Source organism: Pinus tabuliformis, chromosome 5_1, assembly GCF_031772625.1.
Source record: "Pinus tabuliformis cultivar Carrire ecotype Pingquan chromosome 5_1, CPIR1, whole genome shotgun sequence".
In the NCBI taxonomy this organism is placed as follows: domain Eukaryota; kingdom Viridiplantae; phylum Streptophyta; class Pinopsida; order Pinales; family Pinaceae; genus Pinus; species Pinus tabuliformis.
In genome coordinates, this window is record NC_142305.1 from 727,355,313 (window position 1) to 727,427,401 (window position 72,089).

Sequence of the window (72,089 nt, forward strand, 5' to 3'; positions counted from 1 at the left end):
AGGGACTAAAATCATTTATTTAATATGTAATGTACATTTTCATGGCCATAGGGTTCATCTCCATATTTATAAGCCAACAATATATAGTTGTTATGAATGGATTCCCTATATATTTTTAGAACAAGCACAATTTCTCTGATTTGGATTTGATAACCGTGCACAAATTTGTCGAGTATGTTGTATAGGTCCACTATTTGGAAAATTATTTTCCCTCCTAAACCTTCTTTAGGGTTGAACGTTGAGTTGAAATTCCTTATGTGACTTCTTTAATAATCACCGATCTAGCTAAATAAGAGACTAAGTTTCTTAACTATGTCAGGGAAAGAACCCATGTTTTAATTTTTATTCTAGGCATGCACAAATATGTTAACTATGTAATCAGGATATAGGAAATCATGTAAGTTACAACACCTTCTCTCATAAGCTCTTATTAATGTTGATATTATAGATTAAGCTTCCTTGAATGGATTAAATCAATGAACATTTGATAAAAAACATTATTAACCTCATGGTCATTATTTCCATCATTTCACTTTTAGTAATGCAAAAAAAGATTGCTATACTAGGAAAAATTGGGATTTATAGGGACGAAAAAGTGTTTGACTACTAGAAACAAGAGTTTTGATTCATAACCCCATTAATAATTACCTTTGATAAATTGAGGAAAATCCATATATTTGATAGTTTTAGTTGACATTTTTAAACCACTAGTTGGGTCCATCTTTGAGGCATGAGAAAATATAAAGAGACAGTGGAGAAAACAAGCTTCTCTTCATTTGATATTTATCTGTAAATTTTCAAGTAACCAAACTTCATCATGGATACACCTTCCATACCTAGGTGTGATTATAGTCTTTAGGTTTCTATGGTTGGGATTGTTGATCAATGGAGGAAGATTCACAAATTTGACAGTTTCAATCGACGTTTTGGAACCATTAGTTGGGTCCACCTTCAAGACATGAGAAAATATGAATAGTAGGTGGAGAAAATTAGGTGATCTTCATTTTATACAAATATGTAAATTTTCAAGTAATTGAACTTCATCACAGATTCTCGTTCCATACCAAGCTATGATTAGTTCAACCTTTCATTTGGTCACTAAGGAATAAGTTCTCATTAACTTCCCATGTTTCCCTTAATTATACTTTTTGAGTGATTGAATCCATGTCATACCTTCAAGGAAATTTTTAACCTCTTAGTAAAAAATTACCAAATTTTTAATCCAAGTAAAGGAAAAGGATTCCTAGGAGGTGGAAACTTGGATATTATTCGTATTCTCCTAATGATACCATGTACACTTCCATACAACCTCATTACCTATATGTGGACTAATAAATAATCAAGTTCCTTATTTCTTCACACACTATTATTAATACATCAAATCTTTATGTAAAAAAATTCAAATTCTAACACCATCCAATATATTAGAGTAATGTGACTCAATCAAAATTACAGGTTAATGTTAATGAAATCCCATATCAATATATGCTTATAATTTCCTATCACACTAGTTTGGGCAAGAGTTATAAAAAATATTAGGAACCTCTTATATTCCATGTTGTTTCTCTTGTTCATGTAGATTAATTACCTGGTCATACCAATGCTATCAATTGGGGAAACTTGTTTTTATAAAAATGATAGGATAGGGTATATTTCCTTTAATTTTGATATTATAAGCTATAAGATACTTTTGTACATTTTTTATGTTTTACATTATACTATAGAAATGATATAGCCCTAAAATTCATAATGATATAAGATAATGGAAATGCTGTAATGAAATTCTCAAAGAGGAGTTTTCTCTTATCCCATAGTCAAATTTTCCCTAATTTACAACCATTTTAAAGTCCATAATAAATTTTCCACCTCCATTTATCCTTTTCTCAATGTTATAGTTCTAGTTGAGCTTGTGATGAATATTGATTACAACATATTTATATGAAGTCACTTATGCTAAGGTATTTTTTTCCATCCACAAAATTAACATAAGCACTATTTTTAGATTTAATCATCAAAACCTTTGTTTTCTCAATGTTAATAGTCATACACATACTGAAGGATAAATCCGTACTATTTTTCCATTTCTTATTGAGATAATAAAAACTCCTCACCATAGAAATAATGTCTTCAATGTAACGAAGGAGGAGGATGAATATACTAGCTAATATCAGGTCCTCGCAATCTTCTTCTTCCAAATAACCCTCTAACTTTTCAATGTATATGCTAGAAAGAGTAGTAAATAGGGGATAAATTTGTATGACTTATATGTTACACTCAATTTGTTTTGATCGCCCCTTAATGTTCCTCAACTTGGATATAAAAATTTTGTACAATCTAATAAATTCTAATCTATTCCAAAGGTTAATCTTTGGTATTGTTTGGAAAATTTTGAAATTCAATGAAACAATATAGGAAATCGAGTTTATTATCATGACACTTTTCATCAATGATCCTAAGTTTAACGAGATAGTATTGAATTGAATTATAGGTCATAGATACATCCTAGCATTTATATATGTTTCAATGGATTTTTATCCATATACTAATATTATTCTAAAAAATAATTTAATATAACTTAGCAAAAGGGGGGATAATCATAATGGCCCTATTATTAGAGGGATTATGTCTATCCCCATTTTTTAAAGCTAGGTATAATAAGGATTTCAATCTAAGGCTCAGGGATGCTATGATTTATTTCTAAATTTAAAATCTAATGTATGTTATTAATGAGGATAGGCCATCCAATATTTAAGATTTCTACTTTGTGGCATTAGATTTCCTTAAATTTTCCTTATACAAATTACTTAACCCTAAAATCAATGGCTTTGATAGCAAAAAATTCTTCCACTATGGAGAGGGCTTAACTGTTGCCCATTAAATAAACAAATTTATAAATATTTATAAGTTACCAATTCTAGACCCGGAAGGGAATCGTATTGTTTTATTTAGTTTTACGAGTCACAATTTATCTCTAAAAATTCTTGGGATATAGATTAGGTAGTTGAGAAATGTTCTCTTACTTTATATTTATACATTATCCTTTTTCCCTTTTAATTAAGGAAGTATATCTACTGTCTTGTCAAATTTTAAAGACTCATGATAAGTATCCATAGAGGATTTCATATTTTCTTTATTACACAATACCTTAATAGAGAACCTACGAATGAAAATAGAGAGGATTTTCAAATTGTCTTAGCCAATAAAAAGAGTTCTATAGAAACAAATAATATGAGAGAAGCTACAATAAATAATTATATTGACGATGATTAACATCCACTAAGACCAATATGGTCTATTAGACCTTACGAGAGTAGGAGGTTACTTGAGATTCTTTAACATATTATTTATACGATAAAAAATAAAGGAGAGAAGCATTCCTATATCACCATATTTTTTTACTTAACAAGTCAATAACGTGCTGGAATCACGATTTTCATTATGCCAAAAACTATAGGTGTTAGTAAATGGACGCATCACTAGAGTTAATGGATCCTAGAGAAGTAGTTAAGCACATGTAACGAAATAAAACTGGATCACTAGATTATATAATACCCAAAAATAGCCCCCCAACATGAGTCGGGGATGTTTCAAATTAGACAAATTTTCTCTGACACCAGTTTTTAGGACCATGATTTCCATTACACCAAAACGTAGGTGTTAGTAAAAGAACACATTTCCAGGGTTGACGAAACTTAGAGAGGTGGTAAACCACAAGTGATAAAACACATGGGGAGCATTGGATTATCCAATGTCCAAAAAAAGGTTGGTAGTGTGGAAGTTTTTTAAAATATTATAATGAATGTTAGTAAGAGCAGGAAATCCAAGAGAAAGTGATTTTTCATCTTCAACCCTCTTAGTATTAGAAAGGTGACATACCCTTTCATTCAAAGGTGTTTTAGGAATTTACCAATGCTCAGTTTCAGTTTGAAGGTCGTGAGAGTTAGTTCTTATTTTGGAAATGTTCATTTTATTCTTAACATTGGTCAAGACAAAGAGATAATTCTAGTTTTCAAGGTTGGGGTTGATCGCCTCCTTAAAATATCTTAGCTTCATGTTTTCCTATAAGTCCTTTTTGTCCCACGTATTATCCTTGTGTTTGGAAGTAATAATATTTTTAATAGTATCCTTATTCTTCAATTTGATCTCCTCCTTTACCCCCTAATGGTCTAGCCAAGAATGGGCATTCTTATCCCAAGCTTGCGTGAGCTAGAGGTGGGGGTTTTGGCTAGAGTTAGAATCAATTTTATGAAATCTATTGGCTTCCATGTTCTATAGATTATTCTTATACATGAGATACCCAGTCATAGCCATGATTTTGATAGGGGAAGTGCTAGCTTGAATTGAGAGGATAGTTTAGTTAGAATTCCTTTAATCTTTAGGTCGTAGGTGATAAATTTATTTTGGATCAGCTCAATCTTCCTCCACGATTATCTGGATATACTACAACCCCAAACATCACATCCATAAAAATAAAAGGGGTGATTAGAGTCTCAAATAGGAAACTTTTTTACCCCCTATCCAAATATCTCACGAGTTACAATTTTTTTGAAGCCCATAATAAAATTTTCAGCCTCTAATTATCCTCTTGTCAATGCTATAAGTTCAATTGATCTAATGATGAATGTTGATTCCTAGATATTTGTTTGAATAGACTTTAACCAAGTAGTTATTATCATAAATTAAATTATCATAGTTAATCCTTTTGGATTTAATTATCATGAATTTATTCTTGTTGTTATTAATACTCATACCCATATTGGACTAGTAATCTTGAAGGATTTTAAGCTGATTTTCAAGATCTTCATGGATCCTGGCTAAATGAACTATATAATCAGTATAAAGGAGAAGAGTAATGACCATTCCATTAATCCAGGGGCCATTACATCCCGCAATGTCTAAACACTCTTTTAGCTTATCAATGTAAATGCCAAGGTTGGAAATAAAATTATCATATATCCTACTCATAACAACCATCAACTCTAGTGGAACCATTATCTCTTCTACCCTCTTCCGTAGATTATCTTCAGAAACGATGTCAAAACCTTTTCTAAAGTCAACAGAACAATAAAAGATATTAGTTTCATTATTGTGACACTCCTAGGCAATGATCCTAAGAGTAACAAGTTGGTCTATAGTTGAGTGATGTCTCCTAAATCCACCTTATCCTTTAGCTATTTTACCATGGATATCAAGGAAATAGATAATCTTCTTTTCCAAGATAAGTCCATACAACTTGGCTAAAATGTGGCTAACAGTAATAATCTTGTAGCTAGAGGGAATATTTTTATCTCTACTTTCAAATATATGCACAACAAGGCTTTGCATCCAAGGCTTAGGGAAGCCTTGTTTCACTACAAAATTGAGGAGTTTTTGTATATGAGGGATCGAGAAAACCTTCCCATTTTGAGAATTTGATCTCGGTAGCCTTAAATATCCCAAAATTTCCCATTAGAGAGTTGCTTACTCCCAAAATCAATGTCTTCCTAAGAAAAGATATCCTCCTCTATAGGAGTGTTCAATATGGTTCCCATGGAATCATAAATATTATTAAGATGAATATCCTAGTTCTTTAAGGGGATCAAATCATTTTATTTCATTTTACGAGAATGAATTTTCCTCCAAAACTTTATGGGATTGACTTTAGAAAGGTGAAGAAGATGACCTTTCCTCTTATTTATATAGGATGTTTTCTACTTTTTGCTAAGAGAAATTTTACAATCATTATCATACCAAGGGTTGGAAGTTATATTCTTATTTTTATAAGACACCTTATTAGAGAAATTTCTAATGGTATTAGAAATGGTTGTAGTAAAACTATGATAGATATCATTAATGTTATCATTACACATTACGAAATACAAATCCCTCTTTAAATAATTTAAGAAGAGATCCATTTTACTTTTGTCAAAATGAATGTTCCTTTGACTCTCACAATTATCTTTCTTGTGACTAGTGTGCATGTTAAGGTTTAGCTGGGTATAGGTTGGCCACTTATTAATGCCATTACATATTATCATGTCTTGGGAAGTATAAAGCTTTATTAGCTTGTGCTGATAGTGTTGGATGCCTCCAATAGTAGGGGGTATCCTTGGTCTGAATTCCCAGGTAGACCTCATACTATTTGGTGTAGGAGCCCCATCCAGATAGTAGACCTAGCTACCATAACTTAAATATATATCTTGGATGGAATAAACAACATAAGGGAGTATGGAAATAGCCCTTGAAACAAGAAAGAAAGTTGACACTGTGAAGCATAAAATTTTAATGTATATGAGGTACTTTCATGGGTGGGAAGATGGAAATCGAGCCTTTAGAAGATGAGTAATAAAAGTATCCTAATAAAGACACATGGGAGCATAGAAAGAATAGTTAATTAACCTACAAAATAGTTGACAAGGTAACAATGATCATAAACTCAAATAATAACACACATTCAATGAGATTTATACCAAAGCCAACAAAATAGTTAATTTTCTTTAGTATGAGCGAACAAAAACTTATATTGTAAACATTAAAGGAATAGCCTTACAACATCCACAATACATTCATGAAAGTGCGTCAGATCTGTGGGCTTCAAATATTAAGTGAAAGTTCCAAGTACACAATTACAATGATGAAAGACTATCCCCAACAGTGGAACATTGAGCCACCACTTGCTTCTCCAAAGAATTATCTTCTCTCCAATACCAAGCTAGAGAAGCCAAGGTGAAATGTCAGTTGCTTGAGCTATGAGGGTTTGTTTATAACAAATGAGGTGACTATTCACCTCCCATGTGACTCTTGTCCTCCCTCATGACTCTTGATATCCCATATGAACTTTGAGGTTTTAGATGACCTTTAAGATCCTACATGACTCTAGGACATCCTTGTGACTTCCCATATTCCATGTGTGACCCTTGGGCTTCTGTACATGTGACATTTTGTTATTTTTATTTGGAAATACAAAATTACATTCCAAAAATTGTGGCAAAATACATGGACAACATAGGACTTTTGGGATGACGCTTTGAGAAGCCATAATTTGGTGACTGTGAAATCAAACTTTATTGTAATGTATCAATGCCAAGTTACTCTCTTTGTTGTTATGTCTTTAGTTCTTCATAATAGATCTAACTTGTACTTCATCTTCACCCTCCAAAGGGTCTGGATAAGTATTGGAACCTTTAAAGTAAACATGAGTTTCCATCTCTCTATCGTGGCCCAAGACTCCTTTACTCCTAAATGATAGCATCTTTGTGTCTCATGTCCACAATATTCCTTCTTGTAAATTAGCCTTGTTGACCTCCTTGAGCATCATATTTCCATGATAAGATGATAGAACCCACCAATGTAGTTCACTCATAACATGATAACATCAATCCCAAAATATCTTATTATATATTTGTTTGATCATGTGAAGTTGACTATGATGGGAAAGTGAACAAGGACTAAGAGAGGAGCCTGGGGATGCACAATGCAAAAAGTCAAGAGGTAGGGAGTGAAGTAATAGGAAATGTGGATGGGGAGTGGACAATGTAAAGTAGTAGATGTAGGGTTTTGTATAGTGGGAAAGTATAGGGAACAAGGGTGACAAGCTCGATTATTGATATGGCACAATGCACAATGGTTAAGGAAGAGGATCCATGTATTTCATAGTTGAGAACTACAAGGGCAAAAAGTTGGCCCTACTATCCACTAAGGCTACACAATGTGAAGTGAGGGAGAGGTTGGCCAAGGCATTGCGCAAAGAGAAAGTATAAGGGACAAGAATGATGAGATTGAGCATTGTGATTGCGTAGTATGTAATGATTGAACAAAAGGATTAACGTATTACATAGTCAAGCACTATAGTTGGTCTAGAAAAATTATGTGAATACTCCTAAACAAAAAACTTCATTATGTTGGACCTTTTACCGACACTTATATTTGCATGTGAAACATGAGAAATACATATTCGAAAAAAATCTCTAACAATTCATCAACATAAACAAGAAGAAAATAACCATGAGGCAATCATAACACAACACGTGATGATGGAGTTCTTTTAGTGTGGACAACATCTCCGAGCTGTAGGTCAAGAGTGGGGAGGCCGCTTCATTAGTCTTTGGAAAAGATGATGAGTATATAGAAAATTCTTTCTCAACGCAAGGATGAAACTCTTATATGAAGAGGCATGTGTCTCCTACAAAGAGATATTCTCATACAAATAACTCTCACTTAGAATATGTTCTCCTTTAGCATGAGAAAGGAATGATCTTTCACAAAAGTGGCATAAAATAGTCCTTTCACATAACGTGGAATAAAAAATGAACCTCTCACATATAAGGTAGAAAATGGATCAATATACCTCCCAATCTTATGATGACCTAAAAATTGGTTGCTCAAATTACCAAATGGGCTATTCCATCACGTTCATTATGAAATATCATGAAATTTGAGTATAAAGTTGACCTTGTTTTGAAACTGTCAAACCTTGGCCCCCAAGGAATCTAAAATATTCCTTCTAGATTCCTACATCAAGGTTCCACCTTCAAGGCTCCACTATGAAATGTTCTACCTTCGAAAATTGGTTGCTAAAATTAGAAAATGGTTTGCACCATCAGATTCTCAGAAACATTCTCAGCAATCTGAGTATAAAGTTGACATATTTATGACACTGTTAAAATTTGGCTCCTACGAAATCTAAAAGATTCCTCACATATTCTGCATAAGGGATATTTTGTGGAATATTCGATGGAATATTCCCCTACAATGTACCCATATCAGAAATCATGCATGCCTAGTGTTGGGTTTCATGCACATAGTTCCTCAGCTATGCTTATGTTTTCAAATGGAAAAAATATGGGTTTTGATACTTTTCATTAAACAAAACCTAACCTGTTGGGCTATTAGAAATTTTTCTTTATTTAAGGCACAAGACGACTTGTAGGTTACGGGTTCCAACCTACCCATTTCATTTTTGGTTGGCTGACGTTATGGTTTTTTGGTGTTTTTTTTATTTGGGGGGCGTTTGTTATTGGACCGCCAGTTGGTGGGCGGACCACGCAAGTCGTGTAGCTTGAAAACCCACCAGTCCATATTAATATATAGAAGGATGCTTTGGAGGTTTACTTGTAAGGCTTTCCCCATTTAATATAGATTTTTTAAATGTGACATATGGCTAATAGGGTTTGGCGGGAGTGGTGGCCATCCACCCCACTTTTAATATATTTTTTAGTAAATCAAAAATGTCGACCAGACTTTTAGGGGTCACTGGTAAAATTAAATAGGTGACATTATGACTAGTTTTGGATGTTTATAAGTGCCAAATTTTCACTCGGTTAGTGACAACCAAATTTAACTGTTTCACCAAATTTAGTCGAACTAGCAAATTTAGTGAACCTCCAAATTTAGCTAGTGAACAAAGTCCTACACCTTTTGTCTCAAACTTTGACTACTAATAAATTTCACATGTGAAGTATTATTTTAATGTCATTTGCATTGTTGGAATCAAGATGAAAATCTCTTCATTCTAGTACTGGTTTAGACAAAATCCAAGGAATTAGATTTTTTAGCCTCTCGAGAGCAATTTGAAACATTCCTCCCAACTAAGGAGATTTTGGTCCTCCAAAAGAATAAAAATTAATGCAACTTTGATCTATATAGCAACTACCTCTGAAAGGTAACCTTCCCTTTCCTTCACTTGTATACTTCGAGACACATAATGATGAAGCTGACATGTGTATTATATGCAAACCTATAGTTGCTAACACATGTTCAATTACAAGACCAAAACAAGACCCAAGTAAACCCCATACTTGCGAAGACTTTATAACACACTCATGGTAATGTTTACAACATAATCATAACAGAAACAAAACCCTTCACTCTCCAACCAAAATCCCATAATTTCAACATGTTGCATTCATAAGGGATGGCAAACATTTCACCACTTTTACAAAAAAATTCCCATCCATGGGGTATTTTAAAAAGAAACATGTGATTTAAAATGATGGTGATTTTTGAAGTAGGGTATTCATCTTGTCAATCATCAAGGAAAACATTCTCTTCATTTCAAGTCATTTATGTAGTTGACCTGCTTTATCAATTGCTTTTTCCACTAGTTCCTTTACAAGTGCTTGCCCGAGCTTCTTGTCCTCCTTTAGACATAGCTCCACATGGAGTTACCAACATGTGGCTTTCTAATGTCCATCCTTCTTGAAATGGCTACAAAATTTCTTCTTCCTCTAGACTCTCCTGACCTTCATTATACCTTGATGCGGAGAAGCATCTTCATGTTTTTTCCTCTTCCTCGTTGCCATTATTTTCCAACACTTGGCAACAACATGGTTATACAAGCCAAAAAACATACATGATTTTCTATGCCATAAATTTTTCCTGTCATTATCAATCTGATTGTAGTCAAAAGGAACATTAGAATATCAAGACCATTTTTACCTTGTTTGATTGCTCCGTTGTAAGTGCGACAAGAAGAATGTGCATTAGCTCTATTTTTGCAATGTTCACTATCATAGGAATATTGTGATGTGCTCTCAACATCCTCTTTCCTTGATCATTTCAACAATAACTTGGAAGCTTATGTTGTGTTTTAACATTCTCCTTCAATTTACCCCAATCCTATAACTTGAGGCCTTTTGCAACCTCCAATGGTTGAGTAATTCCTTAGAAAGTAATACCAAGTCCTCCTCCTTTATACCCTATCTTAGTGAGGAGTCTCATGTTGGTTCCTGAAATAAGTTTCTGAATGCTTCTAATATAAATGACATCATGAGAGGAAGGATTTTATGTTACCTTTGATTATGTCAGTGATGCTTTTTCATCTTCTTTGGTGAGCTCTCCTTTTGTAGTTGAACATTCTCCCATGTGTTCCTCCATGGGCTGCTCTAACATGAGCCTTGGTTTTAGCTTCTCCTCCTCTACATCTTGTAGAAGCCTCCTAAGCTCTGCATTTTTTGCTTGAAGTAAACAGTTAATCTCTTCCAACTCTTGAAGTATTTTTTGATTCAATATTTTTCCCATATGAAATTTACAATCCCTAGCAAAACGATTACAACAGCCTGATACCAGTTGATCCAGGAACATTTTGTGAGTACTCTTAAACAAAAATAATCATTATGCAGGACGTTTTACTAACACTTATATTAGCACGTGAAACATGAGCAATGCATATTCTAAACAACACTTCAATAATCCATCAATGTAAACAAGAAGCAAATAGAAATCAAGAAATCATAACACAACATGTGATAATTAAGTCCGTCCAGTGTGGACTATGTCTTTGGGAATTGCGTCAAGAGTTGGGAGGCTTCTTCATTAGTCTCTGCAAAATATGATGAGTACATGGAAAAATATTTATCAACACAAGATTGAAAATCCTATCTCGAGTGGTATGTCTCTCTTACAAAGAGACATTCTCCAACAAAGAACTCTCACTCACAAGATATTCTCCTTCAGAATGAAAAAGGAATGATCTCTCTGACACAAAAGTGTCCTAAAATATTCCTCTCACACAAGGTGGCATTAAAAAATGCACCTCTCACATATAACATAACAAAATGCATTAATATACCTCCAAATATGATGGTGGCCTGAAAATTGATTTCCCAAATGCCAAAATGGGCTACACCATCACGTTCCTTGTGAAAAATCGTGAAATTTTAGAATATGTGTCTCCTACAAAGAGATATTCTCATACAAATAACTCTCACTTAGAATATGTTCTCCTTTAGCATGAGAAAGGAATGATCTTTCACAAAAGTGGCATAAAATAGTCCTTTCACATAACGTGGAATAAAAAATGAACCTCTCACATATAAGGTAGAAAATGGATCAATATACCTCCCAATCTTATGATGACCTAAAAATTGGTTGCTCAAATTACCAAATGGGCTATTCCATCACGTTCATTATGAAATATCATGAAATTTGAGTATAAAGTTGACCTTGTTTTGAAACTGTCAAACCTTGGCCCACAAGGAATCTAAAATATTCCTTCTAGATTCCTACATCAAGGTTCCACCTTCAAGGCTCCACTATGAAATGTTCTACCTTCGAAAATTGGTTGCTAAAATTAGAAAATGGTTTGCACCATCAGATTCTCAGAAACATTCTCAACAATCTGAGTATAAAGTTGACATATTTATGACACTGTTAAAATTTGGCTCCTACGAAATCTAAAAGATTCCTCACATATTCTGCATAAGGGATATTTTGTGGAATATTCGATGGAATATTCCCCTACAATGTACCCATATCAGAAATCATGCATGCCTAGTGTTGGGTTTCATGCACATAGTTCCTCAGCTATGCTTATGTTTTCAAATGGAAAAAATATGGGTTTTGATACTTTTCATTAAACAAAACCTAACCTGTTGGGCTATTAGAAATTTTTCTTTATTTAAGGCACAAGACGACTTGTAGGTTACGGGTTCCAACCTACCCATTTCATTTTTGGTTGGCTGACATTATGGTTTTTTGGTGTTTTTTTTATTTGGGGGGCGTTTGTTATTGGACCACCAGTTGGTGGGCGGACCACGCAAGTCGTGTAGCTTGAAAACCCACCAGTCCATATTAATATATAGAAGGATGCTTTGGAGGTTTACTTGTAAGGCTTTCCCCATTTAATATAGATTTTTTAAATGTGACATATGGCTAATAGGGTTTGGCGGGAGTGGTGGCCATCCACCCCATTTTTAATATATTTTTTAGTAAATCAAAAATGTCGACCAGACTTTTAGGGGTCACTGGTAAAATTAAATAGGTGACATTATGACTAGTTTTGGATGTTTATAAGTGCCAAATTTTCACTCGGTTAGTGACAACCAAATTTAACTGTTTCACCAAATTTAGTCGAACTAGCAAATTTAGTGAACCTCCAAATTTAGCTAGTGAACAAAGTCCTACACCTTTTGTCTCAAACTTTGACTACTAATAAATTTCACATGTGAAGTATTATTTTAATGTCATTTGCATTGTTGGAATCAAGATGAAAATCTCTTCATTCTAGTACTAGTTTAGACAAAATCCAAGGAATTAGATTTTTTAGCCTCTCGAGAGCAATTTGGAACATTCCTCCAGACTAAGGAGATTTTGGTCCTCCAAAAGAATAAAAATTAATGCAACTTTGATCTATATAGCAACTACCTCTGAAAGGTAACCTTCCCTTTCCTTCACTTGTGTACTTCGAGACACATAATGATGAAGCTGACATGTGTATTATATGCAAACCTATAGTTGCTAACACATGTTCAATTACAAGACCAAAACAAGACCCAAGTAAACCCCATACTTGCCAAGACTTTATAACACACTCATGGTAATGTTTACAACATAATCATAACAGAAACAAAACCCTTCACTCTCCAACCAAAATCCCATAATTTCAACATGTTGCATTCATAAGGGATGGCAAACATTTCACCACTTTTACAAAAAAATTCCCATCCATGGGGTATTTTAAAAAGAAACATGTGATTTAAAATGATGGTGATTTTTGAAGTAGGGTATTCATCTTGTCAATCATCAAGGAAAACATTCTCTTCATTTCAAGTCATTTATGTAGTTGACCTGCTTTATCAATTGCTTTTTCCACTAGTTCCTTTACAAGTGCTTGCCCGAGCTTCTTGTCCTCCTTTAGACATAGCTCCACATGGAGTTACCAACATGTGGCTTTCTAATGTCCATCCTTCTTGAAATGGCTACAAAATTTCTTCTTCCTCTAGACTCTCCTGACCTTCATTATACCTTGATGCGGAGAAGCATCTTCATGTTTTTTCCTCTTACTCGTTGCCATTATTTTGCAACACTTGGCATCAACATGGTTATACAAGCCAAAAAACGTACATGGTTTTCTATGCCATAAATTTTTCCTGTCATTATCAATCTGATTGTAGTCAAAAGGAACATTAGAATATCAAGACCATTTTTACCTTGTTTGATTGTCTCCGTTGTAAGTGCGACAAGAAGAATGTGCATTAGCTCCATTTTTGCAATGTTCACTATCATAGGAATATTGTGATGTGCTCTCAACATCCTCTTTCCTTGATCATTTCAACATTAACTTGGAAGCTTATGTTGTGTTTTAACATTCTCCTTCAATTTACCCCAATCCTATAACTTGAGGCCTTTTGCAACCTCCAATGTTTGAGTAATTCCTTAGAAAGTAATACCAAGTCCTCCTCCTTTATACCCTATCTTAGTGAGGAGTCTCATGTTGGTTCCTGAAATAAGTTTCTGAATGCTTCTAATATAAATGACATCATGAGAAGAAGGATTTTATGTTACCTTTGATTATGTCAGTGATGCTTTGTCATCTTCTTTGGTGAGCTCTCCTTTTGTAGTTGAACATTATCTCATTTGTTCCTCCATGGGCTACTCTAACATGAGCCTTGATTTTAGCTTCTCCTCCTCTACATCTTGTAGAAGCCTCCTAAGCTCTGCATTTTTTGCTTGAAGTAAACAGTTAATCTCTTCCAACTCTTGAAGTATTTTTTGATTCAATATTTTTCCCATATGAAATTCACAATCCCTAGCAAAACGATTACAACAGTCTGATACCAGTTGATCCAGAAACATTTTGTGAGTACTCTTAAACAAAAATAATCATTATGCAGGACGTTTTACTAACACTTATATTAGCACGTGAAACATGAGCAATGCATATTCTAAACAACACTTCAATAATCCATCAATGTAAACAAGAAGCAAATAGAAATCAAGAAATCATAACACAACATGTGATAATTAAGTCCGTCCAGTGTGGACTATGTCTTTGGGAATTGCGTCAAGAGTTGGGAGGCTTCTTCATTTGTCTCTGGAAAATATGATGAGTACATGGAAAAATATTTATCAACACAAGATTGAAAATCCTATCTCGAGTGGTATGTCTCTCTTACAAAGAGACATTCTCCAACAAAGAACTCTCACTCACAAGATATTCTCCTTCAGAATGAAAAAGGAATGATCTCTCTGACACAAAAGTGTCCTAAAATATTCCTCTCACACAAGGTGGCATTAAAAAATGCACCTCTCACATATAACATAACAAAATGCATTAATATACCTCCAAATATGATGGTGGCCTGAAAATTGATTTCCCAAATGCCAAAATGGGCTACACCATCACGTTCCTTGTGAAAAATCGTGAAATTTTAGAATAAAGTTGACCTTGTTTTTAAACTGTCAAATTTGAGCTTCCAGGGAATCTAAAATATTCCTTGCAGTTTCTTGCATCAAGGTTCCACTGGCCAATGTCCTGCGTCTAGAAAATTGGTTTCCCATATCATAAAATTATCTACCCCATCAGATTCCTAGTAAAATTCTAAGCAATTTGAGTATAGATTTGGCATATTTTTTACATTGCCAAAATTTGGCCCCTAGGGAATCTAAAATATTCCCCACATAGTTTATAGAATGAATATTCTATGGAATGTTCCCACATAATATACTCATCGTGGAAATCGTGCCCACCTAATGTTGGGTTATGTGTGCATCATTCCTGTCAGCTCTGCTCATGTTGTCGAATGGAAAAAATATGGGTATTAATACTCTTCAATAGAAAATTAATCAAGACCTAACCCATTGGGACATGGGTAAATATTCCTGAGTCAAGGGACATGATGACTCATTGGTTATGGGTTCCAACCCTCCCATCACATTTTTGGTTGGTCGGCGTTATTTTTTATTGGTAGGTTTTTTTTTTTTTTTTCCTGGTGGTTGACGGGTACCCTTGGTCATGGAGTAGCTGCTACGTCCACGGTAGAACTGGGTAGATCTAAGATCACACCCCTCGGCCTATTTACTGACCTGACCCCAAGAGCTTTCAGGAATTGACCCTGTGACCTCCCGATTGGCGAGGCACTGATTTGACCGATTGAGATAACTCTTGGGCCTCCAAGTTTTCTTTATTTTGGAAGTGTTTTTTATTAGACCATCGATTGGCAGGCCAACAACCTGGTCAATGCAAATTCAAAACCCATCAACCCATATTAATATATAGATTGCCACTTTGGATGTTGAGTTGGTAGGTCCTCTAATGGTGGACTTCACCAATTTAATATATATATTTTTAAATGTGACATAGGGGTGGCAGGGGTTAGCAGGGATGGTGGCCAACCCACCCATTTTTAATATATTTTTTAGTTAATCAAAATTGTCAACCACATTTTTAGTGGTTAATGAAAATATTAAATAGGTTATATTTTGACTAGTAAGTGCTAAATTGTCGCTCAAATAGGTGTTTGCAAATTTAGATGTTCCACCAGATTTAGCTGTTTTGCCAAATTTAGTGAGCCTCCAAATTTAGTTGGCGACAAAAGTCCTAATCCTTTTGAATTGTGTAGGTTTTAACCCCATATAGAATTTACGTGCATGTGAATTCTAAAAGACATAAAATAAACAATGCGAGAGCATAACACATAAAACACATATACATAGAGATTTTCCCCTGGATCCCAAAACTGGGACTACCAGCTTGATTTTTCATTATTTTCCTTTCAATGTTACAATACATATTTATACATGCCAAAGAATCCAATACCATGGACCGAAAACGATCGCGTCCAAAACCATGGACCAAAAACCATCGCGTCCAAAACCATGTGTGAAAATCATGCACAAAACAATAGGTAGGTCCTCCCAACCTAACATAGGGTCCAAAATAAAAATTTTATGGGGCACTGCCCCAGACCCCATAGAGTGGGGTTATCTGCACCCCTCAAACCCCTTGTGACTCCCCCCACTACACAATCGGCGCAACGAAAGGGGGGCTCCGCCCCTCTCCTAACCCCCGGTTAACTACGTGGGCTAGTCGTGGAAAGAATATAACACAACCCAACATTCTCCCACTTGTTGTTTTCTTTGCACAGGGGGCCACAAGAGAGCTTAGTCATTTATCTAGTCCTGCAACGCCCATTGTTTCTCTACACCAAGAGAACTTCTCAGAGCTCATAGATTTTCTCAATGCATCTACAGTAATCTTCCAAGTGTCCAACTTTACCAGAAACACCATTTCTTCTTCTATCATATCCCTCAAAAAGTGATACTAAACATCAATGTGCTTTGTCTTTGAATGATATGCAGGGTTCTTTGCCAAGAAAATTGCACTTTGGCTGTCACAGTCTATCCTTATAGCTCCTTGTACTAACCCCATATTTCAACACAATCTTTACAACCAAACTGCTTCCTTGCTTGCATGAGTGGCTGCCATGTATTATGCCTCTGTAGTCAATAGTGCCACTATAGATTGGTTCTTACTCATCCAACTGACTGCACCTCCAAATAGGTTAAACACATACCCACTTGTAGATCTTCTCTAATCCCGATCTCCAGCCCAGTCTGCATCAACAAAGCCATGGATATCCAAAACTCTGTCCAATCATGGTATTCCTTAGTAGGACAAACCATAATCACTAGGGCCACGCAAATACCTGAAAAACCACTTCATTGTTGTCCAATGCTCCTTCCCTAGTTTTGACATAAACCTGCTCATTGTGCAATTTCTGGTCTAGTACAAACCTTCGCATACATCAGGCTACCGACTGCACTTGCATATGGAACATGGGACATATCCTCTTCTTCTTCTTATGTCTTGGGACATTATTCAACAAATAATTTTACACCTACAGGAATAGGAACCTTCACTAGTTTACTATCCTGCATATTAAACCTCTACAATATTGTCTCAACATACCACCTCTTGTTTAACCAGAGCTTCCTCTTTACCTGATCTCTTTTAATTTCCATGCCCAAAATATAGTTTGCAACACCAAGATATTTCATGTCGAATTTGGAGGACAATTGGGTCTTCAAATACTGGATAATTTCTCTGTCATTTCAAACCAGAAACATATCATCCACATACAAGACCAGATTAATAACACGATCACCAATTAATTTGAAATACACACAGTGATCTTCTTTGCTTCTGGTGAAGCCAAGTCCCTGTATAAATGTATCAAATTTCTGATACCACATCCCTGGTGAGTATTTTAACCCATACAGAGACTTCTTTAACTTGCATACCAGTTCTTTCTTACCCTTCACCACAAAGCCTTCAGGTTGCTTCATGTAGATCTCCTCTTCCAGATCCCTGTGAAGAAATGTTGTCATCACATCCATCTATTCTACCTTAAAATCAAAAGCAGAAGTAACAGATAAAAGTAATCTAATAGAAGCTACCTTGGCAACGGGAGAAAAAATATCACCAAAATCAATTCCCGACACCTGGGAATAACCTTTTGCTACCAATCAAGCTTTGTATTTCTCCACCTTTCCTTCATCATTTATCTTCTTCTTGAACACCCATTTGCTGCCAATGGGTTTCCTTCCAGCCGGCAACTCCACAAGATCCCAAGCCTCGTTTTTGTGCAAAGATGCCATTTTATCAACCATGGCCTCTTTCCAGAGTTTTTCATCCTCTGAATCTACTGCTTCCTTCACAATTCTAGGATCATCATCAATAATAGATAAAGCAAAATTTGAATAGAAAGCAGATGGACTATACCTTTCTGGCTACCTTCTTTCTCGAACTGATCTTCTCACACTCAGAGTTTGCGGCTTTTCGTCTTCTGATTCCTCCTCTGCTGTAGAGTTTAATTCTTCCTCCTTTAGCTTAAACTCTATCTTCTCAGGTTCCTTTGGTTGGACTTCATGTTTAATAACATCTTTCACCTCTTTGAACACCACATCTCGGCTGTACACAACCTTCTTTGTTATTGGATTCCAAAGCTTATAACCCTTTAAACCATCCTTATACCCAATAAAGATTGATGAGCCTCATAAATGGGTAATTATATGGGCTCATTTTACCTCTAAAACTAGTCAAATCAACCATTCTTAGCTTATTGTATGATTTCTTAATTATAGTTATGCTTATAGAGTAAGTTGAGTTAGTTATGATGTCATGTGGTTTAATATGTGTTTAATGCATATTATTGATGAATTTTGTGGTCAAAGTCAAGGATCCAGTGGACAAATGACAACAATAACTCAAAGTGGACAAAGGAGAGGACTTATAGGAGGGAGTCCCCCTCATTTATTACTCCTCACTTCTAATTCTCATTCATTCAGCTCAAAGCACAAGCAGCCAAGTCATGTATTAGCAGGCAGTTGAGCAAGTGGAGGATGACTAATGCTTATCTCGAGTTTTGGGAGCCAAGCCTCCCTGATTTTTAGGGAGCTGTTGGTAGCCTCAATTGTATAAGTAGAGAAGCCTAGGGCCTCACTATGGTTGGACTTTTGTTGTACTTTTGCTTATGTAAACTCTGTTCAACTTCGAGCTTATTATTTTGACAGTTTCATGTAATCTTATAACTATTTTGGAAATAAAGATGGAATCCTTTTTGAGTTAGCACTAAGTTACCTCAGAGGGTTGAAGCTCTTGGGTTAGGGCCCAATCTAAGTAGCCAAGCTCATCTTACTTGTATTTGTATGTTTTATTTCAGTTGTAGATTAGATTGTTGTTAGAAGTATTTCTTTCATGGTTAAGAATTGGTTGCTTTTGATGATTTAGTAGTTTGCTTCCATTTGTGCTTTCTATAGTAGGTTAAGCAGTGGTAAAGAAAAGATTCAAATGGCTAGCAATAGTGCCTTCGCCTATCTTCCTCCCTTTGGGACCATGATTTGAGGCAAGGACACTCTTGCTACCCCGAAAACACAGATTTTCCTCATTCATAGGACTTCTAGTGTTTACAGCTTTCTAGTTCATTAATAGTTTAGTTTGTTTTGCTTCAGAACTTCTCCATCATATTCACTTCTTTGTTTACCATAGTATTCTTCCATGCTTTCCTTTCTTGTAGGAGTTATCCGCATTTCCTTTCATAGCTCACAGTTTAGATTGGTTTGATGCAAAAGTTTGTTTTTCTAAATGCACTTATTTCATCACTTGCTTCATCTCATTGGTTGACTATCAGTTTTCTATGCAACAAATAGCTTCCCACAGTAGATCAAGCTTATCAACCATCCCATCCTCCATCTGATCCATGCCCTGCAGGTCACCCAAGTCTCCCCTCAATTCTACCTTAGTTTCCTGCATTTTCCATAGAGTTCCTTCCTCTCTCCTTGAGCAAATCCAATCATTTTTCTCTCTCCTAATGATTCTTGGTAGACCCTAGGTGCCATAAAACTTCATTCCAACCTTCATCCACCTCTTCCACCCACTCTCACACCTTCAAAATAGCCAAAAATACTCAGCCTCCTCTTGTAGGCCTCCTATAGAATGATGCTTTTCCTCCTGTAGATTTCCTATGTCCTCCTGTAGATTTTTTTGAAGGCTTTATTTTGAAGGTCGAGTATGGGAAAAGCCTCTAGAAGGCCACCTGAGACCTCTTAGGACCCAACCACACCATCCTACATCCTCTCCAACCCTAAAACTGCCTTTCAACACCACCTATTCACTGCCACATTCACAAACAATAAATCACATACATGTCAAATTCACATAAAAATACATAAAAATCCAAAAAGATGATTTTTTTCTCATTTACTTCTAGAAATAGCTTAGTTAGATGTTGTTTACTTCTTTGAATAGATAAATGGAATTCTTTTTATGGTTTTCATAGTGCTTTCTGCAAGAGTAGGATTAGTTGGTTAAATAGGATTTACTTGGTTTGCTTTACATTTCAGTCTTTCCCCTTTCTGCAATTAGAATATCATCTATCTTTATTTTCTTTCATCACATTTAGAGCTTCTTCTGGAATCCATAGAAGTTGACTTGAGCTCCTAGTGATCTTGCTCTGGCTGACCAAGTGACAACCTGCAGTAAGAACTAGTACTTGTGCATATAGCATCATCGCTTCCAAGTTTGTTACGAACTACCGGGTTGATAAGAGTAAAGAAGGCATCCCAGGAGTTGCAACATTATTGCTGCAATACTGGTGCCCAACAAAGATGCACTTTTCATATTTACTATCCAACTTGGTTCATTTCTCCTTTAGAACATGTACATATGCATCACATCCAAATACCCTCAGATGTGAAAGAGAGGGTTTCTTACCAGTCCATACCTCTTTTGGAGTTTTATCCTCCAATCCTGATGAAGGTGACCTATTGACCAGGTAACATGCTGTCTCCACCGCCTCTGCCCAGAATTCTTGTCCTAACCCGACACCACTGAGCATGCTTCTTGCCCTTTCCATCAACGTATTGTTCATTCATTCTACAACTCCATTTTGTTGAGGTGTATATGGAGTAGTCTTCTGTCATCCTATACCACACTTCTTACAGAATTATTCAAATTCCTTAATACAAAACTCTCCACCGTTATCTATCCTCAGCACCTTTATCTTCTTCTCTGTCTGGTTTTCCACCAGAGCCTTAAATTCTTTAAACCTATCAAAGAATTTAGATTTCTTCTTAAGGAAATATATCCATATATTCCTTGAGAAGTCATCTATAAATGATACATAGTACATAGACTTACCCAGTGATGGAACCTTCACAGGTCCAAACACATCACTATGCATAAGATCTAATATCTGTTTCGTCCTCTTACCACCAGAGGGGAAACTCACTCGATTTTGCTTCCCATATACACTATTTTCACAGAAATCAAAATCCAAAGAGCTATTACTCATACATTCTACCATACCTTTACCATGAAGTATTTGAAGGCCCTTCTCTCCAATATGTCCAAGCCTTTGATGCCACATCATGGTCTTCTCTCCAGAGACCACTAGCTTTTTTGCTCCACTTTCAAGAACCACAAAACTGTTGCACCCATCAACAATAGTGCTACCTTGAATCTTATACAAAGTTCCAATCTGAACTCCCCGCATCAATACCAGTGCTCCCTGAACCATCTTGCAGGTATCCTTCTCGAACACTTTTTGTACACTTGCATCATCTAGCTTGCTTACAGAAATCAAATTTATGGCCAATGCAAGAATATGTAGAACACTCAGAAGTGTTCTAACCCATCCACCTTGCATCTTCAACTTTACTTTTCCGCAACCAATGATTCTATCCTTCCTATCATCCCCTAAGAAGACATCACCACCACGTATTTCTCATACTCGCAGAACCACTCTCTAGGGGGAGTGAAGTGAAAGGATTCACCTAAGTCAATCAACCATGCCTCATGATCTACATGTGTACTTGAAGAAGCCAAGTACACATCCCCACCTTCATCTGAGGTGGTTTTCGCCTATGTAGAAGGAGCATCATCAGATCCCTTTCCTTTATCAGGAGCTTTAGATTTACAGTGCCTTTTGTAGTGCCCTTCCTTTCTACATTTCTAGCACACCACCTTTACAGGTTTTCCTAGAGATTTAGATCTCCCTCTAGATTTAGATCTCCCACTCAATGAGTTATTTTTGTTTCTGTTATGGGACCATCCTCGTACAGACAAGACAACATCATTCTGGCTCTCCATATTTTTCCGTCTCATCTCCTCCATCAGCAAGGATGAGACTATTTCATCAAACTGCAAGGCAGTTGCATTGCTACCTATTGCAATAACCAGACTGTCCCACGAATCTAGTAGAGAACAAAACAAACTAATGCACTTATCTTCATCTAAAATTTTGATATCAATAGGCGATAACTGACTTACCACAATATTAAATGCATTGAGATGCTCTGTCACCGAGTCTCCATCTTTCATCCTCAGGTTATAGATATTTTTCCATAGGAACAGTTTATTCACCAGAGACTTAGATTGGTACAAAGTCCCTAACTTGTCCCACAAAGCCTTAGCCATAGCTTCCCCTGATACATTCAACAATACTGAATCTGAGACACACAATCGTATTGTGCACTTTGCCTTCTGATCCAGCTTCTCCCATTCTTCATCAGGCACTCCTGTTGGTTTAGTACTTGGATCTACCGCGATCCACTAATCTTTATCGACCAGCAGATCCTCCATCTTGAGTTTCCACAATTCAAAACTCTGACCATTAAATTTCTCAATCTATATCTTTCCACTGCTCTCCATCTTCTTTCACCACCAGAATTGATCTCGCAGATCTCCCACTGAACAGGGCCTACCATAGGCCCAAGTGAAACCCCTCAGCAACAAAGGCATCCCCTTGAAGCCAAAAAAGCTCTGATACCCAATGTAGGTTTTAACCCCATATAGAAATTAGCTGCATACGAATTCTAAAACACATAAAATAAACAATGCGAGAGCATAACACATAAAACACATATACACAGAGATTTTCCCTTAGATCCCAAAATTGGGACTAGCAGCTTTATTTTTCATTATTTTCCTTTCAATGTTACAATACATATTTATACATGCCGAAGAATCCAATACCGTGGACCGAAAACCATCGCGTCCAAAACCATGTGCGAAAATCATGTACAAAACCATAGGTAGGTCCGCCCAACCTAACATAGGGTCCAAAACCAAAATTTTCCAGGGCTCTGTCCTAGACCCCATAGAGTGGGGTTATCTGCACCCATAAAACCCCATGTGACTCCCCTTGCTACGCAATCGGCGCAATGAAGGGGGGGCTCCACCCCCCTCCTAACCCCCCAGTTAAATATGTGGGTTAGTCGTGGATAGAATATAACACAAACCAAAAAATTGAACTTTGGATGCTTATAACATTCACATACAAAGTCATATTTGAGTGTTGTCAGCACTGTTGGAATTAGGATGACGAGATATTTGTTCTAGTCCTAGTTTCAATGAAATCCTAGGACTTCAATTTTTTATCCTCTCCAAAGCCACCTAGATTAGCAGTGGTCCAGAGATGACCCCACTTTCTGCCAAAATTACATAATGCTCATTACAATGAAGGGTTGATCAAGGACTATGTAGTTAGGAGGCAAAAGGAGAAATTTTGAGTGACTATCCTTTGAGGTTGCTCAATGCACACTAAAGGAGGTTAACCTCTGGATGGGAACAATATATAAGTCCATGATGTAATTGTCTCGACACTGAGGCTTAGGAATCTGCAATCTGTTAATCACTTGGCTAGAAGTTGAATGTGCCCATGAGTTGTGTAATATGTGAGACATGGAAGAACTTCAAAGTCAATTAAGTGTGAGATCAATGACATAAGAGAATAAGAGCATATAACGATTCTTGAACATCATCACACACAGATATACACCCATACACATAGCAATAAAATATTGAACACCCAAAACTAACATGCATACAATAAAATGACAGTAACAACACTTATCTCTGAGTACTACACTTAAGATGTTTCTTTATGACACAAGTGTCGACCACAACCAAAAGGTGCACTAAGCCATGAGAATGTGTCCAATAGATGTTCTAAAATAGAATCAACTAGTGTAATAGAGTGCACTATAGTTTCCTCTGGAAGGTGTGCCATGGTGCTCTTAGGATTTGTGAAAACAATCGAAAGTGACACATGCAAGAGTGCAAGTGACACATGTGAGAACAAAATAAAACACAAGCGATACATGCAAGAACGAAGAAAAGTGAAAGCAACACTTACACAAGATAAGAGCAAGAGAAATAAAGAGTGACACTTGCAAGAGAAAGAGTGACAGTTGAGAAATTCGCCTAAGAGATGGCTCATTTACAATCAAGGGTGAAAGAATGCTCCTTGTACTTCAAAAATGCACAGAGCTCAAAAGAGAAAGATGAATTTGAGGTGAACTTTGGGCTAGTATATTTATAAGGGGAAAGAAGACATGCAATTATGGTTAGAGTTTTTGAATGAGTTGCGTGCATGTCAGGAAACTATGAATCAAGAGTGAAATGACTTCCACTAAGAGGTGTGGAAGTACTGACTTGAAGGAGTACACTCTCACTGTCAAGAAGGAGTGCACAATCACTATATACAAAGGATTCTCTTACATTGTCACTAGAAATGTGCAATCACTGGGAGTGATAACTGCACAGTCACTATGAGAAAGGATTGCATAGTGACTGAGAGAATGAATGACACAATCACTATAGGAAAGGATTACGCAATGAATTTTGATGAAAATTGCGCAATCACTATTGGTAAGAATTGTGCAGGCATTGTCTCTAGGTACTACACAATCACTGTGAAATCACCAATATATGTGTTAGTTTGAGAAGGCCTGAAGAGTTGAGCATGTGAAAGAAAGTAAGTTGAGACTTCAGATCACTAAAAAACGACTTGAAAACTTATACCACATGGCTAGGCATGACTTTAATGGCTTGATGACATGATTATATGGAGGCTCCAAAATCTGAAGGTAGGAAAAATCTAGAGGGTGTTATAGCAACAACAATAGTTCGGTACCAAATAAGTGTTGAGAAATGGAAACAAGAAATTCTAGTTTAATTTGTCCTTGAATTAAACTGTGAATTAAATTCGAATTCTATTCTCATAGCAACTTAAAATAGTTAAATTAGGTTTATTAACCTTACTTAACTTAGGAAATTCGAGTTGGAAGTCTTCTGGAAGTCATGTATATGTTCTCCCTACTTTGTAGGAGTCCAGTGTGAGTTCATTGTGATTTGTAAAATACAAGACTCAGTTTCATGAGTCAGTTTAGTTAAATTAGTTCTCAAACTGATTGAGAGAACTAATAATGAGTTAATAGTCATGGGTGACACTAATGAACTCCACAAGTGCTACTCTAGTCAACTGAATATTTAATCATCACAAACTCATGCATGATGATTCTGAGAAAGACCCAATTGAGACTAGAGTGCAGGGACATTGTACTATTTGTTTTACATTTTTATGAGTTGCATTGATAGTGCATACAATCAGGAACTAATCCTTGAGGGATTGCGCTCTTTTTAGAGGCTTTATTTCAATTTAAATACAAACTATCCTTCATAGGAATTACACATTGGAATAGAGTCTTGGAGAGCTTGTGAAGAGGTTAAGCTTTGGCCTTGAGATTTCTTATGAGTTGGATATTGAATTTGCTGAGTGCTAGGATTGTTCAAGAGAGAACAAGCATTGTAATTTCATCTTGATTTTCTGGGTTAATATAAAAGAAATAGTGTGGTTTGGAGTTGTGGCTTTCCCCTGATATTTAAAGTGTTATGTGCCTTTGATTCTCTTCCTCTATTGATTATCGTTTTCTTGATGTTTATGGGCTTCCACTATAAAGAGTATAAGTAGATTATTTTCTCTTGCTTTAGACAATTTCATTAGCTTGTGAATCTATAGGATTTTCTACATGGTATCAGAGCAAGATTGTTTAATGGGCCAAGAGTTTGCAAAGAAGATCTGAGAATTTCTATACAAATTTTTTTGAAACAAATTATAGATTTGGATTCCTTGGGAAACAATACCTAAATTCAAAAACAAATTAGCTGAATTGGAGTTCGAATGAGGGAGATATAACTAATTTAAAATACACTATTTAGAGGAGATTTCAAATTTTTGAGTTTCTAGGTTACAGGTGAAAGTTGAATTTACATACAAACTTTAGGTTTGGGAGATGGCATTCCATGGGTTGAGGCTTAAGTATGCCTTGAAAGGAAACTCAAATTTCATAGCCTAGAGGGACAGGATGGAGGTTGTGGTAGAGGACAACGACTTGAAGGAATTTGTTGAACAAGAAACTCCTAAGCCAACAACTACTGATGAACAAAAGTTCGTTGAGTGGAAGAAGTGTGTGGCAAGGGAAAGGTGGATAATCCTTGAGGGAGTTGGAGATCATGTTGTCTCAAGTCTCTATGGAAAGGAAACCTTGCATCTTATGTGGAAAACATTGACGTACTTGTATTAGAATAGAAATTGTCAAAGAAAGTTGGCACTGAAGGATAAACTTAGTAAAATCAAGATGGAGAAAGGTGAGACGATTCCAAAGTAGTTGAACAAGTTCACTTAATGTCGGGATGAACTTGGAAGTGTAGGAATCATGATTTCTGAGGAGGATATGCTGAGCCTTTCCCTTCTTGGACTCCCAAAGAGTTGGCATAGTTATCAAGAATATTTCAATGGTCGGGAGAAGCTTCCAGATTGGGAACGACTATGGTCGGATTTGATGCAGGATGAGATCAGGAGGAACACCACGGATGGCTCTTCATCAAAGACTAATGATGAAGAGAATTATGCCTTAGTTATTAAGGTGAGGAAGGGGAAAGGTAAAATTTCCCATTCCAAATCAGATTCTTATCATGGAGGTAAGAAGAAGGACATGACGAAAGTTAAATGCTTTCATTGTCACAAGATGGGTCACTTACCTACAAATTTTCCATTGAAGAAGTCTAAGGAGAAGTCCTCGGGAGGAGCAGTAGGTGAGGCCTTGGCCTCCCAATTCGAATTGGACTTTTCCCTCATTTCATGCAGGGTATCTTCAATGATGGGAAGTGTCTAGTATTTAGACAGTGGAGCTTCTTTCCACATGACTGGCAACAAAGAGTTATTCAATGAACTAGAGGAGAAAGATCTCAAGATACATATCGAGATGGGTGATGACAGTAATTATAGTCTTACTATTGTGGGCACTATTAATTTTTAGAGGGAGCATGCAGCTCCACTCACCTTGAAGAATGTTATGCATGTACCCGAATTGATGAAGAACTTGGTATCCATTGCCATGCTTGAGGATAGAGGCTATGATGTGATATTTTTGAAAGGAAAGGCGTTCGTTTGACACATATCCACAGGTCAAGTAAAGAATATAGGGATTCGAGTTCAGAATCTCTATAAGATAGAGGTAGATGATTGTGCTTCTTTCAATTCAAAACTAGAAAAGATGTTGAGCCGAGACATTGGCGAGTTGTGGCACAGAAGATTGGGCCACTTGTATCATGGGGCTTTGAAGATATTTTAGCAAATCTCTACTGGTCTTCCCAAAGGTATGCTTGAACAAGTTGATACATGCAAGGGTTGTACTTTGGGAAAATAAACCAAGTTTTCCTATGGAGATAGAGACAGTCGAGCATAGTTTATTATGGAGAGAGTCCATTCACGTGTGTGGACCATTCTCGACAACATCCATGGACAAACACAAGTATTATGTTATATTTGTTGATGACTATTCTCGTAAATTATGGGTATTTTTTATGCAGAAAAAGGATCAAACTTTCACAAAGTTTTATGAGTTCAAAGCATTGGTAGAGAAAGAGACTGGCAAGAAGGTTAAAGCTCTATGGAGTGATAAGAGTGGTGAGTATGTCTCCAATCAGTTTAACAACTTCAATGTAGTGGAAGGGATTAAACGAGAGTTGACGGTATCCCATAACCCTTAACAAAATAGGGTTGTCGAGAGGAAGAACAAGAGCATAGTAGGGGCAACAAGGGAAATGTTGCATGATCAAGGCCTACCACTACACTTGTGGGTTGAGGCATGCAACACAATGGTTTATGTTCAGAACCATAGCCCACGTCGGATACTTGAGATGAAGATACCATAGGAGGCTTATTTGGGTAAGAGGCTAGATGTTGGTCACTTCAGAATTTTTGGGTAATCGGTTTATTACCTGTGACCAAAGATGCATGGAAGAAGCTTGAGCCAACAACAGAGTTGGGTATCTTTGAGGGGTACATTGATCCACCCCACAACTATCGGGTGTACATGCCAACCAGTCAGATGAAAATGATTCGCAAGGATATGTGTTTCGATGAGGAGAAAGCCATGCGAGTGTTCCTTGAGGTGGAGCTTGAGCTACATGTGGATGAGGAGCTCTTAGCTCCTAAGGTTGAGTGACCTCAGATTGATGTGGAGCAACCACATGTAGAGGTTCAAAGAGTGGAGACATCCACTTAGGCAGAGTCTTCTAGAGAGGGAAGAAAGCACACTAGAGAGGCTGACAGATTGTTGGATGATGCATGGGAGAATGTGGGAGCACCCTCTTCTCAACACAGACAGAGGAGGTTAGCAGAGAGATACACTGGATACATGTCACTTACAGGTGCATGTGTTGTGACAGAGCAATATTCCTTTTAGGAAGCAGTGCAACAACCATTTGGATTGATGTGATGGTGGAGGAGTATGACTCTGTAGTTCGAAACAATGTTTGGGGTGTGGTCCCGAGACAGTAGGATAAGTCAGTTGTGAGCTCCGATTGGATTTACAAGGTAAATAAAGCTACAAATGCTAGTGTGGAGAAGCATATGGCCATATCTGTGGCCCATACCATTTCATGGGTAGAGGGGATTGAATATGATGAGACCTTTTCTCCTTTTGCAAGGTACTCGTCAATCAGATCTATTTTGGCACTATCAGCACAGATGGGTTGGAAGATCCATCATATGGATGTCAAGACTACCTTCCTCAATGGCATGATTGAGCAAGAGGTGTACATAGAGCAACTCAAAGGTTCTGAAACCTTGGACCATGAGTCACATGTGTTCTGACCCAAGAGAGCGTTGTATCTTCCCATGCTTCGTAAACCAGGATAGATAGCTACTTCACTGGGTTGGGCTTCAAGAATAGTGAAGTGGATGTGAGCCTGTATCACATAGTGGTGGAAGGTAAGATTTTGATCATTGTACTTTATGTAGATGATATTATACTAACAAGTGATGAGAATCTCATCAAATCTTGCAAGGAGGACCTTGCAAGAGAATTTGAGATGAAGGACATGTGGCTCATGCATTATGTTCTTGGCAGGGAGTTATGGCAGGGAGATGGGGAGTTGTTTGTATCTCAGGGAAAGTATTCCAATGATATACTCAGGAGATTCCACATGGAGAGCAGTAAACCCATGGAGACTTCTTTAGATGGCAATTGGAGGAAGGATTCTACTACAAGGGAAGTAGTGGAAGCTACTGTTTACAAGTAGCTTGTGGGTTCACTCATGTACTTGGTCAACACACGACTGGATATATGCTATGTAGTTAACAAACTTAGTTAAGCGATGGTTAGGCCTACCAAGCTATATTGGATGGCGGCAAAGCATGTACTGATATACCTCAGAGGCACTACTCAGTTTGGGTTATGGTACAGATGGATCGAGGGAGTGAAGTGTCAAGGCTTCACCAATGCAGATTGGGTAGGGAGTCCATATGACAAGAAGAGCACATGAGGAGGGATATCTAGTATTGGGTCAATGACAGTTTCTTGGTACAACAAGAAATAGAGAGCATTTGCACTTAGTTCGATAGAGGAAGATTACATGGTTGCAAATCAAGCAGCATGTAAGGCTATCTAGATGAGGAAGATCCTGGTTGGTTTGTTTAGTCAGCAGATGGAATCGACAACGATTTATTGTGATAATCAGAGTCGTATCAAAGTCTTTGAAAATCTAGTCTTTCATGATCAGTCCAAGCATATTGATATCTGGTATCATCATCTCAGATATTGTGTATTGGGGCAGATCATGTTGTTATATTACATTCCAATGAAGAAGCAAGATGCTGACATCTTGAAAAAGGCATTGTCAAGATGTAAATTCAAGTTTTAAAGAGACAGGATCGGGGTAGTTGATAATCCTTTTCTTGCTGATAGTGAGTGTTGAGAAATGGAAATAAGAAATTCTAGTTTAATTTTTCGTTGAATTAAACTATGAATTAAATTCGAATCCTATTCTCATACAAACTTAAAATAGTTAAATTAAGTTTATTGAACTTACTTAACTTACAAAATTCGATCTGGAAGTCTTTTGGAAGTCATGTATATGTTCTCCCTACTATGTAGGAGTCCAGTGTGAGTTAATTGTGAGTTATAAAATAGAAGACTCAGTTTCATGAGTCAATTCAGTTAAATTAGTTCTCAAACTGATTGGGAGAACTAATAGTGAGTTAATAGTCAGTGGTGACACTAATGAACTCCAATAGCGCTACTCTAGTTAACTGAATATTTACTCATCACAAACTCATGCATGTTGATTCAGATAAAGACCCAGTTGAGACTAGAGTGCAAGGATAGTGTACTATTTGTTTTAGATTTTTACGAGTTGCACTGACAATGCAAGCAAGAAGGAATCGATCCTTGAGGGGTTGCACTATTTTTAGAGGATTTATTTCCCTTTAAATATAATCTATCCTTCATAGGAATTACACATTGGAATAGAGACTTGGAGAGCTTTTGAAGAGGGTGATATTTGGCCTTGAGCTTGCTTATGAGTTGGAGACTGAATTTTTTCAGTGCTAGGATTGTTCTAGAGAGAACAAGAATTGTAATTTCATCTTGATTTTCTGGATTAATAAAAACCAAATAGTGGGGTTTTGAGGTGTGAATTTCCCTGGATATTTATTGTGTTATGTGCCTTTTATTATCTTCATCTAATTATTATTATTTTCTTGATGTTTATGGGCTTCCATTGTAAAGAGTAGGAGTAGATTCTTGTGTCTTGCTTTAGAAAATTGCATGAGCTTGTGAACCTATAGTATTTTCTACAATAAGTTTTTGGTTATGTCTTCATAATTTATTTTGAATACATTATCTAAGTCAAATTCCTCATTTAGACAAAGGGGATTAGGGTGAGAGTTATTACTTAGGAGAATAGTTTGGTTAGGAACAGCTCTAGAATTGAGGTCCCCTAACTAGAGAATATTACCTTGATTTATTATACTATGAGTATATGATACTAAGGTATTGAAGGGGAAGTTCTTATCCATATTATTTTTATTATAGGAGGTAGAATTGATAGGATAAAAATAAAAAATTTCGATCCAAATGTATCGATTGAGGGCGACAATATTATGAAGCCAACTGTAAGGAGAAATATTATTTTTTATATAACAAGATATTCTAGCAAAACATTTATGAGAGGATTTATTGTTCTAGGAGAACCAAGAATGAATCCATCTATGTGGGGTACCTTGGATTCATCATGCTCCCAAGTTTCAAATAAAAACTAATATCAATATCACTAGGGATCCAACATAAAATAAGACCTTTATGCCACAATAGTTATTGAAGAGGACCTGGGGTGTTCCCAATTCCTATCTATAACTGTTATTTTGGTCTCTATCTCTAATAATATATTTCCTATTTTAGTGATTTCCCATTTTTTCTTGCCTCCTATATCTTTTAATCCTTTTTCCTTAGTTCAACTTGGTCTTATGGAATAAGATCCTCACTTATAAATATTCTTGACCCTTTTAGGCTTGGATATTAACTAATTATATCTAATTTATCATCATTACAACTTACCTTAACTTGGATCAGTCTATGTTTATGATGAATTATCTTTCCCACCCTTTTTTCTTCTATGAGTGAAGTTGTTTCAATTTGTGAATTGTTTTTTAGTTTTTCTTTTACTATTTCTAATGTGTCTTCATCTTTCTACTCTTTTATACTATCATTTATAAGGTTCAAGGATCTTTTATGGTGCTCATGATATAGTTCATTTTCTTTTCATTTCTTGTTTGATGGGTTTGATATCCAATTTATTCTCTGTGATACTTAGGGTTGAATTATTATTTACTTTTTCATTCAATTATTTAATCTTGTCTCTTAAGGTGCAATTTGATTCAACTAATGATTGTTTTCTATTTTCTATTTCTTTCATCTTATCTTTCATTCCTTGTAGTTTAGTCTCAAGTGCTTCCATTTTATTTTATAATGATTTGTAGTTGTTGTCAAGCCTTGTGGATATTTCTAGCTTATGTTCCGTAAGCATTGTAGATAATTTGTGTTTATGTTTCGTAATAATTGTAGATAAATCTAGTTTATGTCCCCTTTCTCTTTCTTCTCTTCTATTTTCTAAAGAGTCAATATGGTCATAAAGAATCTCTAGGGTTATTTTTCTTGTCCTCCCTTTTTTAGATGGAGGATAAGATATATGGGGATAAGTAATCATAATTTTAACAATTAGAACTAAAAAAGAAAAGAAAAAATAGGTAAAAATAACTTATGCACCTGGGATATTTACGAAAGAAAATCCACCCCAGGCCCAAGTATTCATTGAGGAGTTGTGGATTAAATTCACCAAGAATCCACAGAGATATAATATTCAGCTATACCATAGTGACATAGATAAGCAACATGGATATGAAAACATGCATTTGTTTAATATACAATGAGACAAAAAAGCTTCACATAATAGTATTCAACCATGTTGTAGGGTTTGAGTGATAATACCATTGATAATGTATTGAGATAACAGGGTTCATATAATAAATCACATAGACTTCATATGATAATATGTCACAAACCATTCAATTGTTACTGCATGGCTGAATTAATATACCGCATAGATCCCATACATATTCTCTCTACTCCACAGAGATATTTTTTTCTTGCCATAGTGATATACTGCCAAAGAGATATTTTATTTTGGTCGTAGTGATATAATGCAACAGTGAATATAGAATAAACAGTTAATGCCACAGTGATATAATTCCACAGAGATATTTTATTGTGGCCATAGTGGTATAATTCCATAAATATTTTTTTTTCAGGCCACATTGATTATATAATTAATGCTTAATGGAACAAGAAAATTCATGACAATGAAATATATATTTTGAAAAATAAGAACTTTAGATTTTTAAATTTAAAATTTAGATATATGTATTTTAATTTTTATACTTTAGAAAATATAAACACATGTTGTATTCATTTATAAAAAGGTTGCATTGAACAAAGAAACATATTACAAAACTCTAATTTCTTTATCCTTTAACCAGCTATAACAAATTTCTAGAATTATACAAAATTCTTTCAAGTAACTACTAATCAAAGATTATCAGTTTTAATTATAAGGTAATTATTTCTATATTAATATTAATATATTATTAGAATTTTTGTTGGCTCTGGAAATTTTAGAGTTTCTCCTACGTATCCATCCATGCTCGGCTCTACGAAACAGGTCTTTATCCCCTCATATAACTAGATTGTTATAGGAGTTCATAAGTATTCTACATCTATTGGTATTCCCCTTCAAGCTCCCCCCTTTCAACATCATTTTCATAGAGTAGTTAGTTCAAGTAGGGTTTCTAGTTTCGCAACAAAACCTCCATTTGCTACATCTTGGTAAGATAGAAATCCATGATGTTTCCTTTCGAAAGAAGTGAAAGATCCAAAATATGAGAAGTAAAAGAAAAATGGTAATAAAAATGAGAGGAAGATGGTCAGTTACAATGATACAAGAATAAACAGTTGATGAGGAAACTCGATGGAGGACCTAAGTATGTATGTAACAGTACAAAAAACCAACCTATATTCAAAAAATGTACGGGGACAAAAGACCAAAGAAGTGACTAGAAATAAGGGATGATAAATTTAACCAGAGATTCAAAACTAAAGAAGTTTGAGAGTGAGAGATTGATGATGCAAAGGACTCCTCTAAAGGTATTAGAGAGCACACAATGTGGAGAGGTGTAGCAATAACTACTCTCACAACATGTAGTAGTCTACAACTAAGCCCTACTAGGTATGTAGACAGTATGAGAGTTGATGACTCTAGGCTAGCAATTCCATGATCCCCTATCACAAGAATATCAAGTCCTACTGTTAGAGAGTTCCTTTAGCAATGACTTCATATTAATTCAAAGTTGTCCACAGTTTTCTATAATCGAGATGATAATGGAAAAAATAGATCATCTTGAAATTGAAATACTCATAGTCAACCAAACTTGGATAGACAATGAAGAAAATGAAGACATACATATCCATATACACAATCTCATCAATGTACCCCCATGTTGTTGTTATTATCTATTGAAGAATAATGAAATAGAAGTTGAGATGACAAACTGATGCAATCTCATATGAAATGGTTCATCGTATATATATATATATATATATATATATATATATATATATATATATATATATATAGATATATATATATCTATATATATATATATATATATATATATATAGATATATATATATATATATATATATATATATATATATATATACATGTGTGTGTGTGTGTGTCTATATATATTTAAAGGGTTTCAAACCAACAACAATTTAAAAAATTATACAAGATTCAAAGATGACGATAAGGAAATCACCTTGCATGTAACTTAGTTTTCAGTTTTCAGGCCCGAAAAATTAGACAAATTGTTGGAAATGATACTGAGAGGGGGGGTGAATGAGTATTTATAAATCAATAACTTTTTCATTTTCATAATCAGATTTATATACGCTACTTCAGTGAAGGGAACTCGCTTGTGCATGCAAGTATTCTTAAGGCAACCAACGTATATCCACTGAACTTATGATTCAATTAATTCATCATATGTTGATCTTTAATCAATGCATTAGTACTTTATTAAACATTAAATAGTAACCACACATAGTAATAACATAATAAACCATCACACATAAGCAACACACATGAACACCAAGATTTATGGTGGAAACCCAATGTGGGTGAAAACCACCTTCTGTTGTCGTCTTTGTCTTCTTTTAATAATAAGAAAATATGTTTACAATCTTGTACTGGTGCAGAATCATACCAGTACATAGGCTTCTACCTGCAAAAGGTTACAACCTTCTCTCATTCTCTAGCTTCTACTGGAAGGGAGCTACAACCCCCTAGCTCTTGTACTAGCCGATATGTTTACTAGTACGTATGCACTGGCCTACTCAAGGCTCCAACCTTCGCTCATTTTCCAACTACTACTAGAAGGGAGCTCCAACCCCCTAGCTCTTGCACTAGCTGATATGTTTACCATTACATAGGCGTTGGCCTACAAAAGGCTACGACCTTCTCTCTTCCTCCAGGGACCATGTTTCATAACTTTTCAGACTAGATGCTCTTAGAACATCATTGAAGCTCAAAATCATAACTGCAATACAACCATCAAATACATCTGCATCAACCAATCATTGAAACTCAATCATCACTCTCTAAATCAGCCAGAGCTCAATCAATTAGTGAAAACCTCTGAACCTTTGGCACAACTGAATCATTAATTCATACTTAATCAACTTCAATCAATCAACTGGAATAGATACATCATTGTAACTAGTACACAGATCTGAACCCAGAACACTCCATCATCATTCAGAACTAGTTGTAACCTCAAAATCATGCATCAGAGTGTATACTCTACTTGACTGAACCCAAACTACGTGTATACGCTACTTCCTTTAGCCCAACCTGCATATATATCTAAAGATACTAAATCATAAAACTTTTGAACCACAAACTGTACCAATCAGTGACATTCTGAAAATCTACTATCATATTTGTTGGGTTGTATTCTTTGCACGACTAGCCCACGTAGTTAACTAGGGGATTACGAGGGGGGTAGATCCCCCCCTTCATTGCACCGATTACGTAGCATGGGGAGTCACAGGGGGTTTGAGGGGTGTAGGTAATGCCACTCTATCGGGTCCGGGGCAGTGCCGTAGAAAATTTTGGTTTTGGAAACTATGTTAGGTTGGGCGGACCCACCTATGGTTTTGCGCATGATTTTCTCACATGTTTTTGGACGCGATGGTTTTTGGTCCATGGTTTTGGATGCGATGGTTTTCGGTCCATGGTATTGGATGCTTAGCATGCATAAATATATATTATAACATTGAAAGGAACATAATGAAAAATCAAGCTAGTAATTCCGGTTTTAGGATTCAGGGGAAAATATCTGTGTATATGTGTTTTATGTGTTATTCTCTCACATTGTTTATTTTATGTGTTTTAGAATTCGTATGCAGGTAATTTCTATACGATTTTAAAACCCACATTTGGTATCGAAGCTATTTTGGCTTCAAGGGGACTCCTTTGCTGCTGAGGGGTTTCGCTCGGGCCTGTGGTAGACCTTGTTCAGTGGGAGACCTACAAGATCGATTCTGGTGGTGAAAGAAGATGGAAAGTAGTGGAAAGTTAGAGATCGAGAAATTTAATGGTCAGAGTTTTGATTTGTGGAAACTCAAGATGGAGGATTTTTTGGTGGATAAAGATCAGTGGATCATGGTAGATCTAGTTACTAAACCAACAAGAGTGTCTGATGAAGAATGGAAGAATTTGGATCGGAAGGCAAAGAGCACAATATGATTGTGTGTCTCAGATTCAGTATTGTTGAATGTATCAGGGGAAGCTGCGGTGAAGGCTTTGTGGGACAAGTTAGGGACTTTGTACCAATCTAAGTCTCTGGTGAATAAACTATTCCTGCGGAAAAAGCTGTATAACCTAAGGATGAAAGATGGAGACTCAGTGACAGAGCATCTAAATGCGTTTAATACTGTGTAAGTTAGTTATTGTCTATTGATATCAAAATTTTAGATGAAGATAAGTGCATTAGTTTGTTGTGTTCTGTCAGACCAGGAGGTAACTCCTCAAAACAAATCATGATATTCATTCAGGTTGGCCTTTATTATATACATGAGGGAGAGACTGTTCATTTCATCTCCTAGTGACTCTTCATCTTTTCTATTATTTATTTACATCAATTACAGTTGTTCACCGAATCCTGATGATTAGGTGTTAACATTCCCCCCCAATATGAATGGATGTTGGTAGGTCCAAGCATCGTTTTGAATCTTTCAAGCTTTTCTCTTCTAAGCAGTTTGGTGAAGATGTCTGCAATTTGCTCATTAGTGGAACAATGGCAGAGATGTATTTTTTTGGCCTCAACATGATGTTGAATAAGATGATATTTAGTATTGATGTGCTTTGCTCGATCATGGAACTTTGGGTTCTTGGCCAAATTTATTGCTGAGGTATTGTCAATCATGAGTGGAGTCGATTGTACTTGTTTTACCTGCAAATCTTCAAGAATTTTCCTGAGCCACACAATTTCTTTTTTTGTCTTAGCTGCTGCAACATATTCTGCCTCTGTTGTGGAATCTACTAGAACTGATTGTTTGCGTGATCTCCAGGAGACAGCTCCTGATCCAAGACTCATAGCATAACTTGAAGTAGATACCCTAATTTCTTTGTCTCCATCGAAGTCTGAATCAGAGTATCCAATCAAGCTGAAGTCGCCCACCTGTGTATACTTGATTCCAAAGTCTTGAGTTCCCTTCAAGTACCTTAGAACTCTTTTTACAGCAGGCCAATCTCCCTCACAAGGCCTTTGCATAAACCTAGAGAGGATTCACGCAGCAAATGAAATGTCTGGTCTGGTAGCAGTTAGGTAGTTGAGACTTCCTACAAGCTGTCTATACTTTGTTGCATCCTTAAATTATTTTCCTTCAATGGATGTGAGCTTTAAGTTTTGTTCCATTGGAGTAGTAAGAGGACTGCATTCTGTCATGCCAAACCTGTTCAACAGATCTCCAATGTACTTCTTTTGAGAAAGGAATATGGACTTCGGATGTTGAGTTACTTCATACCAAGATAGTAATGAACATAGCCCAAATCAGTCATTTCAAAACCTTTCCTCAATTCCTTCCTTATGGATGCAATGTAGCTTTCATTGTTTCCTATCATCAAAAGATCATCTACATATACCATAAGATATACAACTGTTTTTCCAACCTTCTTGACAAACAAAGTTGCATCATCAAGATCATAATGTTTGAAATTGAGTTTCAGAAGATGCTCACTTAGTTTTTCATACCAAGCTCGTGGTGCTTGTTTGAGGCCATACAAGGATTTCAAAGTTTGCATACTTTAGGTTCATGTCTTTTTGTTAGCCTCCTAATTTGCTCTCTTTTGTCCATTTTTTCCTTCCTAAATCATAACCATTTACTGCTATTTTACCTCTCATATACACCCTCATCTTGCACTAATCTAAGAATGATGACATTTTTCGTATGAAATTTATATTTCATATTTTTAACTTAAATTAGCATTAATTAATTATTTATTACATGATTTCTTGCTTTTAATCACTCTTGTAACTTATCGATATCTCCAATGTTTATTTGGTAGTCAAGTGCTTACTGTGACTGCTGATCCTAGTGCAAGATCGTATCTTGCACCAATGCTAGCACAACGAATCATTGTAGCAGATCCAGACCTCCTTGATCACTGCCATGTTTTTTGCAGCTTCAGCCATGACAGCAAGACAGATTTGAAGGCAACCGAGCTGCAACCACGACAGCAAGGTCAATCCAAAGGCAACCAAGATCGAACTTATGAAGAATGAATAGCAGAGATTAGCTATTGCCAGTTTTGTTGAACTGCCTAATTTTGAAGGCCGAGAAGCTAAATTCTACATATCGGTTATGTAATTGGTTAAAAGATCTTTTTGGCCTTCGGCAAAAGATCTATATAATGAAGAATCTAAATAGGATGAGATAGTTTTTTGACAGAATTTGTATAGAACAGAGATATAGACAAAGAGGTGGTAACAAACTTATATTTTGTTATTGCCCGAATCTGGGTTGGACTATGTATTCATGCATGTATTTGCCTCAATGAATTAATAAGAAGGGAGCTCTGCCTCATTTTTCACAAATCGTATTTCTATGTTTAAAAGCTGATGAATTGATAAAGTACTGAGCAACGTTTCTATTTGAAAGGGAAACGCACTGGTTGGCTAGGGCCCAGCCAACCTAGCATGTTTACCCTATTTTCTATTTCTTGTAATTTATGCTTATATTGTCAAGTGTGATTTAATTTCTAGCGCATGTATTCCTATTTCAGTGAAAGCATATCCTCTGTGTGAAGTCGTTAGATTTCCTTTTCCTGCACCTAATTTCAGATTGGTTTTCTCGCCCAGTCCAAGTAGGAGAAACAACCCTGCACCAGTGCATGTTGGTGTGCTATTCATTTTTTGTAGTTCTGTTGGATTAGATTTCCCCGCCTGGTCCAAGCATGAGAAATAAACCTGCACCAGTGAACGTTGGTGTGCTATTCATTTTCTGCAGATCTATTTGATTGGCTTTCCTCGCCTAGTCCAAGCAGGAGAAATAAACCTGCACCAGTGCACGTTGGTGTGCTATTCATTTTCTGCAGTTCTGTTTGATTGGTTTTCCCCACCTGGTCCAAGCAGGAGAAATGAACCTGCACCAGTGCACATTGGTGTGATGCAGCAAGCCTTTCTAGTTTAATTCCTGCAATTTTCTTGCTTTCATTAAACACTTTATGACAGGATAAATGATATGGATTTTTTCTTTATTTATGCACTTTGTTAAAATCAGAAACATTCATTTTTATGTGTGCAATTTGATTTCACAGTATAATAACACTTCCAGTAACTAAGCACTTATTTCAAGAATTAAATGCTAAGTGCAAGAAGCTCTGATTTGGTGCAAGAACTAGTTTCTTGCCACATGATCTGAGTGCTCTGAACCTGAAAAGGTTCAAGCCCTTGCAGGAAGAAAAAAACTTTTAGTAAAGACACCATTTATACCTTCTGCATAAATCTTTGTTCCTGCACTAGTGCAAGCAGACTGCGATAGTGGAGGACAGATTAGTGCAAGGAGGAAATCTCTGCATAAGCAGGTTTGAAGGGCCCATCTGATGAGACTACTAAGTGTCTCTGCTAAAGAAAAACACGCACTCAACAGTTAATCAATAGTTAGCTAGAGTGATTTCCCCTTTATTTCTAAATCCCTTTTGCAAATGCATTCTTCCTTGTCCCAGTCTTAGATTATTTTGATGGTTCAAGTTGCCTTTTTATCTTTTTAGTTTGATTCTGCAATTTTTCCTTTAAAGAAAGTAGGGATTGACATTAGAAATATTCATACCATCTCTGTCATTGCCTGTGCTTCATCTCTAAGTTTACGAATCCCCCTGGTTGACAATTTAACTATTGAGGAGCTTGCTTAAGTGTAATTCCTACACCCAACATTTTGGCGTCGTTCCCGGGGAGGCGATTTGATTTGGTAAGAATTTTCTGATTATACTTTTTTTCGCTGAAGCAAGAGTCATACCTTTATAATCATTAAAACATAAAAGTATTTACATAGAATACAACCATCCACATGGTAACATGGATTTAAAACAAACCCTACTTTCTAGAAAACCTAGGGTCATGAGTTAAGTGTTAAAACTCTGACCCTAATCCACAAAACTACACCACCCAAAAAGGCAACAAGTATGAAGGCCACATAAGCAACTCAACCAATCTAAAAAAGGGGGAGAAATCCTGATAGATTTTGCCTTCGAAACACCTAGTTTCCACCAACTGTAGCGGAGTACCTCGTAGAGCCAAGGCTCCCGCCAAAAACCATTTGGAAGCACCATTGAATGCGCCAAATTCTTAAGTATCGATCCCCCCCAAATTGAACCAATGGTGGAGGAGAATATCGTGCCACCTAGAAGTCCTCCCTTTAACCATGAGGCCCCATAGACAAGCTCGATAGATCACAGTCGTAGATCCGTCGGACTTGATCCTACGGCGGAGGATCATATCGCACCGAGCAAAGGAGCTGTTGTTTAACGTGCGATAAGGGTGGAGAAAAAAACTGCCCCACAGCCACGTGTCACCCAAGGAGTGTGATCGCACCCAAATTTTGAAAACCACTTCCCACCCGAGAGGCCCCCGATATACCGGAAACCACTCCACTAGCAGAAATGCAACATTTGACAGCATATTAGAAATATTCATTTCGCCATTGGAATCTGGGTTCCGGCAGCTACCACTTTCGCTTTCGCCGTCGTATGTGAACCTGAGCATCATACTACCCCTTCCCTCCAAACAACTACTCTGGTAGCAGACTCCTCCTGGCAACATAAGAATAAACGAGAAAGGTAAAACTTGCACCTCATAAATCAACCAAATTATTGGACAGAGCTTCCATTGTTTTGGTGCGGTACACCATCATATCCTTGACTGCTTGGGTGTCACATTGATCCATGAAATTATACTAAGGCAACCTATGCCCGCTCATCATAACCCTATACCTGGTACATTTCACACCTTGATTAGCGAGTAGATCAACAAGTTTATTGGCTTTCCTTCGCACATGGTTAAAATTTACCGTGCATAGGCCTTTGAGGTGGATCTGGATCCTTTGGAAGACCTAGATCAGCCTCCAGTGTTTTGAAACCTTCTCTGTCTCCGAGCCCCAACTAATTTTTTTGACTGTGTTAATAATAATCTCAGAGTTAGCTTCGATAATAAAATTCTGTCAGTTATCCTACACTGGGATATCTAAGCACTGCTCCATAGTCATGGCTTCTGCTATGTTGTTTGTAGCACTACCTAAATGTCCATGGAAGATGGAAAGGATGATACTAGTATCATCCCTTAACACACCTCCAAATCCCACACTACCCAGGTTGCCTTTAGAAGCCCCATCTTTGTTATATTTCAGAAAGCCCAAAGGGGGAGGATGCTAGAATTATTGCTTAGAAACCATAGCCAAAACCCTTCTGTCCACGCCCTGTGACATAAGCCCCTGCATACCCAATAGTCCCAGAATCTTCAAGTCACCATCTGAGGGTTGATTTTTAGAGGTGTTTCGCACTATGGTACCCACCGTCTCTTTAAGTTGAGTCAAAGTCTGCTTCAGAAGACACTGAAGGGATCTTTTTTCATTTTTGAAAATTCTCTTATTCCTTTCTTTCCAGACATTCCAAATAATGGAGCTAGGGGTAAGAGCCCATGCAATACCAAGAATTTCATTATCTGAGTAAATATTTCTCCACCCGATTAGGGTGTTGAAGATGCACCCTCTGTCCCTGTCGCTCCTTTGGAAGATGTTAGCAAAATAATCCCACAAACTAGAGGTAAAGATACAATTATTGAGGAGGTGTTCCATTGTTTCTTCTTGGGCTTCACAGAGCAGGCATCTGGAAGGCCCCAACACACCCCTTTTTCTTATGTTATCCCAAGTCAGAATTCTCTTATGATAAACAAGCCACATGAAGAGTTTAATCTTCATCCAGCCTTGATGCCTCCACAGATTCTGCCATATTCTATCCGGAGCAAGAGAGTCCATCTCGAGGATTTTGCGCTTAGCTTCCTTAAGATTAAAGGTACCCTCATTGTTGTTGCCCCACCTCAATTGGTCATGCCCCCCAGTCACTAAGATCTTCCTTTGTTCCAGTATCCGCATGAGAGCCTCAGCTTTAGTTTTCAAGGGGTTATCTTCCTTGTAAATCATATTTCTCCACCTTCTCCATTTACTTTCATTATTATTTTGGTCCCAAAAATCTTTGACCTATGATAACCCCTTGATATCTGTCTCTCTTTTGAGGTCCAGAAATTGCTCATTTAGCAGTATTGGTTCTTGTTGCCATTTATCTTCCCCAAAAAGTGCCAAATCCCCCTCTTTGATTTCCTAGAAGCTATTCTTTTGAACTAAGCCTCTGTTCTCCAAGGCCTTATTCCAGATGTGTGAGCCCTTTATATTGCCAAACATCCTTATATGATCGTTGTTGTCCCAAGTACTGGCATATTTTTCTATCCAGATACTAGCTCACTGGGCCTTTGGTTTTTTGACCCATTTCCACCATAACTTAGCTCCTAAAGCCTTGCTTAGAGCTTCTGGATCATCCAGACACAGACCTCCTTGAATTTTGGGTTTGCAAATCTTTTCCCAAGCAACTAAGGCCCATTTCTTTTTTTTCTCCCCTTTTCCCCAGAGAAAGTCTCTTTGAATAGTTTTGAATTGTTGTAATACTCTTTTTGGTACAGGGAGTGCTGAAAGCATAAAAACTGGGATAGATTGTAGAACAACCTTTGTAAGCACCAACCTACCCACCAAGTTTAAAGATCTGATGGTCCAATTCCTGATTTTATCCTACATCTTATTAATCACCAGTTCCCAGATACTCTTATGAAGAGGTTTAGTAGTAAGGGGGACTCCCAAATATTTCGAAGGAAGACAATTTCTTTGAAAGCCTAGAATTATGGAGATATTCCTTTGTATAGCAACATTAGTATTAAATAAAAAGATTTTAGATTTAAAAAGATTAACCTCCATACCTATGGCCAAACCAAATTCATTTAGAAGTTGTCTGTATGCCAAAGCTTCTTTGACTGTAGGAACTCCCTGCAACATGGTGTTATCACAAAATCAAGCACTGAAGGGCTACTGATCAGGTAGACTCTGTGTAACTGTTTCAAACCAATCTTTTGACTAAGGATTAGCCTCCCTAGCCTGAGAGGGCTCTCTCAAAAGGTTATTGATTTTGACTATTGATAAGATGGCTAAATCTTGTAAGGTGAATTTAACAAACATGCTGGCTGGACAGACATTACAAAGACTTCCATTGGGCTTATGGAGTTCATCATACTTCAGTAAACTATAATACTACTCATACATAGAAGTCAGGGCATGTGATGTTTAAAAACTCAAAACACATCTCATAGGAAACCTCAGCTTACAAACACACACAGGAAATCAGAGCAGCATAAGTGAATTCTGAGTGATTGTGTATTTATACAACTGTAAAAACACAAAGGATAAAGCAAAACCACATATCTTGAGCATTGAAACACTGTATGAATCCTGAGAAGAAAAGCAGCAAATTGTATTACTGAAACTGAGTTTTTACACAAGCCAAAACAAATACTCTGTTTTCTCAAATATCCAACCCTCATTACATAGATGATTCAGCTATATATAGAAACATAACTCTTAAATACTTGGAGCTTCCTCCTCCAGCATGAGGGGAGCTCAATGACTGCCACTAATGACACCTATCTGCTTTGCAACAAACTATTTAATACAATAACCACTAACTGAAGTTCTAAAGAGTTCTAATTTAATTATAACTCTAACTCTATCTCCTTCGTAGAATGATTCCTCCTTGCAGCTTTGACACCTGGTTTCCTTTTCGTTTGGCTGAGATGGCATGAGATGAGCAGTTAATGCCCCATGTTGGCTTTGGATACCGAAGGCTTTAATCTGCTCCGTGTTGGCTGAGAATATCCCTTACTTTCCGGTTCTGGTCCCCCATCACTTCGAATATGCAGCAGCATGTACTTTAAGTCTCTTTAATAACCCAAAAACAATAGAACACCACCATGTTTCCTGATGAGTTGGAGGCTTCGTTAATGGACAGGTGTGCAAACCAAAATTCCATGTAGGCAATTCATTCAACACCCTATGACCGGCAATAAAGTGGCTTTATAACCGAAAAATTTACACTAAGGTTAACACATTTCACCTTTTTGAAGGCACACCTGTCTTGATCAGAATGGCTGGGATGTCTTCATTTGATCTTTTACATAACCTTTAGGTGTTCCCTTTTTAAAATTCCCGCACATATTATCAAACTGTTTATTTTCTTTAAAAACGCCACCTACAGCAGTTTCATAGCGCGCTACGAAACTGTTGAATTTGTTAAAACAGCTTGTATTTGCCCTGAGGTATTTACTGCTTATACCTTTAATTGCTAAAACTCCTTTACATATGGCAGGGATCTAGATGTCCTCAAAATAATGAAACTAAGCAAAATTTTACAAAACTTAGAACAACACCTTTCTTTGAACAGCAACTTCATTTATCAGCTAATTGGTCTAGCTGGGTTTTTAAGTCTTCAACCTTCTTCCACTGACCTAGCTGTGCTTCCAATTCTTCAATCCTCTTCTTCATAGCTTTGTTTTCGGCTCTTAAACATATATTTATCTTTCTGATGAATTTAGCCTGTTTGAGAGCTGGAACTGTCCATGTGTAAACATCAGCTACTGAATCCACCTGGCTTACTAGGTTTTTACTTCCTTTCAATACAGCTTTTCGATAATTTGCATACCTGACTGCAAACTCCCTAGTGGCATTCTTCACCTTAGCAATTTCATTTTTTGCTGCTTCTAACTGGTTCCTTATGGCTATAATATTACCTCCTTGGGAAATTATGACTGTTCTATTTGTGCCTTTTTTCTTGATTTTCTCTGCCTCCTCTGTTCTGGGCAATTCCTCAGCTACCTCTGTTCTAGGCAGTTTCTCGGCTTCTCTTACTTGCTTTCTTGTAATAGGTCTTCTTGGTTTGAAGATAAATTCATCACCTGGTTCATCAAACCTCAGTCTTTTTGAAACCCTAGATTTCTTGGTGCTTTCCGGTGATGACTGTGTCAAATCAATGTGCACTGGTTCAATGTGCACCGGTTCAATTTGCTCAAACTCAATGGCCTCCAACAAATCACTCAGGCTGGCCTTAGATATCGGGCTTTCCTCAACAGCCAATGCTTTGCCTTTTTCTTTGCTTATTTGACTCCTTGTCCTCACTCTTGACACTGTTTCAGATCCACTTGGTCCAAGCACAGTCTTCTTATGCTGATCTTCTTTTTTTTCTGATGGCTGAGGTTGTTCTTTAATGATCAGTGGCTTCACTGATCTTCTTAACTGTGACTTGACCTTCTTTTTATCTTTTACCTCCTTTTGAAGCTCAGCTATCATGGGTTCTTCAACTGATTGTTCTTTTTCTCTAACTGGCTGTGGAGTAAGACCTGTTTTACTTTGGAAACCCGCCATGAAAATGAACGAGTTCCAGTCTCTACCAATTTTCTGAAGACCATCCAAAACTAACAATTTAACCAAACCATGGTGAAATAAAGATGTTTCACAGTCGTCCTTCCTTAATTGCACCTTGTCACACATTTTGCTCACACTGCGAAACAAGTAAAAGGGAATGTCTATGGATGCTTTACCAGTAAAATGTAACAACAACTTAAAGTGATAAGAGTAGACCTTATTGTATCTTCCCTCACAGGTCAAGTACTTCTGAATACAAGTGAGAAGAAGGGCATAGTGCTCCTTAACATAGTTTCTAGGCACTTCTTTTGTTAGGTCTTCATTCACATATGCCTCTTTTAAAAACTCTTTGCAGGGGTTCATATCAAACTTAAAATTCTTAAACCATTCTTGCCCCCCTCTTGGGATCTCAGTTACAGCAGCTATTGCCTCCGGAGACACTTGAACTTCTAACATAGCTATTTTAGAATTCAAACCGGTGAAGTTTAAAGCAAAATCCTTTGTTACCTGAGCATGGCCACCTTGCAGCTTCTTACAGAAATTCCAACAGCCGGCATCCTTGAAGGCTTTCTTCACGCCTTCATCTCTTAATGCTAGGTCTAAACCTTCAGGCTCTGTTCTCTGACATTTTCCAGACCTATGTTCTTTCCTCTCCATTTTGCTTTTGAAATTTTCGCACAGACAATGACCAACAGCTTCAACTAAAATGGTGATTCAATTCTTTTTAACTCGGCCTCGCTTGTAATCAGGCTCACTTGAAAACAACCTCACTTGCAAACTCAAATATATCATCACACAGGCTGGTCACTTATGCATCATTTACGATCATCATAAAGATCCATGCACGGTAAAACCCATTTGAAAAATATTTATGTGCATGTCTACAAATCTATTGGTGGAGTGATGGTTAATGAGCGTTTGGGAGGTACGCAAACTGACATGAGAGGATGGAAGTGGTGACTCATCAACAGACTTGACCCTTTGAGAAATATTCTCTGCAAAACGCACGAATCTGCGATTTCGCAGGGCGGTTAGTTTTGAATTGTCATAATGCGCTGCGAAACGGCTTGATGATGACGCGCTGCGGAATGGCTAAACAATGATTACGCTGCAAAACTGACCAATAAGAGTCTGTGCTACGAAATTACGGAAAGGATCGGTGACATGGATAAGACAAGACATGGCTTATGAAACCATGATGGTGGAGGATGACCAATAGGATTAGAGTACAATTTACATCAAACACCTTTAAAGCTCCAACCCTAAGTAAGAAACATAGAACAAAAACAATTTGACACAAACTTTTGACATTGAACTTGGACAAAGGATTATATACAAATGTTTATAGTTCTAAGTGATAACAGTGGCTCCACTTGGGATAGTGTGCTCCTTTAGTACACTAAGAACTCGTAGATCCAGTGCTTTATACATTTCTTAAAAACACACACAGAGTTGACAAGCATTCCTTTCTAGCTTTGTGGGCCTTCTCCTCGAGCTTAAGCTTTTCTGTTCAGCTTGTCATTTATTTTCGACAGGAAAAATTCATAAAACGGTTATATACAATTCTCATGAGATACTTGGCAGAATTTCATTGATTGTAATGCTTTAAGAACCTGCCATTAACAGGTCCTCCAGCATATGGTGTTCCATCAACTTCCTGCAGAATGTAGGTGTTATTTCCATGGAAAGCAGAAATCTGATATGGCCCTTTCCACAAATTTTCAAATTTACCATGTTTACCTTTCTCTTCAATTCTGGCTTCCCATTTCAGGACTTTATCATGAATCTGAAATGTAACCTCTTTGATCTTCTTGTCAAATGCTCTCTTGACCCGATTCTGGTTTTGTTGATGACTTTCAAACACCTCACTTCTTTTCTCCTGCAAAGCTATTAGCTGATTTATCCTTCGCTGTATGGCATTTGGTTCCTCTTCTAATCCTTGAATCAACTTCATTACTGGTACCCCGAGAGATGTTGGGAATATAGCCTCTGCTCCATACACAAGTTCATATGGTGATGTTCCAATGGACCTCTTTGTGCAAATTCGATCAGCCCACAAGGCATACTTCAGTTTCAAATGCCAAGCCTTTTTATTTTCTTGCAGTAACTTCTTAATAATTCTCACAAGACTCTTGTTTGAACTTTCAGCTAAGCCATTTCCCTGTGGATAATAAGCAGTGGAATGACCAAGGGAAATGTGGTATTGATGACAAAAATTTATCATTCTTTTGGACTTAAAAGCCTGAGCATTGTCTGTGATAATCTTGATTGGACAACCAAACCTTGATAAGATGTTATTTTCTAAAAAGGAAATTATCACTGAATCATTTGCTTGCCTGGTAGGTATTGCCTCTATCCACTTTGTAAAATAATCGGTGGCTGTGAGAATCCAGCGATGCTGTCCTGATGAAGGAGGATGGATTTCCCCTATAAAATCTAATCCCCACTGCTGGAATGGTGCTTCAACATAAATAGGAACCAAGGGCATGGGCATGAGCTTTCTTTTACCTTCAAATACTTGACATTCATGGCATGTGGCTATCTTTTTATAAATGTCTCTAAACATAGTTGGCCAAAAATAGCCAGCTCTTAAAACCTTGTTTGCAGTGGCCTTCCAATAATGATGACCTCCGCAATCCCCTTTATGAAACTCATCAATTACTTTATCAGCTTCTTCTTCAATGAGACAATTTAATAATATCCCTCCTGCATCCTTCCAAAACAGATTTTGGTCATATACAAAATATCTGAGGGATTTCAACTTGGTGAACCTAGCTTTGGATTTTGAAAGGTTATCAGGAGCTCTATTATGCTGCAAGACAAATGCTACATCTTTATACCACTCTGAGATCAAAAAAATTTCATTGATTTGGACCAATTCTTCTTCATTCTCAGAAATTTCTGAGATTTCTGTGCTAAAATTGATACCAATGCAGTCCAGATTTGACTGAGTCAACAACTTTGCTAAGCCTTGACCCTTCACCAACTTGGTGGGCTTGATCTCAATGTCATACTCCAACAGCTTTGCTATCCATTTCCCTCTTTTTCCATCTGGGTCAGCTTGTGTAAGAATATCTTTTATAACAGCACTTGGCACGTATGCAACAATATGAGAGTGCAACACATAAATTCTGAAATCCTTAATTGCTTTCACCAATGCATATGCTTGCTTTTCTAAGATATTATATTTCAATTCAGCATTAGCCAATGTCTTGCTAAAGAAAGAAATGGGCTGTTCAATACCTTGACTTCCTTTTTGCAATAAAACTCCAGCAATTGTATCTTCAGAAGCAAATGTGAAGATCAGAAACTCCTTGGTAAAATCCGGGCTGATAAGGACTGGTGCTTGAGAGAGTGCCTTTTTGATCTCTTCAAATGATTTCTTTGCTTCAGCTGTCCATTTAAAATCTGCTCCTTTCCTTAGCATTTTTGTTATATTTTTGACCACCTCAGCAAAGTTAGGAATGAATCTTCTAACAAAATTAACCTTTCCAAGAAAGGATTGAATCTCTTTCTTACTCCTTGGCAAATCTAGCCTTTGAATAGCACTAACTCTATTAGGATCAATCCTAATTCCCTCTTCAGAGATAATATGCCCAAGCAATTTGCCAGAAGTTAAAGCAAAGATACTTTTGGTTGGGTTTAAAGAAATACCAAACCTCCTACACTTTAGTAGGATCCTTTCAAGGTGCTTTAAGTGGTCTTCTTCCTTCTTTGAAAAGACTGTGATATCATCAAGATATACCACCACTGATTTATCTTTTTCTTCAGCGAAAGCAATGTCCATAGCCCTCTGGAAAGTTGCTCCTGCATTCATGAGGCCAAAGGGCATCTTTGCATACATAAATGTGCCCCATGGTGTAGTGAAAGCTGTCTTCTCCTGATCATCTGGATGAACAAGGATCTGATTATACCCTGAGAAGCCATCAAGCATAGACATTCTTTGTGAACCAACAATATTTTGCAAAATGAAATCCATTTTGGGGAGGGAGTAATTATCTTTTAGTGAAGCCTTGTTTAAGTTCCTGAAGTCTATACAAATTCTAATCTCCCCATTCTTTTTTCTGACTGGTACCAAGTTAGCAAGCCAATTTGAGAATCTGATTGGAACAATAATCTTGGCATCAAAAAGCTTTTTCACCTCTTTCTCAATCAGTGGCATCAGAAGGGGATTAATCCTCCTTAATTTCTGCTTAAAAGGCTTCTCATTTTGCTTAATTGGGATAGTATGTTGTATGATTGAAGAATCATACTGTTTCAAATCAGCATAGCTCCATGCGAAAACATCAATAAATTTCTTCATCATTTCAACATATTTGATCTTCATATCAGCTGATAGGAACTTTGAAATTTTGACTAATTTGGGCACAACTGAGTCACCTAAATTACAGCTTTCTATTTCGTCTTCATTGGCTTGCAATCTTGGTTCTTTAAACACATCATTTTGATCAAATAATTTTTCAAGTGGAATAAGGCCTTTAGGAATTAGGTTGTTTTGTAGTTGCAACACTTCAGACTTTTCCCTTGTCTCTGTTAACATATTCTGCTGATCTATTTGATTATGCTCAAACTCTTCTTTCAACTCAAGAAAATCTCTTACCTGTTGATCATCTTCAAAGACTTGCCAGTTGATGATATTATCTGGGATTACTGGTCTATGGCGAACCTTCACTTCATAGCTATCAGAAGAATGTTTGGGAACAATAAAAAGACTGGCTGCAACAGCAAGGGAATCTGCAATAGAATTTTGATCTCTGGTTTTTATACTGAAGGTATAGGATTGAAATTTTTCCAACAATTCCAACACTAAATTTCTGTAGGCTCTCATCCTTGCATCCTTTGTTTGATATGCACCTTGTACCTGCTTAATAATCAATTCGGAATCTCCACAAACAGCAATATTCTTTGCCTTCAATTCTATCAAGGTTTCCAGGCCTAACACCAGAGATTCATACTCAGCCATGTTATTGGTACAATCAAAGTTTAGTTTGTATGACAGAAACTTACTTTCTTCAGTTGGACTAGTGATCCAAATTCCAGCTCCTGCCCCTTCTTTTCCTGCTGCTCCATCAAAGTACAATGACCAACAGCCCATGATATCTTCTTCTTCTCCTTGCTGTCCTTCATGACTCTGATTTTCTGCAGGTTTATCTTCTAATTCTCTCCCAACTGATTCATTGAAGAGAATAGCTGAACCAAGACCAGTATCACATGAGTAAATAGGAAAATTCTGAGGCTTTTCTTTGCTACTCACCATGTAGGCCATCCTTGTTTCACGGTACAACCTCCTTTGCTCACCAAACACTGGAATAGTAGCATATGTAAGATCCATCTGCATTGTGCCCTTGATTTTGGCTGCCCATGACCTTGAAAGAAGCATTCCAAACTTAGGTGGGATGTCTGCAACAACAATGTCCATGACAGTGGTTTTTGCTGGAATTTGTGTAAGACCCACAACAACATCTTTTATCAAACCAATGCAATGAACTCTCTTGGAATCAAAGGAGAATAAATCCTTATAAGGCCTAGTAATCTCCAACCCCAATCTTTCCATAATTACCTTTGGCATAAGATTATGTGATGCCCCTGAATCTAACATAGCATTATGTAGAGTCATGTCATGGATAGTAATGCTTATGTAGAAAGGAGGAAATTCTTCATTTTGTTCATCCTCAAGCCTTGGACCCAAGCATATAATAGGACTATCTTCTTGTACATTAAGAATATCAGCCACTCCTGGTTGTGAATTCAGCATTTCAACAATTTTTCTTCTGTACTTATCTACCTTGAGAATTTCATTAAAAGGGACTGATATTTTAATTTTTGCAATCTCATTCTCAATATTAAAAACAGAGGTAGACTTGTCACTTTCTTTGGGAGGAGAAGAAATTTGAATGTCTTTTTTGTCAAGAAGAGGATCCTCTTTACTTTCACCTACCTTTGCTTTTCCCTTTTTATCATCAGCTGTCCTTGAGGCATTCTTCTTGAACTGTGCTTTGTTTGCTGTAATAGGAACCTCTCTATTTCTGAGATTATACTGCTTTTCCATCTCAAAAATAGCATGCTGATAACCCTTTAAAAAATCTGAAGGTTCTTCTTCTGAATTTATCATGCTGGATTCATCATGTTCCTCTTTGGTCAAGAAGATTCCTGAACCTTCTTCATCAAAACAATGAATTGATTCCTCAGGAACTTCAGGTTCATCCTCTTCATCTACCAAATTTTGCTGGAAAGGAGGTCTCACTGGAGGATCTGCCTGCTGATCTCGGTTATCTCTTGGCCTTTGCTGATTTTGAGGTCTCCTGAACTGTGGGTTTCTAAACCGAGGTTCTTGCTGTGCTTGAGGAGCAGAAGCATTCCCAAGGGCTAATCTGTCCATCAATTTCTCCATGGTTTTCATCATTGTTTCAAACTTGTCTTCTTGAGCAGATGTAGAAGGCTTCTCTTCCTCTTTTAATTTAGATTTTGCCATTTTTGATTTCTTAGCAGCAAGCATATTCACCTCTACTTTAATTGCATCATTTTGCATGTCAGCAAGAGAGGCTGATTCCCTTTCTCTGAGTAAAAGGGAAAAATCTGAATCAAATGATTCAGCATATCTCAACTGTGCCAGAGCTCCAGGAGGCTTCAAATGAGCTGGAATAGAATTATAAACTTTGTTAAACCTCTTAGAGAAACTTTGAACAGTTTCCTCTGGAGCTCTCCTAAGACTGTTATACTCAGTAAGGGCTTGGACAGGGTTAGTTCTGCTTCCCCATTTTCTTAGAAAACTGTCTTCAAATTCTACCCAACTATGAATGCTTCCAGCTCCAAGGGCTTTAAACCATTTTCTGACTTCCCCAATGAAAGTCTGAGCAAACAATCTTAGTTTTACATCTTCATCATCCACTTCTTCCCTATCAACAAAATCATTAAACCTATCCACATGTTCTTCTGCTGTAATTTCTTCATCACCTCCCCATGTTGGAATCCTAGCAGCATATTTACTAGGCAAATCATGTAGAACAGCAGGGAGAGCCAGAGGAGCATACCTAGCAGGTACAGCCATAATGAAAGGAGGAGCAGTGATAGCAGGTACTGTATGACTAGTGGAACCAGAACTAGTATGAGATGTTGTCTGAGGACTATTTGGACTAGCAGAGGCAGAAGATAAAGTATGAGTACGGAAAGGGCTATTTGGACTTTGTAAACCACTGACAAAAGAACTCCAATTTGGGAGAGGTAGACCAGTTTTAGATTTAAGCAAAACTTCAAAAGGGTCAAGCTCCTTGAGCTGTTTCAAGTCCTCCTCCTCTAATAACAATTCAGAAGTAACAATTTCCCAAAACTCTTCTTTATCTTTTTGTGACACTAAAGATGAAGTATCAATGCCTTTTTTTTGTAAATCTAAAATGATACCAATAAGTTCTTCTTCGTTTTCAGACCTCAACAATACTTCTTGAATTTTATCATCAACAATTTTATCTTCAGGGCTTCTAGAAAACTCAGGAAACAAAGACTTTGAAATGTTTGAAGTACCTGGTATATCAGAAAATCTTTGTCTACTCCTTGAGATGATGTTGGGATTATCCACAGGACTAGGTGGGTTTGGGTCAGGATTACTCCTTGTATATCTTCCTCTCGAAGCCACCTTTTGAACTTTAAGATTTAATGGAGTCACCAAGGTAGAATGCAGCCTCGAAAACCTTTCTGAGCTCCTGCTACCTTCAGAAGTTCAGTCTTATAATTTCGGGAATGAGTAATCTTCAGGCTCCCGGCAGACGCACCAAAATGTTATCACAAAATCAAGCACTGAAGGGCTGCTGATCAGGTAGACTCTGTGTAACTGTTTCAGACCAATCTTTTGACTAAGGATTAGCCTCCCTAGCCTGAGAGGGCTCTCTCAAAAGGTTATTGATTTTGACTATTGATAAGATGGCTAAATCTTGTAAGGTGAATTTAACAAACATGCTGGCTAGACAGACATTACAAAGACTTCCATTGGGCTTATGGAGTTCATCATACTTTAGTAAACTATAATACTACTCATACATAGAAGTCAGGGCATGTGATGTTTAAAAACTCAAAACACATCTCATAGGAAACCTCAGCTTACAAACACACACAGGAAATCAGAGCAGCATAAGTGAATTCTGAGTGATTGTGTATTTATACAACTGTAAAAACACAAAGGATAAAGCAAAATCACATATCTTGAGCATTGAAACACTGTATGAATCCTGAGAAGAAAAGCAGCAAATTGTATTACTGAAACTGAGTTTTTACACAAGCCAAAACAAATACTCTGTTTTCTCAAATATCCAACCCTCATTACATAGATGATTCAGCTATATATAGAAACATAACTCTTAACTACTTGGAGCTTCCTCCTCCAGCATGAGGGGAGCTCGATGACTGCCACTAATGACACCTATCTGCTTTGCAACAAACTATTTAATACAATAACCACTAACTGAAGTTCTAAAGAGTTCTAATTTAATTATAACTCTAACTCTATCTCCTTCGTAGAATGATTCCTCCTTGCAGCTTTGACACCTGGTTTCCTTTTCGTTTGGCTGAGATGGCATGAGATGAGCAGTTAATGCCCCATGTTGGCTTTGGATACTGAAGGCTTTAATCTGCTCCGTGTTGGCTGAGAATATCCCTTACTTTCAGGTTCTGGTCCCCCATCACTTCGAATATGCAGCAGCATGTACTTTAAGTCTCTTTAATAACCCAAAAACAATAGAACACCACCATGTTTCCTGATGAGTTGGAGGCTTCGTTAATGGACAGGTGTGCAAGCCAAAATTCCATGTAGGCAATTCATTCAACACCCTATGACCGGCAATAAAGTGGCTTTATAACCGAAAAATTTACACTAAGGTTAACACATTTCACCTTTTTGAAGGCACACCTGTCTTGATCAGAATGGCTGGGATGTCTTCATTTGATCTTTTACATAACCTTTAGGTGTTCCCTTTTGAAAATTCCCGCACATATTATCAAACTATTTATTTGCTTTAAAAACGCCACCTACAGCAGTTTCGTAGCGCGCTACGAAACTGTTGAATTTGTTAAAACAGCTTGTATTTGCCCTGAGGTATTTACTGCTTATACCTTTAATTGCTAAAACTCCTTTACATATGGCAGGGATCTAGATGTCTTCAAAATAATGAAACTAAGCAAAATTTTACAAAACTTAGAACAACACCTTTCTTTGAACAACAACTTCATTTATCAGCTAATTGGTCTAGCTGGGCTTTTAAGTCTTCAACCTTCTTCCACTGACCTAGCTGTGCTTCCAAGTCTTCAATCCTCTTCTTCATAGCTTTGTTTTCGGCTCTTAAACATATATTTATCTTTCTGATGAATTTAGCCTGTTTGAGAGCTGGAACTGTCCATGTGTAAACATCAGCGACTGAATCCACTTGGCTTACTAGGTTTTTACTTCCTTTCAATACAACTTTTCGATAATTTGCATACCTGACTGCAAACTCCCTAGTGGCATTCTTCACCTTAGCAATTTCATTTTTTGCTGCTTCTAACTGGTTCCTTATGGCTATAATATTACCTCCTTGGGAAATGATGACTGTTCTATTTGTGCCTTTTTGCTTGATTTTCTCTGCCTCCTCTGTTCTGGGCAATTCCTCAGCTACCTCTGTTCTAGGCAGTTTCTCGGCTTCTCTTACTTGCTTTCTTGTAATAGGTCTTCTTGGTTTGAAGATAAATTTATCACCTGGTTCATCAAACCTCAGTCTTTTTGAAACCCTAGATTTCTTGGTGCTTCCTGGTGATGACTGTGTCAAATCAATGTGTACTAGTTCAATGTGCACCGGTTCAATTTGCTCAAACTCAATGGCCTCCAACAAATCACTCAGGCTGGCCTTAGATATCGGGCTTTCCTCAACAGCCAATGCTTTGCCTTTTTCTTTGCTTATTTGACTCCTTGTCCTCACTCTTGACACTGTTTCAGATCCACTTGGTCCAAGCACAGTCTTCTTATGCTGAGCTTCTTTTTTTTCTGATCGCTGAGGTTGTTCTTTAATGATCAGTGGCTTCACTGATCTTCTTAACTGTGACTTGACCTTCTTTTTATATTTTACCTCCTTTTGAAGCTCAGCTATCGTGGGTTCTTCAACTGATTGTTCTTTTTCTCTAACTGGCTGTGGAGTAAGACCTGTTTTACTTTGGAAACCCGCCATGAAAATGAACGAGTTCCAGTCTCTAGCAATTTTCTGAAGACCATCCAAAACTAACAATTTAACCAAACCATGGTGAAATAAAGATGTTTCACAGTCGTCCTTCCTTAATTGCACCTTGTCACACATTTTGCTCAAACTGCGAAACAAGTAAAAGGGAATGTCTATGGATGCTTTACCAGTAAAATGTAACAACAACTTAAAGTGATAAGAGTAGACCTTATTGTATCTTCCCTCACAGGTCAAGTACTTCTGAATACAAGTGAGAAGAAGGGCATAGTGCTCCTTAACATAGTTTCTAGGCACTTCTTTTGTTAGGTCTTCATTCACATATGCCTCTTTTAAAAACTCTTTGCAGGGGTTCATATCAAACTTAAAATTCTTAAACCATTCTTGCCCCCCTCTTGGGATCTCAGTTACAGCAACTATTGCCTCCGGAGACACTTGAACTTCTAACATAGCTATTTTAGAATTCAAACTGGTGAAGTTTAAAGCAAAATCCTTTGTTACCTGAGCATGGCCACCTTGCAGCTTCTTACAAAAATTCCAACAGCCGGCATCCTTGAAGGCTTTCTTCACGCCTTCATCTCTTAATGCTAGGTCTAAACCTTCAGGCTCTATTCTCTGACATTTTCCAGACCTATGTTCTTTCCTCTCCATTTTGCTTTTGAAATTTTCGCACAGACAATGACCAACAGCTTCAACTAAAATGGTGATTCAATTCTTTTTAACTCGGCCTCGCTTGTAATCAGGCTCACTTGAAAACAACCTCACTTGCAAACTCAAATATATCATCACACAAGCTGGTCACTTATGCATCATTTACGATCATCATAAAGATCCATGCACGGTAAAACCCATTTGAAAAATATTTATGTGCATGTCTACAAATCTATTGGTGGAGTGATGGTTAATGAGCGTTTGGGAGGTACGCAAACTGACATGAGAGGACGGAAGTGGTGACTCATCAACAGACTTGACCCTTTGAGAAATATTTGCTGCAAAACGCACGAATCTGCGATTTCGCAGCGTGGTTAGTTTTGAATTGTCATAATGCGCTGCGAAACGGCTTGATGGTGACGCGCTGCGGAATGGCTAAACAATGATTATGCTGTAAAACTGACCAATAAGAGACTGCGCTGCGAAATTACGGAAAGGATCGGTGACATGGATAAGACAAGACATGGCTTATGAAACCATGATGGTGGAGGATGACCAATAGGATTAGAGTACAATTTACATCAAACACCTTTAAAGCTCCAACCCTAAGTAAGAAACATAGAACAAAAACAATTTGACACAAACTTTTGACATTGAACTTGGACAAAGGATTATATACAAATGTTTATAGTTCTAAGTGATAACACATGGTATCATCCACAAATTGTTGATGAGTCAAAGTTTGTCCATTCTCAGAAAGTTGAAGACCCTTGATTTTGCCTTCTGCTTGTGCTTGCTTAATCGATCTACCAAGACCTTTCATCATGAGTATAAAGAGAAAGGGAGAGAGTGGATCTCCCTACCTAAGGCCTCTTGAGGGAATAAAAATCTCTGAGGGAGAGCCATTTACCAAAATTGAAAAGCTAGAAGAAATTACCAATGCCATGACCCATCTAACCCAATTATGATCAAACCCAAAAGCAATAAGAACCCTCCTGATATAGGTCCAGTTCAACTTATCATAGGCTTTAGCTATGTCTAGGTGCATGATCATTCCAGCCTTCTTGTTGCTAGTTAGGGAGTTCACCACCTCCTGTGCTTGAATGATGTTGTTGAGAATTTGTCTACCTTCCACATAGCTAGATTGCTCCCCAGAAACTAGGGTGGGGAGAAGAGGTTTGAGTCTATTAGCTACAACCTTGGATATAATATTGTAAACCACATTGCATAATGCTATGGGTCGAAACTTAATAGGAGTAAGAGCATTATCTTGTTTAGGGATCAGTGAAATGAAGGAGGTGTTGAGGGCCTTCAGGATCTTTCTATTCCCCCTGGAATCTTCTACCACATGACAAAATATCTTGTTTAACAATATTCTAGCATGCTTTAAAGAAGTCCACATTAAAACCATCAGGACCCGGTGCTTTACCATTCTACATATCCTTGATGACTTCATTGATTTCCTCTTCAGTTACTGTCTTTTTGAGATTAAGATTATCCTCTCTGAACACTAATCTTGGTATATGTCTTATAATATCCTTAATGAAAGGCTCTCTGTTTGGAATGCTTTCCTGTGCAATCCCCCTAAAGTGTTGAACTAAAACTGCTTCAATTTCTTCATGGGTACTGAATAGTTGCCCTTCCTCATCCTTAATCAAGGAAATTCTATTATGAGCCCAGTTTGCCAAGGTTGACCTGTGGAAAAATCTGGTATTTCTTTCCCCTTTCTTTAACCATTGCACTCTAGATTTTTGTCTCCAAAATATTTCCTCTTGTTTGCATAAGTTCTCCCACTCGTGCTAAAGAATGGTGGCTCTATCATTTCTTATTTTATCAAAGCCAACCTTGATAAGGGATTATTTGAGTATCTACAGTTTGCTTTCAACAACCTTTTTCCCTTCAAAAATATTTCCAAACTCTTTCTTGTTCCATTCTTTAAGCTTGAGCTTTATATTTTTTAGTCTTTTGTGAAGAAGGAACATATTTTTACCCTGAATATGCAGATCTTTAGACCACCAACTTGAAATATTGTTGATAAAATTTGGATGGGTAAGCCAAATATTCTCAAATCTGAAAGGTCTATTCCTGGGAGTACCAATGCCCCTGATCTCTAGTTGAATTGGCCAGTGATCAGAGCTGCCAAAGGGCAGAATCCTTGCTTCCATTCCAGTGTCATTGAGTATAAGGTCCTTTGATATGATGAATCTATCTAACTTTGAGGCCACCAAAGACCCTCCTCCTCTCCTATTGTTCCAAGTAAAGTGACCATTACTTGTATCAATGTCAACCAGTTTCATAGTGTCCAAGAAAGATTGAAAAGCTAAGGCATCTTTGGTGAGAGCTCTAGTGCCCCCCTTTTTCTCTGATAGTGATTTGATCATGTTGAAGTCCCCATCAAAAATCCATGGAATCCCAACATATCTCTCTCTAAGACCCATGAGGGAATCAAGGAGTCTCAATTTGTCATCCATTTTATGAGGGCCATAAACATTCGTTACCAGATAGATCTCCCTATCCCCCATAGGTTGCATTACCAATGATAGATAATTTCTGGAGGCTTCAACATCTATTATACCAATCTTTAGGGGATTCAAAACAGTAAGAATGCCACCTACTGTATTTTTTGCCTTGACTTCTAGAAACTCAAAACGACTAAGCCATTTACTATGAATTTCTTTAATTTTCTGTATAGAACATTTAGTTTCCTGGATAAATATAATATCTGGAGCTTCTTGTTTCATTCTATTACTAAGTAATCTTTGCTTCCTTTTACTACCTAGACCCCTGATGTTCCAAGAAGTAATCTTCATCATTAAATGTTAGTGAAAGAGCAACTAGTTAGGTCTTTCATCCTACCGGAATCTATCATTAGCTTTCCACACTCCATCAGTAGCTCATTTTGCTTTTTTCTACTTCTTTTCTTTACTGGGCCTCGATTGCTAATCCTGGTGTGATTTTTATAGATTTCACACCTTTGTTGCCATGTTTTTCCGTGTTGCCTAGCCTTTCCACCCCACTAGCTTGGGTTTTCCATAAGTACAGGTGCAGTACTCTAGAGAACTCTTCTTCAGGTAACGAATCTAGCCCTCCCATGGTTCCCTGTTTCAAGAACCCTTCCAAATATAGGTGTTCTCTATCTAAAATATCCTGCAGCTCATGATCCTCCATTTCCATTTCACTTTGGGTCATTTCCTGGTCCATATCCAGGTTCTACATCACACACATGGCCTCTTTCTGTATGTTGTTGTTCTTTGGTTGGTCTTTGTCCTCCTCTGCCTCCTTATCCTCTGGATTTACCTCTATGCCCTAATCTACTTTTATTGCCTCTTCTTCCCCCTCGAGAACCTGGAACCTATTCTGCGTAACTTGAGGCCCTTCGGCTTGATGTTGCCTAAGACCCCTTTTGCCACCTTTTCCTCTGTGGCTCACTTTTTGAAAGCTCTCCGAATCTTTCATAGTGGAAGCTCTGCTCTTATTCTCATTTTTACTGAGAGGGAAATCTCTGAACAGGTGTCCATGCTCATGACATCTGCGACATCTAAATGGAATATGTTCATAATCTACTGTTTGCACCCATTCTTCATCCAAAACTTCCAAGATCAACTCATCCGGTAGAGCTCCAGAGAGATCCATTTCCACACAGATTCGTGCAAAGGAAGTATATTTTGCTCCTCTAGTGGCTTCTAAGTGTTGTTGGGAAAAGTATCTATTCAGAACACCCCTATCCCACTCTAAGGTGTGACAGTGCCTTAGCAACAAACAAGGAAAACTACTTGTGTATTCTTCTTTATGAAATGTAAACGAAGAGGAAGGATAAACTAACCTGTGTCTTGCGGTAGTTTGTTGATCCAATCGCTCTTCTCTTCAATGGCTTCCAGCTCCCTGCTCCCTTACTGGCCCAGCTTCACCAAATTCCTGCAAGATCACAGAAGAGAGAAACTACACGAAGATATAGATTTACATTCATAAAAAGCTTAGGATCAGATTAAGCTAAACATGCAAATATAACTAAACATCATTGATACACAAGCATGTAGAAGAAACTCAAATAGTTTTATTAATGCAATAAGAAGATCCAAGAGGAGATACAACCAAGTGAGTCTCGATCTAGCATCTACCTCCCAGCAAAGGAATCCCTTCCTCACCTCCAACAAAGCATAAATCACCCAATGTACTAATCTCAATCTCAAACCAACAACAATTATGTGCAAAGTACAAAATTCCATCCTCCGGATCTCTGGGATGAGGGATCCATATATAGATGTAAGCAGAGAGGATGAGTCAGCTTATGTTTTGACTTGTGGCTTCTCTCTGTCAGTTCTTGCTTCCACTTGGAGACTGAGAGCCTCTTACTCACCACTGGTCAAATTCAGTGAGGCAAGTGTCATTGGAGAAGATTCTGGAAGCTTCCATTGTCTCTCCACCTCGTTGAATGACTCTGCCACTTGTCATTTCCCGCTCAACGCACCTGGGTAGTGCATTCAAGTGCGTTGCAACGCACCTAGACATTGTATTTGGGTTCTTTGCAACGCAGGCAGCTAGTGGAGCATCTGAATTGATCCTGATCTGACTAGTTCTGAGTAGTTTTTGGTGGAGAACTTCAGGGAGAAGCTGTCATTGGTTGACCTTGTTTCTTTAGGAGCCGGAACAACATCTTTAGGGACTTAGGATCCCTTGTTTTATGGACATTTCATGCTTATAGCTGTAAGGCACAAAAATGTCTATAACAGTTGCCCCCTAAAGTATGAGGTCGTTTATCGGGTGAAATGCTTTATTAGGAGGATCCGAAGTTCTTTCAATGCTGGGAGGAGACCTGTAATAAGATACAATACAATACATTATTTTCATACTGTTTTCATGATCTCGCTGAGGCGGGCATTCCCATGCTTAGCTTTATAAATTCATTTTTTTTTATGTACACAGGACAGACAATCGTCTGATGGTAGACTGATGATTTTGATGAAGTCATCATCCTTTTGGTAGGATGATTATCTATGCTGCAATGCTGTACATGTCAATGTCTTTATTTTTCCTGAATATATATCGCAGCCCGGATGGATGAAACTAGATCCGGGGTCTTCAATCTCATCCGATCTTCACTCGAAGTATAAGTCGATCCATGTGAGAAATGTTTTGAAGTCGAACATGGAAAGACATCGCTTGATTACCAGTCAATGATGTAAACTGTTAACAAGCGCGAGAGGAATCACCTATAAGGATGATGACCCTCAAGGTACTGCAGTACAATTCACGTGGTGTGAATAAAGGACTTGGTGTCGAACACCACGCAAAATCTTTCGGTCGAAGGTAATTGATGTATACCTGTCGCCGGAAGTGAGAAACTTGCCATTGAGGCATGCAAGCTTCAAAGTACTGAATGGGGTGTTCCTAGATCAACTTCTTGGATAATGAGCTGATGTCGACAAGAAGCGATCTGTTAAAGGAGGGCCTTGATGAATCCCACATCAATGACACAGAACGGAGCAAATGATTTTGATGGAGGTGAAAAACAATCTGATGATATATGGTTCAAGGTGGCAGTCATGAAAGAATGAAGTATAATGTATGGCAGTGGATGGGACACGGTTGACTTCTCTAGATGACTTCTCTTGAACATGTCGGTGACACTTATGTGATGGATCGGTAGCATTTACCCCAAATGTGGATGGTATGGCGAGACCATGGTGATGTGACCAGTGAATGAAACAACCCAACCCGACTCAGGCACAGAGTGGAAGTGTCATGTTCAAGAGTGACTTGCTACCAACAAAGATTCTTTGAGTTTCTTCCCAATTTTTCCCCAGTCATTGCTGACCAGTACCTCTTTATTTTTGTCAAGCTTGAGGAGGATAACATATGCTTGTTCTATAATTTTCCCTTCGGGCAAACCCATCGCTATGTTTTAACGAGCCTAGCGATAGTGAAACTCGTTCTCGTCTAAAGACAAGTTTGTCGCTATTAATCTTTTTAACGAGTCTAACGACAAAGATAACTCGGTACTTTTCATTTTTAGAGAGTCTGAAAAGGTACGTAAAGTTAACTCCGGAAGTCCTTTTTCGTCATCTAATCCCTTAAGTCTGAAAAAGTATAAAACAATACAGAAGGGATGAATTTTCGATAGTTTTAACGAGCCGAACAAAACAAGCGCTCGATCTTTTTGTGCAATAATCCCTCAGGTCCAAAAAGATTAAAATCTAGAGGAGGGATAGCACTTCCGGTCGCTTTAACGAGTTGGAAGGCCAAAACTCGGTAATCTTTTCATATTTTACGAGTCAGATGAAAAGAGCTTAAAGAAGACTCGTCTTTTGAGGAACGAGTGATAAAATGGGTAGCAGTTGATTCCAGGTAAGGGTTGGAATTTCCAAAGCACGGCAGTGTCACAAGGATGGCTAGTGAAATCACTCTTCGCAGCTGTTCCTCAAAATGGGTAAACAATCATATGGAGGTGAATGATCGGCCAAATGGAAAAGTGGAGGTGATGGTGCAAACATGACCGAGGCTTTAATGGCTGATAATGTTACATTCACGGTGGTTATTTACCGGAAGATAGTTCATTTTTTAACGAGCTTAAACGCGGATTGAAACACTTGCTCGGTCTTATGTTTATTTTTTAACGAGCATGAACTATGCGCTAAAACTGCTTGATAATCCAGTCATATGATAAGAATGTCTCATATAAGATGCCATTTTTTATGGAGCTTGCACCTTACAAAGCTATGCCCCGCATCCTTTCGTTATGCAAGTTCGGAAACGAATAATCCTATGAGTTTAAAGGGTTAGCCTACAGGTTTAAAGGGAGGACCTAAAAATTTAGAAAATAAATAGCCGCCCCTTGCTTGCACTCCAAAAGGTTTGCACGCCCCCAGGTATAAAATACGATTTCAAGGTTACCTCTTAATTTGCAGACAAAACATTTGTTTTATCAGGAAAGGTCTACCTCTTTCAGGTTACCAAAGATTGTCTCATTCGCGTCACAAATGAAACACTTCTTCGGCGATGTCTACCGAGATAAACAAAGGTGAGTGACAACGAGCGCCACACACATAACTTTGACAAGAGAATATTATTCTAGAATAACCCCTATCTCAATCACGGATGGGGTATAGACTAGTCATATTCTCCCGCGAAAACATACTCTATACCCGAAGTTTTCCTACCGAAGCAAACCAGGACGCATGCCCCCTGGGTTCCAGTCATATCCCTCCGAATCACTCGCGCTCATCGGGAGGATGGACCGTGGGTTGAGACATTTCTTGCGTGAAGAGACCATTTAGGGATGATATATGACTATTTGCGATGCGTGATCCAGGAAATGAAAGCTGGTCCACGAGCTTGACCACTCTTCCTTCGTGCGGAAAACACATTACTCTAAAGAGTGAGGAGACGATGGCTCCCATGCAATAAATATAGTCTCGTCCAAGGAGTAGGTTATAATCCAAGGGTCCTTGAATGACCATTACGTTCATTTGAATTGTCTTCCCTTTCAATGTTATGGGCACATTGGGGAGGATCCCTAAAGGTCGACTGGTTCCTTTATCAAAGCCTGTCAGATTTCTCATCTCAGGAAAAAGCGATGGCGAACCAAGCGCTTTCCAAGCAGTAGAGGAAAGGATACTCACAGAAGCCCCCTCATCTATGATGGTACTAGCCATGACCATTCTATATATTTGGATGATAATTCTGAATGGTATGCTTGCTGGTAAACGGGGTCTGCCTAGTTGATTCCAGTCGAAGGAGACAACTAGGTTGCTTGGTGGTGGGACCGAGTAGACGGCCAGGTATCACTCTGACGAACTTCCTTCCTGCGATAAAGGAATGGGTAGGTTGCCCCCTTGTTCGTCAGAGTCTGTGTTGATGAAGAGAATTTGGATGGTGTCATCCTTGTTCTCTCCAGTGACTGTGTCATTCAAAGATAAAACCTCTGAAGGCAAGACCGAGTCAACTGTCGCCTCGACCTTTTAAATTTTGTCAGGTATGGATTCAGCTTGTTCATCTTCAATGACCGGTGCTTCAGCTGACCACTTGAGCGGGCTAGTTGGATTTTCAAATAACGAAGGACTTGGCAAGAGTTTTTTATATCCAGGAGGGAGTCGTAACGGTGAAACCGGACGATCATCCAAAACTTTTTTAGCTTCGTCTAAGAAGGGACAACGGTGGATGGCGTGATTGCCTTCGCACAGTTTACAGGGAGATCTAGCTCTCCCTTTTTTTCCTAGGACTTCACTTTCGCTAGTTGACGGTGTGCTTTCAACATGGCTATCAGAGGTTGACGCCACCGGATTGTGCAAACAGGGGGACCAGTCCCTTAGTATCCGAGGGATGCAAGGACAATCTCTGTGAAAGTGGTCTCCCTTGCAAATGACACATGGTGATTTAGGCCTGGTCAGTGCAGTGTGTGGATTTTCGTTAGATGACACTCGTTTTCCCCCAGTCGCTTTTGGCTCCTTCTTCTTCTTCTCTTTCTTCTTCTTTTCCTTCTTCTCTTTAGGAACTTGACTTTTGGCTTTGCCAGCCCCATCAAGTGAAGAGGAAGGAGGAGAGGAAGAATTAGAGGAAGTAGAAGGTTGGTGGGTAACTCTGGACTGGTCTAACTGCTGATTCGTTTGTTCAGGAATAGTGGTGTTCTGAACGACATTGGTTGAGAAGAGCCAGACTCGCAAGCCAATTGTCAGTCCTGGAAGCGACAATGTGGCCATATGGGGTGCACCAACATCTCCCCAAGAGGAGAAGGGACTAGGATTTCCACCAAGGGGAATTCCTTGGTTGTTAGACTCCATTTTCTCAACCTAAGATCAATGTAGGAAAAAGGGTATAAATATTTCGTTTAAAATAAATTTTACGACGCTTGGACACAACTTGTTTTTTCAATTTTAAAGAGTGGAGAAAAAACAAAAGATGACTCTAGTCTCCTTCGATTTTTAATGAGCCTGAAGTGACAAGTGCTCAGATGGACCTTTTCCGTTAAGGAGTCTGAAAAGGAACGAAAGGGACTGCTCTGGAGATCTAGGTAGAGGGTGTGCCAAACCAATCACAAAACTGCAGAATACATTTTACGGTACGGAAGTCAATCTTCCCGAATGCTGTGTTCGGTGTATTGCGTTCAGTAGGGCGGCCGACATGGCTTCCTATGGATAAAAGGTTTTAAGCCTATAGGGGTCTCCCAATATATACTCGACGGTACATGGGAGCACAATCCATACTGACGCTTATCGTCTCACAGTGGAGGAATCACCCAACCATCAGTGAGGACAATAGTTACCAGGCTTTACGACGCCGGAACACGTCTCTAGCCTAGACCTCTATGTTGTGCGTTAAGTTCCAAAGCGTTGTTAGATTCATTCAATTTATTTTAAGTTGATCTTTCTTAGAAGTTTGCCTTTTTGGATCACCACGAGATGTATATGTAATTCCTAAATGCAATCTAAAGATGATAAGCAAGCATTTTATCTCTTTTCAACAATGAAAATCCTAGCTACAAGGGGAAAAGAAAGACGCAATCTTTTCTCAAAGAGCAAAGAGCACACTGTAAATGCACTTTTCCTAAATCAAACCATACAAACTATCAATATGCAAATGCACAAATGCATGTATTTGTTTTCACTTTCTTAATATTGATGCCTGAAAAGAAAGTTGATGTACAAATTTGAATTTGCTTTCAAGTGAACAACACAAACAAGCTTATTTTTCGAAATAAAAAAGGTAGAGAAGATTACGACACTTTATGATTTTGAAGTAAACACTCGTTTCTACACTAGAAAGAGACAAATTCAAACCAAAGCAAAAGTAAACAGTATAATCAACTGTCAACAGCAAAGAAACTTTCTCCTAAGATCAAAATCTACACTTACGACAGATCTAAATCTAAGGACGACAGTATGACTATTTTACTTTTCAATGGAAAACTATAAATGATGTAACAAATATGCAAAGAACACCTACAGTCTTTTTGTACAAAGGAGGCAGAATTAAGGCAGAGAAAAGGGGTTTTCAGATAGGTACACACACTGATAATAGGCTGCAAAAATCAGAGATAAAACTGAACAAAATGAAGCAAAGAACCTCAGCTGCACAGGGCAAGGGTTGATCAACGCACCTATTGCACAGAGAAACTGAATTGCAGTGCAGGTAGCCCTCTCGGGACCTGCGTTGAAATGTAGAACCTCTTCACAGAGCCTGCGCTGGGGCAGAAACGAGACTTCTATCCGGGTTCTGGGTCACGGTTTGCAGTTTAATCTATGGATTTTGGCCGAGTAAAAGCTATCAGTAAGGTACAATTAGAGGGATGATTTAAAGGAGGACTAAGAACTATCACAAAGGGTAATTAGAGCATTTGTGGATCAGCTGTTCAAATCATAAACAAATCCAGTGAGTGGATTGAAGTAGCAGCTACTTTGCATTTGATAATGGCAAATGCAATTCGATTGCTACTTCTGTGTTTATGAAGCAAACAACAAAAGAAACACAAACAAACTAACTAGACACGATCCCCAGTATGGTCTCCATTTTGTTGTTGGGAAAAGTATCTATTCAGAACGCCCCTATCCCACTCTAAGGTGTGACAGTGCCTTAGCAACAAACAAGGAAAACTACTTGTGTATTCTTCTTTATGAAATGTAAACGAAGAGGAAGGATAAACTAACCTGTGTCTTGCGGTAGTTTGTTGATCCAATCGCTCTTCTCTTCAATGGCTTCCAGCTCCCTGCTCCCTTACCGGCCCAGCTTCACCAAATTCCTGCAAGATCACAGAAGAGAGAAACTACACGAAGATATAGATTTACATTCATAAAAAGCTTAGGATCAGATTAAGCTAAACATGCAAATATAACAAAACATCATTGATACACAAGCATGTAGAAGAAACTCAAATAGTTTTATTAATGCAATAAGAAGATCCAAGAGGAGATACAACCAAGTGAGTCCTGATCCAGCATCTACCTCCCAGCAAAGGAATCCCTTCCTCACCTCCAACAAAGCATAAATCACCCAATGTACTAATCTCAATCTCAAACCAACAGCAATTCTCTGCAAAGTACAAAATTCCAACCTCCGGAATCTCTGGGATGAGGGATCCATATATAGATGTAAGCAGAGAGGATGAGTCAGCTTATGTTTTGACTTGTGGCTTCTCTCTGTCAGTTCTTGCTTCCACTTGGAGACTGAGAGCCTCTTACTCATCACTGGTCGAATTCAGTGAGGCAAGTGTCATTGGAGAAGATTCTGGAAGCTTCCATTGTCTGTCCACCTCGTTGAATGACTCTGCCAATTGTCATTTCCCACTCAACGCACCTAGGTAGTGCATTCAAGTGCGTTGCAACACACCTAGACAGTGTATTTGGGTGCTTTGCAACGCAGGCAGCTAGTGGAGCATCTGAATTGATCCTGATCTGACTAGTTCTGAGTAGTTTTTGGTGGAGAACTTCTGGGAGAAGCTGTCATTGGTTGACCTTGTTTCTTTCGGAGCCGGAACAACATCTTTAGGGACTTAGGATCCCTTGGTTTATGGACATTTCATGCTTATAGCTGTAAGGCACAAAAATGTTTATAACACTAAGGCCTTGACAAAACATCCTAATTTATTACCTATAACTGTTAACGATTCTATTTGCCAATAGTCAAGAGGAAGGGAGTAAAGTCTTACCCAAACTGGAATAGATGTGAAAGTCTCCTGCTCTAGGACAAAGTTCATCATCCACGGCCTCATATAGAGGCCAACAGCTGCATAGAAGTAGGGCCCTCCTTCAAACACTCTATCTTTATCCTCAATATTAGTGAAGACCACTATAAAGAATCTTTTTGACCCCAGATGTAGGTCAATGCTCCCTTTTGGTTTCCAATGGTATTTAATCCATGTCTGTAAATCTTTTTCAGTGGGCCATAATCCCATGAATTTACAAATGATAGCATAAGTTCGCATGTGGTCCCTGTGTGCCTGCAGTGCAGGATCATTTAGGACCACCCTTGGTGTAACCTCAGATTTGGGCTTACAGGGTCCTTTCTGTGCCTTGGTTTTTGCTCCCTTTTCCTTGTCATTTTCTTCCTTGTCTTTTGTGCTTTTATTCTCACAGTGTTTGTCTCCATCCTTGTCTTCTTCCCTGCTCTCTTTCTCCTCGTCATCTCTTCTGAATTCTTCCATTGGCTTCTTACCACGACTGGTAACCGCTTGCTTGTAGGAGGGAGTAGAGCTCCCTCCTCCTCGCCCTACCATGGAGATCAGCACCTGCAAGCTTCCAACCCTAGATGTTCTTTGCTCCAGAGCTCCCTGCCATTTTTCTCCTCTGTATATCTTTTCTAATTATACAATATAGGTAATTTTTCCTTTATTTTTTTTTTTTTGCAGGAAAAGCTTCTTTGAAGGAATTTGACTGGTGTTGATTGATTTCTAACTTTTTTATTATTACTATAAATTGTTTTGTTATTTTTCTTTCCTTTTTTGAAATGAATGCCTAGAAAAGGTAAGGGTTCAAAGACCACTAAGGGCCAAAAGAATTCTAAAAAAATTCTCATATTAGGTCTCCTTCTGTGAGAAGGAAACCCAATCCAATTCAAACCCATCATGCAGGAACAATCCACCTAGATTCTGGTGACAACAGCTCAGGTGTGGTTCAGTCTATTGGGAGCAAAAGGGAAACAATGGCAGACCACAAAGATCATGTGGAAGGGACTGGTGAAAACCAGGTAAGTAGGGAACAATCCACTTTTGTGTTTCCAATTGTGGACCTTGATACTGTGGCGCAAATGAAGAATATTCCATCATCAGCTCTCCCTCATTTCCATGGTAAATTTCATGAAGATCCTGAATCTTTTCTATTTGAGTTTGATATTCTGTGTAGAATTTATGATTATTCAACCGATGCTTAGAAGCTAAGATTATTTCCTATTACTCTCAAAGACTCAGCTTTACGCTGGTTTGTGGGGTTAGGAGGAAACACTATAGCCTCTTGGGATTAGATGAAGAGAGTGTTTTTATCTAAATGTCAAGAATATTGCAAAAATTGGGACATGCAGAATGAGATTTTTACAATCATACAGGATGATGATGAAACTCTTGAAGATTACCTAGAAAGATTTCTGTATATTTTACAAAGGTCGAAATTTAAGCTTGATTCTAGTACTATTAGAACCTTGTTCTTAAGAGGACTTACTGATAATGCTAGAAATAATTTAAATCTGTTAGGACAAGGTGATATTTCTCAGCAAACTTTCGAACAAATTTGTGAATTATGGAAGAAATTTTCAAGAAATAAGTATAGATCGAGTATAGGAACTTGAAATAGAAATAGAAAAACCGAATCTACTGATGCTATGATTATTGGACTAAAAAATAAAATGGAAAACATGAAAATTGATATAATGAATATTGTTACCAAACAGTTAGACTCTTTAAAATTTAAGCAAAATCTCATGAAGGAACAAGAGTCATTAAGTATTTTCTGTCCTAAATGTAGAGACAAGCATCCTCCTAAAGAATGTCCTCTTAATTTGAAAGAAACTAATAAGTGTGTTATTTGTGCAAAAGACCATTTCACAGAAAAATGTCCCTCTATACCAGGACTTAAAGCTGTATTTACAAGGGGATAGCCTGAAGCTGAATACTTGTATGCTATGGGAGAAAAAAGAAATTGGCCTCAGGTAGGTGCAGGTATGGCTCCTAAATTTTCTCCACACTATTTTGGTTATAATTCACATGCATATTCTTATCCTAACACTAATTAGCAATAGTAGTATGGGAACCACTATCAGCATGGACAACCTTCTCAACCATAGCAACAAGGTTAGAGAGGGCCAACTCATTCTCCATATTCCTACCAGCCACCCATGCAGTCATATCTGCCTACACATACACCTTATTTAATGCCTCAACCTCCGAGTCAGTGTACTCCACCATTACCTTTACCTCCACCTTTTTGACCTCCTCAGTTGCCTGCTCAACTTATGCCCAATCCTAACAATAATAAAGCAGTTCAAATGATCTATGTAATAAACCCACCTTTATTCGAGTACCGGTCTATTCCAGTTAGGGTTCATGGTATTTAATTAAGATCAGGAAGGATTGTAACATTAGAAAATCAGAAGCAATCTAGAGTGATTTTTGAAGAGAAGGAAGAAGAGGAAACTCTTAATCATTCTCCAAAAGATGTCACTAAGCAGCCCTTACCCTTTTAATCCTTGCCATATTCTTCCAACCAGCCTCCCTTCCCAGAGAGGCTAGTAATAGAAAGAAGTGAGCCTATTTCTGAGACTAGCTTGGCATCAGAGCTTTAGAATCTTTTCATTAAGATACCCTTGCTCCAAGCCATCAAAGAGATCCCCATTTGTACCATTATTATTAAGGAACTCTATCTCAAGAAATCTGGGAGGAAGAGATTGGAACCCCAAACCATTCAATTTGTTGATAGAGTAGCAGAGTTGATGACAAGATGTGTGTCTACGGAAAAATATATTGATCCTGGAAACCCTATTGTCTCAGTTTAGATTAGTAATGTCCTTGTCTATAATTCTCTTATAGACTTGGGGGCAGCCACTAATGTCATGACTAAGAAAACCATGGATCAACTTTGGTTATCTCATCTTCGCCCTACTCCCACTGTGCTTGAATTAGTAGATAGATCTAAAATTAAGCCAGAAGGAGTATTGGACGATGTGATCATCTCATTAGATTCTTGGGAATATCCTGCTGATTTCATTGTGCTTCAGCCAAAGAACCCAGTAGGAGGACATCCCTTGATCTTGGGTTGACCATGGCTTGCTACAGCCGATGCATATATTGGATGTCGCTCCGGTGATATGTATATTTCGCATGGAGATTCTAGGAAGAAAGTTACCTTATACCCCCCTGCCAGATCCATTCAGGACCTTTGAGATACTTTATGGTTGGATCAGAGCAGTGATGAGGAGAATCAACCCATTTCCCTTATCCATCAGCATACTAGGTCTTCACAAGAATATGAGAATCAAGATTTCTTGAATAATCTAGACACTATGCCTAATTTTGAGGTATTGAGCCAGATTTTCAGCCTAGATTTTCAAGATAACCGCGATTCTCATTCTTTTGTATTGTTACATTTGACCACCCACTTGAGTACTCCTGAGCTTGATACTACTCTTGTTGAGATTAGCCCCAGTAAATCCTTGTATATTAGTTTAGATTTGGACTCATCTCAACGAGAGCAGCTTGTGAATTTGTTGCAAAATCATCTTAGTGCCTTTGCATGGGGCTATGAAGATATGAAGGGT